Source organism: Schistocerca piceifrons, chromosome 4 (assembly GCF_021461385.2).
Source record: "Schistocerca piceifrons isolate TAMUIC-IGC-003096 chromosome 4, iqSchPice1.1, whole genome shotgun sequence".
NCBI classification, from domain to species: Eukaryota; Metazoa; Arthropoda; class Insecta; order Orthoptera; family Acrididae; genus Schistocerca; species Schistocerca piceifrons.
Window position 1 is genome coordinate 712,807,509 of NC_060141.1, and position 72,089 is coordinate 712,879,597.

At 40.0% G+C, this 72,089-nt stretch overlaps 1 long non-coding RNA gene across 1 annotated transcript; it reads left to right on the top strand.

The window, feature by feature from the left end:
* The first annotated feature begins 13,328 nt into the window (after nt 1–13,328).
* Nucleotides 13,329–32,659, top strand: LOC124795364. Its single transcript, XR_007016682.1, has 3 exons — nt 13,329–13,484; nt 32,303–32,353; nt 32,451–32,659. It is a non-coding gene; the product is annotated as an uncharacterized LOC124795364 (long non-coding RNA).
* Nucleotides 32,660–72,089: the final 39,430 nt, after the last annotated feature.

The following is a 72,089-nucleotide window of genomic DNA, read 5'->3' on the forward strand; positions in this document are numbered from 1 at the left end:
ACCATCATCCATGCTGAGGGCTGCAGTTTGACATGTTGTACTAAGTGGGCCAGTTGCTGCAGGCAACATACACTCTCCAATGGATGCCACTCTGAGCTGTTCCTGAATCAGCAGTACAGCTGCCATGCAGATGGCATCACCTTGACAGTTGTTGCCATTGCCTGAAGGAAGGCACCATGTGCTGTCTGTCTGCTCAGCCACTACTGACACCAGCACACTTTGCCAACTGATGTCAGCTTACATCATGGACAGCACTGGCTGTGTTTCCAGTACAGTATTCACTGCTGTAGTTGTTATGAAATAAATGGAAATATTCTAGTAGTACTGTTTACATAACAGATCACAACCTGCCACCTGCCACCACATTACTGCAGTAACACCCAGGATGGTGAAATGTGGGCATCCTGACCTATCACACCTATCCTGTGCTCCCACTGCAGCAGTCACTCACCCCAGCTTCTACAGCTTATACAAATCTCTGTTTGAATTCTGCTCTTTCTGAAGACAAGGCTAGTGTATGAACCCCAGCACCACTTTCAGTGATCAACAGACTTCACAGTGGTGTCAGGTATCAACGAGTTCTACTTCTATATCTACATCTACATAGGCACTCAGCAAGCCACCATACTGTGCATGGCAGATGATACCCTGTGCCACTATTTATCATTTCCCTTCCTTTTCCACTCACAAATAGGGAAAAACAACTGTCTTTATGTCTCTGTGTGAGCTCTAATTTCTTGTATCTTATCTTCATGGTCCTTACACGCAATGTATGTTTGTGGCAGTAGAATCATTCATCAATCAGCTTCAAACGCCAGTTCTCTAAATTTTCTCAATAGTGTTTCTCAAAAAGAAAGTCACCTTCCCTCCAGGCATTCACATTTGAGTTCCCAAAGCATCTCCGTAACACTTACATGTTGTTCAAACCTACTGGTAACAAATCTAGCAGCCCACCTCTGAATTGCTTCAATGTCTTCCTCCTGTTGGAAAGTGACATAATAGGTTATCTGTCTGGCCATCAAATCTGAAATCATTTATCCTATGTTGTTAACAGTGTGCTGACATGTTGTAAAATATTTCACTCTGTATCAATCAATGCCCTATTGATTTGAGTAGTGGTAAGTTGAACAATGTGTGTTCAATGAGATTAGCAATGATTCACTGATTGTCAGGGGGTGACCCTACAATGTCATAACATATTCCTAAAATTTACAATATACAGCTACCTGAGTTTACAACTGCACCATGATTTCATAATTCCACTCTTCGTAAGAGCCTAGACTGGCGTCAATGTCATAGCCCATCCATTTAATAAAGGACTGACACTTCAATCACTATAATATAGTAGACAGTAAGCAAAATAAATTATAAATAAATAATGATATCAATATAATGGAAGGAAACATTCCACGTGGGAAAAATTATATATAAAAACAAAGATGAGGTGACTTACCGAACAAAAGCGCTGGCAGGTCGATAGACACACAAACAAACACAAACATACACACAAAATTCAAGCTTTCGCAACAAACTGTTGCCTCATCAGGAAAGAGGGAAGGAGAGGGGAAGACGAAAGGAAGTGGGTATTAAGGGAGAGGGTAAGGAGTCATTCCAATCCCGGGAGCGGAAAGACTTACCTTAGGGGGAAAAAAGGACAGGTATACACTCGCACACACGCACATATCCATCCACACATACAGACACAAGCAGACATGTCTTTCCGCTCCCGGGATTGGAATGACTCCTTACCCTCTCCCTTAAAACCCACTTCCTTTCGTCTTCCCCTCTCCTTCCCTCTTTCCTGATGAGGCAACAGTTTGTTGCGAAAGCTTGAATTTTGTGTGTATGTTTGTGTTTGTTTGTGTGTCTATCGACCTGCCAGCGCTTTTGTTCGGTAAGTCACCTCATCTTTGTTTTTATTTATAAATAAATAAACTACATAAATACATTTTGTGGGATTAATAATGTTGAAACAGAAGAATTATCATTTAAATCCAATAACTATTTATTACACATAATACACACATTTGTAAACAGTGGCTTTACACAACTGTAGATTCAAATGAAAACAAAGATAATTTAAACTAGAGTTTATTAGAGTAATTTAAACTAGAACACATGAGAGAAATTTTGTTCAACAGCCTATTAAGCATGATATTCCAAAGCAAACATTCAACAACTGACTGCACTGTTTCTCACTATCAATTGTGACATAAAATGTCACTGTGAAAACCAGCACATAAGTCTCAAAAATAACCTAGCAAAATAGTTAAAAGTTCTCATCTGTCATTACCTCAAGTCCCACAAACAAAGTTAAAGTTCTTCTGGATGCACATCAGCCAATACAGTACACTCACAAAAGGTGAAAATTTCTAATGAAGGTTACTGGCAAAACACTGAAGACGAAAGCTCATTTGCATGCTCTAGCTTGCTCATAGATGCTGTCTGTGATGTTATGCATATCCATAAATATTGAAACAATGACCACCATTCACAACTAAGGCTATTTGCACATTTTCATTTATCATAAGAATAAACACACAATTATCACAGTCATTTTGCAACCTCTAATTATAAAACAAAATACAGTATTACATAAATTATTAACAGAATTCCTAAACATCTCACATTCAGCTTTACAATATGAAATAGTTAAGTTAAAATTACAAAACACATACAGCCAACCTGAAGAAAGTGCAACCTCTTGCCATCTAGAAAACTGAAACTGCAGAACTGACATTCGGCACAGAATAGCCTACACTACTGCAAACTCTTAAATCCACAAATTATAACTAACATCAAATTTTACCAATCCTGTGACTTTAAACCAGAAATTTACTAAGCATATTAATTATACATTTAGCACTTTACAGTCCACAACCAGGAGTCACAGTAAGTCTAGCTAACATTTACAGATTCACTACAAATAAAATAACACAGATTATCCTCATAACACACATACACTGGTATTCCTTTCTGCCTCCATACATCTCTTATACATGGGTTACCTGGACGAGATATATGAACATTGACCTACGTTAATAAACAGTATTTTTGAAAAAAAAAAAAAAAAAAAAAAAAAAACTATGTTAGATCTAAATATATTGTCCTATTAGTCCTTCACACAAGAAATTTTTACTTGAAATTTCTTTTCATATAGTGTACTTGGTTTTATTACAGTTCAAAAATTTCTAGATATTGCTGATTTTCTGCCATTCTTATTGTGAAACTTAATACACCATTACTATACTCACAGCTTTCATTGCAGCTAGGAAATCCGATGCTTCATGTGACCATCTCTTTAACTGTAGAAACCATATAGTCTCCTGCCACTTTGCAGGCCCATATTCAGCCTGCCTATTGATGAATCGGATACATACAACATTGATGGCTGACTTATAATTAACCATATAGTCTCCTGCCACTTTACAGGCCCATATTCAGCCTGCCCATTGATGAATCAGATACATACAACATTGATGGCTGACTTATAATTAGTTATGTCCACAGTGACAGAACCTACACCTCACAGTGCTGATCATTTCCTGAATTCAACAGCTCAATTTTATGGGGCAGCAGCTGCCATTATCAAAGTTAGTTAGGTCTGTGAGAACCAGAGCAGCTAGAAAGACAGTTTGCTGTTGAGTTGAAAAAGACTTTATTCAGAGATCGGAAATGCTTGTATGTTCTACATGAGTACATCTCATAAGACAGGTAAATGTATTTGATTACTCAGTTATTGCACTGTCCATTGTCATTCTGTAGTGTGCCCAGCTATTCTAGTCTGCCCCTACTTCCTAGTCTATGAATAACTGTTGTGACCATCCAGGATAAAACAACATTTAACTATAGTATGTTATCATTCATTCATTCATAGACCCAGAAGCCTTCTTTCAGAAACTGTGCACTACATACTTCATTACAGAAATGACCATACTGCTGAAGTCTTCACCTCAAGATGATGAGCAGGTGTACTGCCAAAATACCATGAAGTTTTAGTGAATCTAACCAGTATGACTACTGAGAGTATCTACATTTTTTAAAAAAACATTAGCAGAAAATTCATTTATGTCAAAAACAGGGGAAGACCAAATGCAATGCTTGTAGGATTTAATATGTGATTTTCTTTCATACTGGAGTCAGTTTTGCTCGTGATGAAACATTTGTTAATATGACTCTATGTTTTCTGCTACAATATTAATACTGTCACACTGAAAGCAAGGTACTCTTAAAGCTACAGTAACTTGCATTGAAACATTAAATTTTGTGCCTTTATGGTTTCTGTACCCTCCAGAAGATATGAGGCACAGCCATGTACAGAGAGGGCACCATATAGCAAGGCCAGCTCCCAGAGAGATGAAACTTAGTTTGATCAGACACCATAGTGGGTGCACACAACACAAACTATGTTATGCTTCCACCATACATCACATAAGCAAATCTCAAGTATATATCCATCCACCAAATACAGGTACAAAAGGACAATTGCTCTCCTCACATACAGTGTATCTACAGTCAGTTTGATAGTATCAACACCATGCCTCAAGACAGCATCAGCACTCATCTACCAATGTTTCCCAGAGGAGCCCAAGTGGACATTCTGCTAGTTATACTAGTAGTCATCATTCACTGGGTTTAGGACTAGATCAGTGTTCAAAGTTAAATCACTGCAATTAAATTTTTAACAAAACTGCCAAGAATCTGTGTTGCTTTCAGTTTTGTCATAGTTTGGTTAACCCTATTTGGTCCTATGATGAGGCTGCATAGTTGTTGCATGCAAGCATGCCACCTCAAAAACAAAAAATACTTTCTGTGGTAGGGGGTTCTCTAACTGTCTCATTTATGTTGGGCACCAAGCACATTTGGTGAATACAACAATGGTCAAGAACATTATCAGTATCTCTCATAATAATCTGTAAAAACTTTGTGTGTTAGATCAGCTATGATTTTCTCTTTATGGAATCAAAGAGAAAGATAATTGACTAACTGAAACTATTATGAAATTGAGCACATATAATGCAGCAAGTGCAGTTATAAATCTTGACTTAATAAACCAGTAAAATTTGTCAGAAACCTTTGAACAGTTGACACCAGAAGAATTTTCAATTTAGATAGAACGAATGAACTTCTAAAACTTAATCAGCAACAAATATTTTAAGACCAAAGAACAAATTAGTTAAAAGAAACTTAACATTAACTATTGTAAACTTTTGAATGAGTTAATTAAAACTTGACCACATCACTGACAGTCACAGAGAAAAAACAACTGACACCTTACCCAGGTCACAGTGCAAAATGTAATATTGTAGCCTTCATGATCTGTCCACACCCAACCCCCCCCCCCCCCCCCCCCCAAATACATCCTTTGCAATTACCATGTTACTTTGATAACTGCTAATGAAAACATATGGAGGCCCCTTGCTCTTGGCAGTGGCATGCCAAACGGAACTCACATGCACAGGAAAATATGCTGGTGAGCCACGCCCTGGGTCAGGGCGCCTTACAACACAGACACACAAGATAACCACTATAACAGAGAAAACCACAATAACTTACAACAGCACTAGTAAGGCAACTGTATAGCAATACAGTGTGCAGTGACAACCACATGAACTGTAAATTAATTCAATTTGGAAAACAGTAATACACAATTTAATACCAAGATAACTGACAGCTACAACAACTAGCACACAGTCGTGAAACTAGAAAAGCAGTCATTAAGCCACTTCACTTTAAATGTGAGCTGAATTCCTACTTTCCTTACACAAATTTAAATTTCAATAAGAGTAGGGTCAACCGTGCAGCTTCTGCTCAAAGTTTTGAAACACAATCCTCAAAACAGCACTTGAATTAGTGTATCTTGGCAGTGTAACTAAATATGCCATAACAACACTGTCTTTGTAGGAACCTGAAAACCTAGATGATGCTCACACTTTATGGATCAGCAGAAAGCTATTAAGGTTACAGTGCTAAGGTTGATGCAGCCACCGCTCCCAGGTGCATGCCTTTCTTCATTCAGGTGTTGGATGCTGTGTACTACAGTGCATTTCCATTGCAACGATGGCAACAGCTCCTTCCTTCTCACCCGATGGCTCCAAATCTCATTGCCCTCATCCAGGAAGCTCACATGTCTGGCACGCGAGCCACTTGGCAAAAGCACTGACACCCTCTCTTTCTGCCAGCTTCTGCTGTAACCCATACCCAAGCTCCATACTTGTTCATGGGTGAAGAAGCCATATTCACACTGCATGAGCGCACCCTCTGACCACAGTCCTAAAACTCTCAGCAGCATTGACAATCAATAGGTCAGCAACGACTGCATCAACCTCCCCTTCTAAAAGCAAACAATTGGTGGAGGGAGGGAAGTTGTTTACTACTGAGCCTCCATATCAACTTTTAAGTTGGCCCATATGGGCCCAGATCTCTCTGTGTGTTTTCTTGCATATCCTGGACCACAAATGTGACTGGAGCTGAAACCTTAATAACCTTTCTTGGACCCACAAATAATGGCAGCATTTTCCCGTAATTCCCTGCACATCACCCCTTGTTGTATCTCTGGGGTTCCTTTGATGAGGAAGGATGATATGTCTCCTTGTAGGTTCCCATTTAGCTTGTAACTCCTGCAGGTCAACATACTCTGGCAACAAGTCACTCAATGCCTAAAGATTACTTAAAGGGGAAGTGACATCAAAAGAAAACATGAGCTTAGGTGAAGCGATTCTACATGATTCATTACATTCAGTATTAAATGCCAGACTCAACCAGCTAGCAAACTGTCCCATCTTTTTGAGACTCTGCTTGGCAAATGATGGTTGAGAGTAGTAGGCAGTGGTCATAACATGGCAAATGCCATTAATGAAACGAAATCTTTGGATTTCACATGAAATAAATGCAGCTGTATTATCATTGACCAACACCTTTGGTGCTTCAAAACTGGTGAAGATGCTGGACAGATGCCGAATACTCAATGCACTGGTGGTTTCGCTACTCATTATAAGCCACACAAATCTTGGTAAAAGCACAGATAATCACAAAGACAAAATGAGTACCACTCCAGGTATGAGGCATGGGTCTCAAATAGTCCAAAAACAATTTGTTGAATGGTCTGAACTCCCAAGTGGACTGCAGGAAACCCATCTTAGTGCTGGCATCTGACTTCCTCAATTTATACTCATGAAAACTCCCAACCAGCCTCCATATCTTGGTTCCCATGCCTTTCCAAGTTAGGTGTTCATTGATTTTGCCCATCGTTTTTCATAACCTAAGTACCCATTGAAAAAAGACTGAGGGGAATAGCTGAAGACTGCCTGTATCAAGCTCTTAGGAAAGTAGAGCTTAATCTTTCCATCGTATCGTATGTGGTAACATCACACACCCTACTCTAAGGAATAACCTGTTCCAGATACTGATGGATCCTCCATAACTGGTTAACCTTCTGTTGCTCCTCTTCAAGACTGTTAAACAAGGCACAAATCTCAACCAAATGGTGGCAATCATCTGCAAGCTGAGTTCCTCTGCCAGGGTCCAACATTTTATATAATCCACATCAAATTGGTATGCAGAAATTCTCAAGACCAGCGTGCTATGCAATCAGTCTTGCATGAACTTGCTAAAACCCAACTCAGATCCTGATTATCTAACTCCAGTTTAAATCATCTGTGTTCTACATAAAATCTGTGTTTTTCTAAAGCAAGCAATACAGCCAGAGCATCAATTTCATATACAGAGTAGTGAAGTTTGGGTCCAGACAGCACACTCCATGCATACACAAGGGAACAATGCTCCTCCTCCTGCTCCTGAAGCAGGACAGCCGTGATCCCCAAATTGGAAGCATAAGTCTGGACCATGAACAACCTGTTAAAACAAGGGACTCCAGCATTATTTCATTACTTACAGCACCTTTTAATGCAACAAAGACAGCTTGCACCTAAATGTCTCTCCCTTGCACCGTTGCTGATAAAGGAGCACAGCAAGCCAGGAAAAATTAGGTGCAAATTTCCTAAAAAAAAATTTACAATGCTGGCAAAACTAGCTATGTCTTCATTGTTATGTGACCCTGGGAATTTTTAAATAGTACAAGTTTGTAACTGGTCCACAGCCACCCCGTCAGCAGAGACAATATGCCTCAAAAATGATAACTGTGATCAGGCCAATGTGACCTTAATAGGTTTGACACTCAAACCAGTCCGAGGTGCTTGACACACTCTTGAAAATTTGCACTGTAGATTACTACATTGTCCAGATAATTATGGACACATTTAAATTGCAAGTCATTGATTACAGAATTCGGAAGCCGAGATAAATCTGCCACCCTGGTGTACACCCCGAAGGGTACCATACGAAATTCAAACAGGTTGTAGGTCATACAGGAGGTGGTCAGTGGCTTGGAACTCTCTCTAAATGGTATCTGATAGTAAGGCTGGTTCAGGTTGAGCACAGTGAAGATGTGTGCCCCAGCGAACCAAGCAAAACAATTATGCAGGTCAGGCAGAGGCACCATTTCTAATACTACCTTCTGGTTTAATATTCGATAATTGATATCCGGTCTAAAACCCATGTTGTTGGGCTTCAGCACAAGGAAGATGGGTGCTGCATACAGAGACACAAATGGCCTTATAACTTCTTCTTCAAGCAAACAGTCCATGATGTTCCTGAGCTGTTTCACCTTAGGAGGCGAAAGATGGTAGAGATCCAGCCTCACTGGAACTTGATCAGTTAGCTTAATTTCAAACTGAATTTTATTGGTAACCCACAATATCCCTGTCAAGCCTCTGGAAAATGTCCCAATAATTCCAAGACTTGAGCTCACTCAGGTTGGTTTAAATGTCCTACACCAAACATTGAGTCATTAGATAGAACATTACACACAGTCAACCCTCCCCTGGTTACAAAACCCAATCTCCCTACCAGTACAAAACTTAAAATGTAGTGCCTTTTCCCCATAATCTAGTATGCAATGTGTACTAACCAAGAAGTCAGCCCATAACATGGTAAGTCCTTTGACAACCAAAAATTGTAATGGCCTATTAACATTACCAATTCAGAGTGTGCAGCATACTTGCCCAACAAATTCCTGCATTTGTCTAGAAACAGAGCAACAGCCCTAACAGCCCTCCTCAGTCATTCATAATCCAGGCTTGGAGTACCATGTGTGGCCAATCAAGGACATGCTATTGCCAGAGTCAGTCAGGGCACAGCCTGGTTCTGACCCAAGAGTAGCACACATGAAGGGCAGGCATGCAACACGCACAGCACATACCTGCTGGCAGCAGCACTTTGGCAAAAACACTTTTTGCCTTTGCACTGCCTGCTGGCATCAACTATCCAACCGCCATTCGCATGGCACCTTACAGTCTCTAATGAGTTATCCTTCACTTCTGCACTGGAAACATACAAGCTGAGTGTGAACCAGGCCATCAATGGTAGTAACCTTGTTCTTAAAGGTCAACACTTCGCTATCCCTTTTCTCATCACCATACCTCATGTTTTCAGTACTGACAACCATCTTGTCTAGATTGGGAAATGACTGTGGATTATTCAAAAATGACACCCAGCATCAGTCCTGCAGCTAAATTCATTCTGAAATATTAAGCACAGCTTCACACTCAGAAATGTTAACCAACAAGGCAGTCATTGCCATTCGTACATGCTCAATATAGATAGTCAAAGATTCATCTTCCCTTACACTTTATAAAAATATTTATTGATCAAATCCCTATGTGCACATGCCCCTAGGCATTCAAACAATATGTTCTCACTGAGGATAGTAGGTGAGCTACTGTCCTGCAAAACTTCCATTAATAATCTATTCAAACATCCTTCTACTAAAGGAAATATTACTTGGCACACAGCACTGTAGGCAATTTATGAGGTGTTGGCCTAGTTCTCCAGCTTTACTATTAGCCATAACACTTCCATAGTTTGATTGACATTGTTAATTTGCAGGACATGAAACCCCAAACGATAGGAAGAAGGGCATTCAAAAGTTTACTAAACTGACTCCACACATTCTTCTTCTTCCTCTGTACACTAAACTTCTCCTGATTATCTAAACTTTGACTTTCACTTGGTTCACTAGCCTCCTGCTACTTGAGGGAAGATATGCACTGCTGTACTAACAAAAGATCATCTCACAATGCCTATATATATCAGGAACGAATTTTGGATCTTTATTAATCAAACCCACATTGGAAATCCTATTAACTAGGTGGTCTGCAGGAGCATGTAATCTTGACATTTCATCATGCATGGAAGAGGTTCCTTCTAACAACATTATACCTTCCTGAAGTGTGGTCAACAAGGAACAACTTGCAGTGCAAGCGGTACTCACCTCCCCAACAGTTTCCGTGGTGATGTTCATTGGGCTGCTCAACGTGACTCGCAGCCACTGACATAGTTCTGTGATGCTGCCCTCCTCCCTCTCACTGTGGATGTATTATTCATATGCCAGATGGTCCCTAAGACTAATTGTGGTCACACAGTTGACACCTTCTGCAAACACACTTGAAGATATAACAACAATTTTATTAAAAAAAAAGGGCACACCCTACCAGAACACACTAACCAGAAGCTAATAGTTATCCAGTAGCAAGGTATGCACCCAAACCATGCTCTTACTGGAATGCACTAAGTGTGGCTGTGCAGGATGACTTGTGTACAGGGATCCTTAGGTGACAAGCCACAGGGCCTTTTCATTAAGATTTTCACTTTTAATCATTTATTAGACGTCACAGAAAATACTTGTGTACATTGGCATTTGAACAACACACCCCAAGAATTAATTTGACCAAATTTTTAAAACAAATACAGCAACTGCAGTTATAAATTTTGACATAATAAACTAATAAAATCCATCAGAAATCTTTGAAGAGTTGAGACCAGCAAAGTTTTCAATTTAGATAGAAAAAATGAACTTCTAAACCTTTATCAGCAACAAATATTTTAAGACCTAAGAACAAATAAATAAAAAAACTTAACACTAATCATTGTAGACTTTTGAATGAGTTAATTAAAACTTAGCCCTACCATTGACAATTACAATGAAAAAAATTTAGCAGCAATTGACTTGGCTAGAAATGTTTTACAAAACTTTAATTTTAATAACAGACAAACTGACTCAATTCAAAATAACTGACAGTTTACCCAGGTCACTGCCCAAAATTTAGCGTTATAATCTTCATGATCTGGCCAGACCTAAACATCTTCACTTAAATATGGGATTTGCAATTACCACATTACTTAACAACCGCTAATGAAAATGGAGGGAGGCCCCTTGCTTGTGGTTGCATCATAGCAAACTGAAGTCACATGCACAGGAAAATATGATGGTAAGCCATGACCTGTGCCAGGGCACTTTACAATGCAGACATACTCAAGCTAACCACTATAATAGAGAAAACCACAATGAATTACACAGTGCTAGTAACATAATTGTGTAACAAAGTCTCTCTCTTCTGTTTTTTTTTTTTTCCTTTTTATTCTTTCTTTCTTTTTTTCAGTGTTACTCAAGCTGACAGGTGAATGAACTGTATATTAATTCAGTGGTATCAGTTAGGAAAACAGTTATGCACAATTTAATAATGAGATAGCTGATGGCTGCAGTCACTGACTGTACAAATGTGAAACTAGAAAATTAGTAATTAAATCATTTCACTTTAAATGAAACCTGATTTTCCTACTTTGCTTATGCAAATTTAGACTTCAGTAACAGTAAGGTTGACTATGCAGCTATTGCTCAGGGTTTTTTAAATACAGTCCTCGAGACGGCACTTGAGTTACTTTATCTTGGCAGTGCAGCTAAATAGGCCATAACAACACTGTCTTCATAGCAACCAGAAAAGCTAGATGGTGCTCACCCATTATGGATCAGCAGAAAGCAGTAAAGGAGTTTTGCTATTTGGGGAGCAAATTGACTGATGATGGTCAAAGTAGAGAGGATATAAAATGTAGACTGGCAATGGCAAGGAAAGCGTTTCTGAAGAAGAGAAATTTGTTAATATCGAGTATAGATTTAAGTGTCAGGAAGTCATTTTTGAAAGTATTTGTATGGAGTGTAGCCATGTATGGAAGTGAAACATGGACGATAAATAGTTTGGACAAGAAGAGAATAGAAGCTTTTGAAATGTAGTGCTACAGAAGAACGCTGAAGATTAGATGGGTAGATCACATAACTAATGAGGAAGTATTGAATAGAATTGGGGAGAAGAGAAGTTTGTGGCACAACTTGACTAGAAGAAGGGATCGGTTGGTAGGACATATTCTGAGGCATCAAGGGATCACCAATTTAGTATTGGATTGCAGCGTGGAGGGTAAAAATCGTAGAGGGAGACCAAGAGATGAATACACTAAGCAGATTCAGAAGGATGTAGGTTGCGGTAGGTACTGGGAGATGAAGAAGCTTGCACGGGATAGAGTAACATGGAGAGCTGCATCAAACCAGTCTCAGGACTGAAGACCACAACAACAACAAGAACTATCACTACTGTGGAACATATCTCCTCCAATGAATAAGTGCTCATAACTCTTAGGGTATGCATTTTAGAGCCTATGCTTGCTGGACAATTTTTTCTTGTCTTGGTCCATACTATCTCCTCCCAAAATTTGCTTGGAATGACCATTCCTGTTAATTCCTGTATATTTACCATTCCTCCTGGGACACAGTGTGTGACACAGACAATCAGTGAATTAAGAAATGCAAACAAAAGGAGAATCACTGTAAATTTTTTAATATTGACTGAACAGAAATAAATTCACATTGCCTGACTTTCACATAAACAGAGAAGGGAAGAAACAGGTACTGGTATTTGCATAGGGGTGCACAGATTAAAAATCCTAACTGTTACCATTCATTCTCAAAATACTACTGACATTTGTTTTTGTTTCTGTCATCACAATGTAAAGGACTATTTGTTAATATAAAACAGCTGAGCTGAGGGAAACAATGAATTTTTTTTAGTATCAGAGTGTTAAACATTGCTGATGTATAAGGTCTGCAGAACTGTTGCAGACACACAACTGTGACAGCCACAGACAGGGAAGGGATGGCCTTGTGAGAAGAATGGCAGGAGCCTTGTTCCCATTATCAACACAGCTGTTGCCCGACATACCTGAAGGAAACAAATACATTTGTCTACTACATGTCTATTCTATGCTAGCACAATGAAATGTGTATCACACAGCACGCTAATACTATATGTGTGTGTGTGTGTGTGTGTGTGTGTGTGTGTGTGTGTGAGAGAGAGAGAGAGAGAGAGAGAGAGAGAGAGAGAGAGAGAGAGAGAGAGCTAGATGCAATTCTTTCAGTAGCATACACACTATCTGTTCTGGGTATAAATACCCATCCTGACACTAGAGCTCACCAGACCAGTTGATTTGTTGATCATATTGGTATCTGTCCTGAACCATAGGCAAGAATGAAGTTACCAATGTTGTTCTTTTTTCTAGTAATGGCATGCATGTGCTTTGCCTTTCCAGCAGATGATGAGGTAAGTTCATTCTATTTCAAGATGTTCATTCTCCTGTTCATTAATTTAACTCTTCTAAAAGAAAACATGAGAGAACTTGGCCAAACATATTAAAAGTTTCTGGTAGCAATGAAAACTGAAATGTTCAGACAATGAAGAAAAAATATTATGTTTGTTGTGTATGATGTTAGAAGGTTACTGCATTTAACATTTTTCATCTCGGATAAAGAAGTAGATGACCACATATATTTTAAATAAAATTATGATATTCCATATTTATGTTATAAAATTTACTAGAAGCACAAGTAGTTATTTTTATTCGATGCAGGAAGAGCAACATCCTATAAAATAGCTGCACTATTTCTGTTTAAAATATTGTACAACTGTTTAGTATATTATCGTACTTACATTAAGAATGCTATCAGACAGTTTCTTAATAAATCAAAGGCCAGTTCATAATGAATAAAATGAACTAATTGTTGTTGAATATCTTTAATTTTGTATTAACAAATAACTGTGACAGAAAATTTAGGCACTCACTGTATAGAAGAAGCAATGAGCAACAGTCAGACAAACTTTAGCTTTCAAACTTTTATTATTAAATCTATGACATACATAAAAAGTTACTTACTCTCATGAGACTGCACCTTTGTGGCACACAACAAAATACAGAGAGAAATTCAACAAATCTATAAAATATATAGACAAAATGGGGAACTGAAACTACAGGAGAGTGTAGAATTATTATTATTCTGATGTCAAAAACATACATAGATGCATGATACATACTCTTTGGCCACTTGATGGAGGTCTTCTGCAGTACAGGAGGCTGGAGAGTCAACAATGAAACATGTGCTGGACTATCTGGACTTCTCCAAAATCACACTCAGTCTTGTTTTCTTTGCTGTTGCCCAATCTTGCCAGATTAAACATTCATCTACCCACTACTGTGTCTCTGAAGGGTGTGGTTTAAGCTACATTATCTTGATAGGAATTGAAAGGAATTCATGAGGGTGTTCTCCACTGATTCAATGTCTAAGCTCTGAGTGGAAAGAGCGAGGTCATAAGTTGGTCATTTGTATACGTATTGAATATGTTTGAAACCAACCAATTTCCTTGGGAAAAACTGTTTTTTCTGTAGTCTCCATTGACTGCACTGCCCTTGAAAATCAATCTGTGGTTTTTCAGAATTGCTGTGATGAACCTTGTTAGGCTAAAATCCTTGATCATATTGTGTACCTTCAGTAGTAGTAGCTGGTAGCTGACAGTGTCATAGGCCGCTAATAAGTCAACAAACACCACCCCTTGCCACATTACAAGCTTCAAACCAATCTTTTATGAACTAATTGAGATTCAACAGTTGTCCAGTGCAGCTTCTACCAGGACAAAATTCAGCTTGTTGAGGTCTTAGCAGGGCGTCAACTACAGCTAGGAGGTGATTTAAAATTATTTTTTCTGGCAGTTTGTATAAATGACAGAGTAATGAAACTGGTTTAAAATTCTTTTCCTTTCCTTACCAGATTTCAGCAAAACAATCCCCTGGCTCTTCTGCCATATCTTTGGGATCTGACATCTGCTTGCACAATTATTAAAGAGTTGCAAAATCCAAAAGTGAAAACATAACTGTAAAATAAAACCATTTTAATAGCTCAGAGGAAATAATAATGTACCAAGGAAAATTTTGAATCTAATATTATATTTCAAGCCAAGAGGAGTAAGCTAAACTTTTTTTTTCAAGCATTTAAACCTTATTAAATGTATTTGATTGCCCATAATTGATTCAATGGGATATTTTGCAAGTTTGCTTACCTGTATTACTGACTGACATTTCTCATATGGCTAGGTTGAAATTTCAGAAGTTTAACAAGATTTTCCTACATTACATTGTGGCTATTCCTTTGTTGAAGTGGTGAATCATAAATACAGATAAATTGCTTTTCTTGTTTGTAAATAATTTAACAAAAGAAGAAAAGCTGAGGAAGTATTATAAGGACGCATCCCTCAAATAGTACAGATCCTCCCCTTCCTACACCCCTCCCCCCCCCCCTCCTTCCCCCATCCACCCACTTGTTCAGTTAGAGTGAATTTCTATTATTATTATGCATATCATTATTTGTTTACCCTGCCTTTTATACAGTATGTCATGATCATTAAGAATTCAACAAATATGTCAGATTAATTGTACATCTATTAGCTTACTGTTACTTCAGTGTCATTTGAAGCATTACCAGAGACTAGCCCACATCATTTAGTACCTACATGCAAAACTATAACATCATCCAGCTCAGCAGAGCTCAGTCCCTGACACACAATCAGACCCCACTGCATCAGCAATACAGACAATATCAAAAACAAATTAAAATACCTATGTAATGTCTTCTGATCCAATGTACACAACAGTAAAACAAAAAGAAAAGCAACAAAATGTGACAGGAAGTTTGACTCAAAAAATGAAATAAAAGAAGAGCTGCTGATGGTGCACTTACCTCACATCATTATTGTGTCTACTGTGGCAACTACATTGGGAAAATTGTTAGCACCTGCACACTGCATGAGCACTATGTTTAACTAGGCCAGCACAACAGATTGGCATTAGTGTACCACCATCTTGACTGTGGACTATCTGTTGAGTTTCAGGAAGCATGGCACTAACAAAACAACTGTGGATCCACACAGGTAGGCAGCTAAAATCCGGAAGCAGCTTATTAACATAACTAGAGAGGACAGCTACAGGCTCCCAGTGTCCTGTTTATTGATAACCTCTGTGTGTTTTATCAGAGGGAAGGGATCTCACAGGACACTGCTGTAGGTGACCAGACAGACATACAAACAGCACATGCAAAATAGCATAATTTTTGCACAACTGATAGCAGCAACACATGTCCCGTACAAGCTTGTCATCTATTTTTAGTGGGCTATCAGTTACCAGCTAGCTGCGTAACCCATATATAGAATACCACTGTGGTATTTTAGACCTAATAAAAATTAATCAGATTGACGATGGTGGTCTTGTGGTGATGTCGGAAATGTAGTGTATCACAGCAAGGTCTCTGAGGAAGGCCTCACCAATATATCTGAAATGTCAGCCATTTTAGTATCCAAGCATTTTAAGTTACATTATAAGATGGCATGACAGCACACCCAGAAATATTTTAATCAGGTTTCTTCATTGTGTCACCTTTAATGATAAATCCATCATCTCAATGAAAAAATCAACAGTCTTAGTGTGTACGTCTGAGAGCCTTGGTAGCATTTGGACAAATTCTTCTTCAGGCCTATAGAATAAGCATACACAATACCTCCATGGCTACATTGTCCCAGCTGAATAAACTGTGCCAGCATTTGACTGCAGCCCAAATCTTAGATCTGTTGTTGTTGTGTTCTTCTGTCCAGAGACTCACTTGATGCAGCTCTCCACATTAGTCTATCTTGTGCAAACCTCTTCATTCTAGAAAACTGCTGCAATGTCTCTCTCTACAAATATTATCCCCCCTCCCCAGTCACTTCCTTCTAACACAAACCCGTTGATTCCCTCTATTCCAGGATGTGTCCTATCAACCTTAACCTTCTTTTTCACAAGTTCTGTCAGAAATGTCATTTTTTCCTAATTGACTCTGAAATCCACATTTGTTTGATCTACTCATGTGATCTGCAGTATCCTTCTGTAGCTTCACATTTCAAAAGTTTCTATTCTCTTCTTGTGTGAACTGTTTATCAGCCATGTTCCATATCTACACAAAGCTACATGGCAAGAAAGTACTTACAGAAAAGACTTCATACTTTTAAATTTATATTCAATATAAACAAAATTCCTTTTCCAGAATCTCTGTGTGTTTTATCACAGTGAAGGGACCTCACAGCATCAGTTATATTCTTGCCTTTGATTTCTCCTCTAGCCATTCCTGCTATGAAATTTTGCAATTTCTGCAATCTAATTTTTTGTACGTCAATTTTTTCAATTTCTCCTCTCATCAATTAAATGCAATATTTCATATGTTAAAGATTTACATATGGCCTAGTCTTTTTCTTATTTGATCCTCTCTTATATCCACTACTTCATTTTCAAAGCTATCCATTCATCCTCCACTGTATACCTTTCACCTATTTCAGTCAGTCATTGACTAATGTCCCTTTTGAAACACTCAATCCTCTCTGTTTATTTTACTTGTATAGTTCCCATCTCCTTAATTTCCTATGTTTGCAAATTTCCTCTGTTTTAATCTCCAGTTCATAACTAATAAATTATGGTCAGTGTCCAGATATGGCCCAAGAAATGTTTTGCAATTTAAAATCTGGTTTCAAAAGTTATTTCTTACCATTATACAGGGTGATTCAAAAAGAATACCACAACTTTAAAAATGTGTATTTAATGAAAGAAACATAATACAACCTTCTGTTATACATCGTTACAAAGAGTATTTAAAAAGGTTTTTTTTTCACTCAAAAACAAGTTCAGAGATGTTCAATATGGCCACCTCCAGACACACGAGCAATATCAACCCGATACTCCAACTCGTTCCACACTCTCTGTAGCATATCAGGCGTAACAGTTTGGATAGCTGCTGTTATTTCTCGTTTCAAATCATCAATGGTGGCTGGGAGAGGTGGCCGAAACACCATATCCTTAACATACCCCCATAAGAAAAAATCGCAGGGGTTAAGATCAGGGCTTCTTGGAGGCCAGTGATGAAGTGCTCTGTCACAGGCTGCCTCAGGTAGTTTAGTTTTCAGCCTAGTCAAAAGCGCCTCAAGCAAACAAATGTACAACTAAATGAAACTTTATAGCTCCCTTAATTTGCTGACAGATAGTGCTTAGCTCTGCCTTTTGTCGTTGCAGAGTTTTAAATTCCTAAAGTTGTGGTATTCTTTTTGAATCACCCTGTATAATCTATCTGAAACCTTCCAATTCTCTTCCCCGCTTGCAAGCCTTGTTAACATTCTGAAACCAAATGTTATCAGTGATTAAATTATGATCTGTACAAAATTGTTCCGTATGGGTTCCCACTTCATACTTTTCTGCAAGTCTGTGTTCCGCTATGTTTCCTTCTCTTACTTTTCTTGCTGAGGTATTCCAGTTCACCAGAACAATTACTTTTTTGTAACCTTAACTATCTTAATAATTTCTTTAATCAAAGACTCTTCCAGTCTCTTGATCATTTGTGTAGCTAGTAGGTATACAAATTTGTACTAGTTTGGTGGTTGTTGCTTTGTGTCTGTTTTCACTGTGATAATGCTTTCACTATGCTGTTCATAAAACTCGCCTTCATTTTTTCCTGTTCTTTTATTCATTATTAGATCTACTTTTGCTCTACCCTTAATTGCTAATTGTTTTTGTATTTGTAACCATGTACTCACATGGCAAGAAGTCCTGTTCTTTCTGCCTTGATACTTGACTAATTTAAGATATTTTTAACTTAATCTATTCTCTTTCTTACATTGGAACTACCTGTTGATGTTTTTTCCATGTTTGCAAATTAAAATTGTTTTTTTAAACTCCAACTTACACAAAAGACAAATTTCCATTTTCAAAAGTAGTGTAATTTTAGGTGAGCAATCAAAACAAATTACACAAAACATATATACTATAGTTTTTGATCTGAAATGGAAAAACAATTATAAACTTCATACAATATTTTACAGAAATAAACTGATGCACACAGAGTCTGACACATTGGTGTCAAAACATGTCTGAGTAAACAAAAAGGAAATCCATTGTGTTTTGCAGTAAATCAGAAAAAAATAGCCTAACCTCTGCTCTTTTCACATTCTCTAACCTACACACCCAATTAAGGGGTTACCATTCTGTGGTCTGATTCTCAGAACACTAGTTTTGTTCTTCGCGATGGCAACATCCTCCTGAGTAGTCCCTGCTTGGAGATCCAAATGAGAAGCTTTATTGTCTTTGGAATATTTCACCAAAGAGTATGACATCACAATTAAACTGTATAGTAGACCTGTATGTCTTTGGAAAAAACACACACCAAAATAAGTTTTGCATCACCCCGGTTCCCAGAATTCCTGAAGATAGACGTTGACTGTGGATATTGTATCACAGACACAGTTCCTTTGACTGTTCAGAGATGTTGCTAACCCCACCCAAAGATGTAAATAACAATGCATGAGCAGCGCCTATTAGAGGAAGGGGATCCAACAGCCGATCAGATCCAGTCATTCCACCAGGAAGGAGGTACACGGCACATGTTGTCTGTGGTTCAACCATGCCTAGATGGTCAATACCATGGTTCAATCATGTCCGCATTGTTAGTTTGTGCCAGGAAGGGCTCTCAACAAGGGAAGTGTCCAGGCATCTCGGAGTGAACCAAAGTGATTTTGTTCGAACATGAAGGAGATACAGAGAGAAGGGAATTGTCGATGACATGCCTTGCTCAGGTTGTCCAAGGGCTACTACTTAAGTGGATAACCACTACCTGCAGATTATGGCTTGGAGGAACCCTGACAGCAATGCCACCATGTTGAATAATGCTTTTCATGCAGCCACAGGACATCGTGTCACAACTCAAACTGTTTGCAACAGGCTGCATGGTGCGCAACTTCACTCGTGACGTTCATGGCAAAGTCCATCTTTGCAATCAAAACACCATGCAGTGCAGTACAGATGGGCCCAACAACATGCCAAATGGACTGCTCAGGATTGGCATCACATTCTCTTCACCAATGAATGTTGCATATGCCTTCAACCAGACAATCGTTGGAGACGTGTTTGGAGGCAATATGGTCTGGCTGAATGCCTTAGATACACTGTCCAGTGAGGTGGAGGTTCCATGCTGTTTTTGGGTGGCATTATGTGGGGCCGACGTACACCACTCGTGGTCATGGAAGGCACCATAATGGCTGTACGACATGTGAATGCCATTCTCCAACCTATAGTGCAACTGTATCCACAGCATATTGGCAAGACATTTGTCTTCATGGACAACAATTTGCACCCCCACCGTGCACATCTTGTGAATGACTTCCTTCAGGATAATGACATCGCTCGACTAGAGTGGCCAACATGTTCTCCAGGCACAAACCCTATCAAACTTGCATGGGATAGATTGAAAAGGGCTGTTTATGAAGGACTTGACCCAGCAACCACTCTGAGGGATCTATGCTGAACTGCCATTGAGGAGTGGGACAATCTGGACCAACAATGCCTTGATGAACTTGTGGATAGTATGCTACAATGAATACAGGCGTGCATCAATGCAAGAGGACATGCTACTGGGTATTGGAGGTACAGGTTTATACATCAATCTGAAACACCACCTCTGAAGGTCTTGCTGTATGGTGGCACAACATACAGTGTGTGGTTTTCATGAGCAATAGAAAGGGTGGAAGTGATGCTTTTGTTGATCTCTATTCCAATTTTCTGTAGAGGTTCCGGAATTTTCAGAACCGAGGTGATGAAAAACTTTTTTGATGTGTGTATAAGTACATTAGTTTCCTCTTCGCTTTCAGCTATTTGCAATACCAACATATTAAGACCATAAGGGCTAATATCATAAGGCCAGACAGGCATCCAGTCTGCTGCCCCAGCAACTGCTGAAGAAGTTGTTGCCCTTTTTCAGGAACTACATGCTAGTGTGACCTCTCCACATACATGCTTCTGATGTGGTTGCACATTTGGTACAATTACTCTGTCATTAGAGAGGAAAAGCCATTCCACATTGGCAAGGTCCATGTTATGTGGAGGTCTAATTCCATTTATTGAAATAGGCCTCCAAAGAAGCCAGAAAACTTATGTCATTTTCATTGATTTTACTTCAGCATACTGGTCGATCAAATGTACACTCCTGGAAATTGAAATAAGAACACCGTGAATTCATTGTCCCAGGAAGGGGAAACTTTATTGACACATTCCTGGGGTCAGATACATCACATGAACACACTGACAGAACCACAGGCACATAGTCACAGGCAACAGAGCATGCACAATGTCGGCACTAGTACAGTGTATATCCACCTTTCGCAGCAATGCAGGCTGCTATTCTCCCATGGAGATGATCGTAGAGATGCTGGATGTAGCCCTGTGGAACGGCTTGCCATGCCATTTCCACCTGGCGCCTCAGTTGGACCAGCGTTCGCGCTGCACACGCAGACCGCGTGAGACGACGCTTCATCCAGTCCCAAACGTGCTCAATGGGGGACAGATCCGGAGATCTTGCTGGCCAGGGTAGTTGACTTACACCTTCTAGAGCACATTGGGTGGCACGGGATACATGCGGACGTGCATTGTCCTGTTGGAACAGCAAGTTCCCTTGCCGGTCTAGGAATGGTAGAACGATGGGTTCGATGACGGTTTGGATGTACCGTGCACTATTCAGTGTCCCCTCGACGATCACCAGTGGTGTATGGCCAGTGTAGGAGATCGCTCCCCACACCATGATGCCGGGTGTTGGCCCTGTGTGCCTCGGTCGTATGCAGTCCTGATTGTGGCGCTCACCTGCACGGCGCCAAACACGCATACGACCATCATTGGCACCAAGGCAGAAGCGAGTCTCATCGCTGAAGATGACACATCTCCATTCGTCCCTCCATTCACGCCTGTCGCGACACCACTGGAGGCGGGCTGCACGATGTTGGGGTGTGAGCGGAAGACGGCCTAACGGTGTGCGGGACCGTAGCCCAGCTTCATGGAGACGGTTGCAAATGGTCCTCGCCGATACCCCAGGAGCAACAGTGTCCCTAATTTGCTGGGAAGTGGCGGTGCGGTCCCCTACGGCACTGCGTAGGATCCTACGGTCTTGGCGTGCATCCGTGCGTTGCTGTGGTCCGGTCCCAGGTCGACGGGCACGTGCACCTTCCGCCGACCACTGGCGACAACATCGATGTACTGTGGAGACCTCACGCCCCACGTGTTGAGCAATTCGGCGGTACGTCCACCCGGCCTCCCGCATGCCCACTATACGCCCTCGCTCAAAGTCCGTCAACTGCACATACGGTTCACGTCCACGCTGTCGCGGCATGCTACCAGTGTTAAAGACTGCGATGGAGCTCCGTATGCCACGGCAAACTGGCTGACACTGACGGCGGCGGTGCACAAATGCTGCGCAGCTAGCGCCATTCGACGGCCAACACCGCGGTTCCTGGTGTGCCCGCTGTGCCGTGCATGTGATCATTGCTTGTACAGCCCTCTCGCAGTGTCCGGAGCAAGTATGGTGTGTCTGACACACCGGTGTCAATGTGTTCTTTTTTCCATTTCCAGGAGTGTATGACTGCTTATGCTGAAATGTACTATATGCTATGCTAGAGCCACTGAATTACTGGATAGTATGTTAAAATTTATTCATAAGTGTCACAGTAGGAAAATGTCAGTCAGTGCTTAATTTCTAAAAAAAATTTAAAGCACAGTTTTTTGTAATTACAACAATTAAACCACAAGATATAATATAAACAACAGTTGTCTCTGTAGCAGTGTCACTTATCTCCCTAATTCCACTTGACACGTATTACCGCAACTCTGTAGTCTTCGTGACTATGACATCATATTTCCAACTGCCGCCAGCAGCAACATTCAAACGGTTGCACAGTAACTGCTTGGTGAACTTGAACTTACCTGGAGTATTCTGGGTGTGCAAACACAAAAACACACACACACACACACTCACACACACACACACACACACACACACACACACACACACACACACACACACACACATTGAGTATCTTGCTCCATGCCCCTCCCTAACAGTTCACGTTAGTCACTCATTGCCACGTTCTCTGGTGCCAGTGCAGCAGCAGCAAATTATAGTTGCACTATGCTTTAGTACATGTGTACTATTTTAAACTTCTAATCTCTGGTGTCAAATCATTCCAATGACAAAATAGGAATTATCACTGGCACACTGAAATCAACATTAGTTTCCTGCTTTCATGTCTTATCTGACATAGTACCAGCTGATCTCAGATTACAGATGGGTCAAGAATAGAGTAATGCACATGACAAATCACTTTCTAGTAACCTTCCTATCAACAAAGTTCTTTTTAGCTTTCCACATATCAAGCTTTAATCTAGAAGGCATATATGGGTTCTCAACAAGTGTCCACTGACCTGCTCGTTGGATCAGAGAAGCAGTGGAGAACAAAATGACACTGTTTGTTGGAGAAGGGCTGGAGAATAAGACTGACCCAACTGTACTATATAAAGGTATTCAGTTGACAAGAAACATCTTGAACTACCTCAAGCACATCAGGAGCATGCATCATAGATTGAAAAGTATCCATTTTTAATTGATTCATTGTATGCAGCCCACAATGTGATTGTGTCACAATGTGGCAAACAGCAGAACACATTATGAGTAATTGCCGAATAAGAAGATTCCAGGTGGCAGGAATGACTTCATAAAAGCCTTTACAAAGGCTACAGTATGTTTAAGTTCCATGGAAATGGAGCTCTGATGTAGCAGAGATATCAATAATGCTTCTGAATGTTCACTTGTCTGCAATCTGCATTACTAAATGGTCAACCCAGTTCATGGTTCTTGATGCATGGTCCCTATCTAATGGCTTACAGGGGAACAAATATTTGGTTTTCCATATTGCATAATACTGATCGAATTTGAAAAACTAAAATGCTGTAATAGTCAACTCATTGAGGTGCATAATCTTCTATTAAAGACTTAAAACAGTGAGACACATACTGCGGTTAGAATCTGTGTATATATCTTGAGGCAGTGTATCTCACAGCAAACAAATTACTCAGACTATATTTGAGAATAAGAACACTTAGCAACTTTCAACAAATTTTACATGCTATTTCAAACTTTTACATAACTTTCTCTCACTGTCATCCCCACGTAATAACAAAAAGTCGTACATGCATGGGATGTGCTTTCTTGATTGTATGTATGCATGCTGTGTGCGTGTGTCACTTCTTTACTCATAAAGACTCTAGCCAAAAGCTATATGTGAGTATCTTTTAATTGTGCCTGTCTGCAACTTGACGTGTCTTCTTTACGGTAATTGCCATCTTTTTTTTTCCTCTACATTGTTAAAAAGGAAAAAGGTTATTTTCTTACTACATTTTCATTGTTCATGTAGTAAAACTTCAACTCCAAGAATTACATTTTAATTTCTTACTTCTTTGCTCCTAACTCTATTCACAACACGTCTTGTATACAGTGTCCACGTATACTATCAAATGAACCTGCAAAATTGTGTCATGCAGTTCAGGAAACATGATGTCATAAACATCAAGATGCATGAAAAACAAACTTGTGCTTGCACTGAAGCACAAATTACCCAGTCTATACTCATCTAGCATTTGATAATGAGAGCACTTTGTGATATTGAACAAACTTTAACATACTGAAATTTTCACTCTGCGGTGAAGTGTTCACTGATATGAAACTTCATGGTAGATTAAAACTGTTTGCTGGGCCAAGACTCAAACTCATGATCTTAGTCTTCCATGAGCAAGTGCTTTATGACTGAGCTACCCAAACATAACTCAGAACCTGTCCTCAAGCTGTACTCCCACCATTACCTCATCTTCTACCTTCTGAATGATGTGGGCAGCATTATGTAGACATGTGTTGTCATCCAAAACAAGAACACTGGTTGACAACAGACTTTAGTGTTTGTTTTGAATTGCAGGCTCCATCTTGTTGCAAAGCATATCACCCAAACATTTACGCCTAGGAAATATTCCAGAATTAACCCTTGTGCAACCCAAAAAACTGTGAGAATCATTTTTCCTACAAAGGGTGGACTCTTGACTCCTGAAAATTGATGCCTTTATGGACAATGCTATATGCAGAACCATTATTAATACACAATTGGTTTGCCACTTTATCAACAATCACATATCAGTTAATCAAAATCAGGTCACAGGTTTGCTCAATGGTGGCATCAGTAGTGAATGTGGCTGAATGTTCTGCTATCTCCTGACCCTTCACATTTGCTTAGCCAATCTTTTAATTGTTCAGTCCACTAGTAAACACTACACCATAATACAACATTGTCCCTGTATTGTGCTGAAAATCTTCTATGGCTGTCAGCTGCTGCTACATCCTGAGCTTACATAAAATGGATTACACAATGTTATTCTTCATCTGTACAAATTGGAAGTGGTGGAACAACAGCACAGAGAAAACTAATATGACAGTTCTAAAGCCAAATAGAATGATGCTATCTAGTGTCTGATGAGTGTACTGAGCCATACTCCCAACTGAAAAATGATTAGAATGAAAGTGCAGACATTTATTGACTTACCCTCACTTACCTGTATGTTTATAAATGGTTCTTTCTGGAAATACATATGACTCAGTGAGTGGTTTGGGTCACTAAAGATTGCAACACCAAGTCACCGCAAGATTTTAGCAGTTTGACTGAAATACAATTGTAGCTTTGAAGAGCCTCTGGTTTCCAGTGGCCTAATAATTTTTGTGATTTCTTGAATAACTGATTTGGCAAAACTGAAGTCCAGTTGTGGAGCATGCTTTGCTTGTCTAAGGAAGTCTAATAGATCTGCTTTTGATAATACCTTTTTCCCCTGTATTTTTAGTTACTGTTAGGAAGGATTCATTGAATTAAGTAATCAATGACTTGAATTTAAAATTGTCCATCCCAGTGCTACTGTCATATGAGAGTTGAATTTTGTCAGTGTAGACTGGTCTCTTGACTGTAGTGCTGCCCTTTTTCTGCCAGAATGTGGTAGTACTACTCAACTGTTGTTGTATTACTGGTTATTCCTTGTGTTTTGCTGTTGCTACTAAGCTAAATATTGCTGTATTTAGAAACCACTCTGTTGTCCAGAACATAAAATTCCATTTCAAAAAATTCTTTTGTACAAGAAACAAATCGACTTTTTCCACTGATGCTGGGCACTGCATGTCATATGTAATGAGTAGTATTTGTCTGGGTTGACACCAGCTATGTATTGCATAAATGAAATTCCAAATATAGCCAAAATGCCAGAGAAAATGCACTAAACAGCTCTTAGGAGAGAAATCCAATATATCTCATCTGACATTAATTCCAAAATGTCATTATTTTTGTTATTTACTTGCCTTGTTCCTGATCCGTATCTTGAACTATACTAAAACTGAGAAATCTTGGAATGCTTGGACAATTTCGCTGTGTTAGTTACTGTGCCATCTGTCATCTCCACAGATCATATGTGCTGTCGACTTGACAAAAATATCTCCTTCATTTACTAAACACCCTTATCATTTTCAGCTGGTCCCATTATATTTATTTTTTTAACATATAGCAGTACAAAAGGAACTGCAACTAATATTCAAGAATTGCACACTTTTACAAAATAAAGAGAATTAAACAATTAAATCTACAAATTAATATCTAAATTTTCAATCAATCTGAGGCTGTCTCTGTCACTTCGAAGAAATCTTCTAGATTTCCAGTGTAAGTTCATCTGCTATAGCTTATTACAACGTGGTTGATTGTCTGATTTTCATTACTACAGGCATATTGAGAAGGTGAAGCCTTTGCCAATTGACAGAGATTTTCTGCACAGGTGCCATACCTGTATGAACCCTATTAATTGTTTTCCAAGCACATCATGGTAATTCCATGCTGGCTGGACTTGTGCTGTCTTATGAGAATTTGATATTCCTCATGGGCAATATTATTCCATGTATATAATGCTGCTGTAGTTGAAATCCACTACTTGCACTGATTCTGCCACTATGATAGGCAAGTGGATTTGAATTGACTTATTTTAAGTGCAGGCACATCAGAGTGGATTGGGAGCTGTGGGATTTTAATTAATTTTTCATTTTCCTTGAGAAGGGCTTTAAGATCTGGTAATGCTGTGTGGCTTAGAGTTGGTAACCAGTGAAGAGGAGTAGATCTAATACACTTGTTATTGTCCTCATTGCCACGTTTAGCCAAACATTGATTTTTGTCAGATGTGAACTATTAAGACACAGCATTCAGCAGCAGAGTAGATGAATCCTAAGGAAGAACATCTTAGTGTTGTAGCACTTGCACCCCATCAAGTACCATTCAACTGTTATTTGATTTTACTGCATGATCTCAGATTTGCTGTGGTGTTTTCTATGTGTTTCTTGTACAACAAAGTTCTGTCAAGAGCTATTCCTAGATACTTTGGGAAATCTTGGTGGTGGAAGACTTGGCTGTTAATGGTGGCATGTAACTTTGCATTGGCCATTCTATTGTTAAGATGAAAGTGGCTAACTTCAGCATTTGTTGGATTTGGTGTTAAACTCCACTTTTGAAATATTCATGCATTTTACTTAGATCTTCAGAGAGTATTCCTTCACCAGCTTCAGTACTTCTGTGTTGAGGGGTCAAAGCAAGATAATCTGCATAAACAAACTTTCTCTATTGTGTTTCAGAGGAATAAGATGTACATGTCTATGAATGTAGACATGGAAAAAGCTCTGGAACCATAACTGATCAAATAGTTTTTGATTTGGAAAAAAGTAGATTATGTTGTAGAAGTGATTGACACTGGATTCACAGATCACAAAGCAATAAAACTTTTAAAACTTAGTAGAAATAATATATTCAGTACAAATTCTAGGATAAGTGAGAAATACATTGACAGGAAATGTATTAATGAGGACAACATTAGAATTTTTAATTCTTTATTAAAAAATTTAAACTGGGTTTGAATAAACATGACAATGTATACACCAAGTTTGAGGTAATTTTAACTTGTTATAAATATAACTGTGAAACTGAATTCCATCTTGAGAAAATGAAACTAAAAGCAGAACTAAGACAAAGATAACCTCGAGGATAATAAAATTTTGAGAGTGACAGCAAGTTAGGTAATTTAGCAAGGCTAAATCTAGCTCTGAAACAGAATGTTAACTGTTACAGGAAATTGTACAAGAAAGTAATTACTACAGCAAAAAAAGTTAAAGAATGATTCATATATTAGTGGAAACAAGGGTAACAAAAAATGAAATCAGTTTAGAAAGTAGTCAGTATAAATCTAACCAAAATCAAAATAAAAACAAAAACACAGTTATTAATAGTTAGGGCAAAAAAAAAAATATTAAGGTTCCTTTACAGATTACCAATATATTCAACTGTTATTATACATGTGTAGTACAAAAACTTATAGAAATGCAAAGTCATAATAAAATTAATCATAACATCTCTATATATCTTAAAACTATGTTTTCAGATTCTTTAATCATACAAGATGTAGAAAACACAGTCAGCAAACTAAAGAATAAATTGTTTGGTGGCACTGATGGCTTGCCAGATAGAGTCAGTAAACACAGCAAATGTATTGCTTTTCTGCTTGTAGATGTAATTAATAGTTCTTTCAGCACTGATACTTTCCCTAGAAAACTTAAGGTTTCAGTTATAGAACCATTATATAAAAACAGTGATCCTTAGGATGTAAAAAAATACAATGTTATCTTATTTCACAAAAATTAGGTAGAGTAATGAACAAAAGACTCTGCTTTCCTGAACACAGGTAGAATATTTGTCAGTCAACAAACTGGCTTTAGAAAAAATAGATCAATTGTAAAATCCATACATAATTTCCTAAAATGAAATGATAATTAACTCAAGACCCCAAGCTGTCGACAGGTGTTGATATACATCAATGGTGAAATTGAAAATGTGTGCTCCAACCAGGACTGAAACCCAGGATCTCCTGCTTACGTGGCAGATGCTCTATACATCTAAGCCACTGAGAGCACAGAGGATAGTGCCCGTGAGACCCACATTCCCAACATAATGTCCACACACTACATTCGTAGTGTCCCTGCCCACTACACTCATTACTCGCAGCAGGCAATCTTACCGAGTCCTGTACGAATTCAGGCAATGTGTGTGCATCCAGCACACAAGAAGAAGGCCAATGGCCAGTTAGCCTTAACTATATGAAGATGGTATCTGTTCTTTCGGACATGTCCGAAAGAACAGATACTTTATCCATATAATTTCCTAAATTTGTTCTAAATTCCATAGTTCCTAATAATGTCAACTGTGGGTGTTTTTAGATTTATCCAAGGCATTTGATGTTATTGATCATAAAATATTGCTCAACTGTTGCTCTGGAGCACATGGTATTGCTCACACACAGTTTACATCATACTTATTTGGCAGATACCAGAAAGTAGAAATAGTTCACAATGGTAACTCATATTTTTCTGACTATAAGAAAGTTACTTAGTACCCTAAGGTTTGGTGCTGGGACTCACATTGTTCTCGATATGCATGAATGACTTGTCAAGCTATTTCATAAAAACTGATGCTGTAGTTTTTGCTGACAGGACAAGTTATTTACTAAAGCTCAGAATGAGACTGACTTGCACAAAAAAATATAAAAAACAACAGAAGAAGCAGATAAATAGTTTAGGGGTAACTGTTTATTTTTAAATGAGAAAAAAATGAATGAATTTCAGCCACATATAAAATAATACAAAACCCAATATAATTGTGAAGAATTACAAATTCCAAACACAAAATTTTGAGGAATTTATTTACATGGGAATCTAAAGTGAGATAAACACTAAGAAGTACTCCATAAAAAGCTAATTAAAGGCTCCTATGTAGTTAGAATGCTTAAAAACTACTGCAGTGAACAAACAATAATGCAAAATGACCCACTATCCTTCTAAGAATGAACAATAAATTAACTGCAAACTATACATATGCTACACCATGCAACTTTTTTATTACTGTTTCATGACTTCTTGTTAATTATCTATTTGATTATTTATTTGTCTTTCACTGAACTATGTGGTTCATTTATCTTGTAACTGATCTGTCAGGAAACTTATTGTTGTTATTGACATTTGCATACATTTGTATTATATCCATCTTGGATAGTATATTGTAGTTAATGAGATGTGTCCAAGTTTATATTATTATTATCATTAATATTATTGTGTTAACACTGACGACACCAATTGCGTGTAAATATGCTCAAAGATGGAATAAAACATTTCTATTTGTATTATGCATTTAGGCACAGTCTGTTGTGAGATGATATCTTGTTTTGGGGTAATTCAAGCTCAGCAAAATGCTCATTTACTATCCAAAAATGTGCAATAAGAATAACAAAAAGGAACTGCATCTACAAATTCCTGTACAAAAATTTTTAAGGAATTTAAAATTATGACTCTTGTATCCACTTATATCTATGAAATGGTCTGATTTTTCTTCTTTAAACAGTGTGTTCTATACTATCGAAAAAGACAAACTAATTATTTTCATAGAGAAGCAAATAAGAAAGCCCAGTGTCACAAGAGTACAATATATTATCCCACAATTCTTAATAGCGTTCTTCCCTCTAGAATTTAACAAGTAGTACAGTTTTAAAAATCAGCTTAAAAATGTTGATAAGTTAAAGTTTCTATAGTGTTAGTGAACACACAAATTTTCGGAATTTCATTACACCTATCCCATAATTCAAGTTACATGTGGCCATGCAGCACTTTGTATGCTGACCTACTGAAGCAATGAGTCACTAGAGAAGTTGGTTATTTGTAACTAACAATGTTATTGCCAAGTGTTGCTTAAAGCAGTGTCAATAACAAACATTAGTTGGACCATACACATATGTACCCACTTTATTTACTGCTATTTTGGACAGACACATTATTTTGCAAACATTAGTTAGTTTGAGAATGCGCATAGCCTGAAATCAATCATCAACTAAATAAACATCCATTTTAGTTGGAACTCTGGCTGTCTCCTCTTGCATCATAATCTAAAATGAGTTGCTGTACCACATTACCCAGCATGCTGGGGTTACACATGTTGCTGTTCTGTCTAAGACTCCTCCAGTTTGTGTAATATTTTTACTTCTCAGTACTCTTCCACCTGGGTCATAACACAAGCATCACAGGATCTTATACATGATTGTAGGGTGTATGACAGCATTATGCATGGTACACTAACTTTATAGGGCTCAAAAATATTGGTGAGGTACATGAGTTTACATCTTAACAGAGCTATGAACATAGTAGATCTGAGTACCTTTTAATCTCATAGTCTGGGATCGACATGACCAGTTCATGAGCTGACAGATTCCGGCAGAGCCAGTAAGTCTTCAACAACATTGCACTTGACAGTTACTTAGTCTGCATCAACACTGATATAGTTGATTTAGTGGATAGCAGACTTGTATACACCATGCTATTTGCAGAGCAGGTTAGTGACCAGCCATTTGTATTTGCTCAGTAGCCATATAAATCAAGCACTTTTCTACATACAGATACATACTCAGAAAGTCATTGAGAAGTGAATGTCAGAAGTTACTTACATGTCACTATATGTTACAGTTTCTTCTTGTTCCAATCATGTCTAAGGTCTGGAAAAAAGTATTGCTGAAATGCCTTTGTGCATGCAGTAATTAATGTAATGTCATCTTCACTGTCCCTAAGGGACTAACATGAAGGAGGATGAAAAATATCTCCATAATTTTTACTTAATACCTGCTCTTGAATATTTTTAAGTGGGCTTTTGTGGGATAATTGGTGACTGTTTTCAAGCATCTACCACTCCAGCTTTTTTAAGATTTCCATCACACTTTCCATGAGTCAAGCAAACCTGTGACCATTCGTGTCATCCTTCTTCACACATGTTCAGTATCCCTATCAGTCCTAGAGTCCATTATGTGTAATGCAGCATTCTATCCAATTAACTGAGTCTCCATAAATTTGTTTGCCATAATGGAAATGTTAAAAAAGTAGATGCATAGAATAATCATTCTACATAATAATGTCTCACGTGTCCATTAGATGTACATCGAAGATGAATCATTACTGTAATCATGGTAAAATAAATTAGCATACAAATTCATCTAGGCACTGTGTTAACTGTATTACTTGCCTTCTATTATTCATTGTTTAAAACAAAGAAATCTGTTACAGCTTCAGAGTCGCTACTTGGTGTTTCCCTCACAGCCAGTGAACGCATCTCAGGTAAATGACTTCCTTTTTTAATTTTGGAAATGATTTATTGTGTGAATGGAATCATCAGTTGGTAATGTGTATATATATTGTTTCTTTCTGTTTGTAGTATGTGCAAACCTATGTGCCATTGTTTGAAGCATTGTTTGGTGGTCGTCCTTACATTATTGGAGGATAAGTATGGATCCAGATATTTGAGTCATATGCAGAGTATCTACATTTAAAGTCATGAGATGAGAACTCACTGATTTTGTATAAAGTTTGAGTATAAATAAACATCTGAGAGATCAGTGCTGCTGAATAAATGTATTAATGGTCCATCAGTTTGTGATTGTGTTAAATTTTCTTTTATTGATTTTGAAATACTGTGTTCACCCCTGTTCCCTTTTTATATTTACTACCTCATGATTATTTTTGCTTTCTATAAGATTCCGAGGCGACTTTTTTGCATTCTCATTTTGAGAATTTATATTGCTACAGGATTAACAACTACAGACCAGTGGGCATTTACTAGTGAGCATTCCAGGCAACATCAGTGTTACAATGAAGCCCCTAACTCATTCATCTGCTTTCTTCCATTTCTTAGAATATAACTCCTGCTTCAGTTTTAACTATAAAAATCCACTCAGTAGCCACAAGGCCACAACAAAGCATTTAGTACCACATAGGTCCTTGTTTCACCTACGTGCAATTGCTAGACAGCAGACATCAGATTCATCATGAAAGTGTGAAAGAGTGTGGTAACTAACAAGTACAGCAGTACCCACAAAATCCTAACAAATTTTCTACAGGCCACCATTCTATACTGTAGGTGTCAGAACTATCCTTCACAAAAATGTACATAAAAATATGCCTTACAACAACACATTATTCTCAGTCACAGAATTCACAAGATCCAGCATGGATAAAATAACATAATTTCTGTTAGAGAAATAGGAGCTGGCCTAACATTCAGGAGAAACAAGTTTCAGACTCTAACCAATTCATCACAAGATAAGGTTTCCAACACCATTTCATATGCATACAGTGCAGGCACCTTGGGAAACTTGGCCCTGCTTTGGTATATATTCGGTAAAACCGTGGTTCTCAAGATGTGGACTGGTTTATGAGTGTTAATCCTGTAGCAATATAAATTCTCAACGTGGCTCAGAAGTCGCAGTTGTGTATTTTGGAGAGCAGACGGGCTTAACAATTTACTTGAAAAACATGCAACAAGATGACTTTGAAGGTAATTTATTGTTGTCTTGTGTTAAAGGCAAACAACATATTAATAATAAGTCACCAAGGAAGTATATCATGGGGAAAAAAAAAAAACAAGAAATAAAAAAACAGATAAATAAAAAATAATAACAGGTAAGTTAGCAAAAATGTTAGAAAGAGAGATACATGAAATGTTGCAGACAATAACAAACCCTTTAAATGCGAAAATCTGATTGGTTAAAACATGTCCAACAATCAAGCTATGTTTTAGTAGCCTACATTTTGTATTAAAGGTGAGAGAAGAAGCAAGTACTTACTCAGCATGTCGCACTTTGAGAGTAATAACCTAAAAAGGGGGCAGATCCCCATCCAAACAATGACTGCCCTCTCCTTAGTGTCTGCGAAGAGTTATCCTCCTGCCAGATAGTAGACATCACCAACAACAGCTTGTTATTGCTCAGTTCAAATGGCTCTAAGCACTATGGGACTTAATATCTGAGGTCATCAGTCCCCTAGAATTAGAACTACTTAAACCTAACTAACCTAAGGACATCACACACATCCATGCCCGAGGCAGGATTCAAACCTGTGACCATAGCAGCAGCGCGGTTCCTGTCTGAAGTGCCTAGAACCGCTCGGCCACAGCAGGCGGCTATTCCTCAGTTACAACCATTCTTCCTCCCAATGATGCAAGGGCCTTCCTTCAGCAGAGAGGCAACTGCAAATAAGAAAACTTTATATTTGATTACTGCATAGCCTTGTTTGCTTGCTTTCCTGCCAGGGTCAATGCCAGGGTTTTCCTGTGAAGTGCTAAAATTTCAAGCATCTCTCTTCCTCTCCCTTGTATTTTCAGACATAGTCAATATTTTTCACAATGTCATTCACCCATGACATCTTATTTTCACATGTCGTGCTTACTCATATGTCTTTCTGATATGAATTCATCTTCAAGGCCAGAGCCAGAGATTGATCACCAGTCAGTAAAACAGAATTCAGAAGTTTCCAGTGTAATGCATTTTGAGTTATAATTACAAAATTAATAGATAATAACTAGAATAATAACTAGATAATAACTAGAATCTGTTTAATTTTTCCTGTTTACTGAGCAGAGAGGAGCATCTAATGCAGACGGAGGAGCACCATAACTGCAGCAGAGTTCTCACAGTACTTCAAAAGCTCATGGTTTGTGCTTCATACCAATGGCTCACTCTGGTGAAAATGCTGTGTAGGAGAGACAAATTTTGTAAAAGTGTGTATTTACATAGACATTTACTTCATATGCGGTACTTATTCATAGCACTCCACAAAGGCAAAAAAACAAATGTCTGTTCCTGGCAACACTGAACAATGGTGGACTGCAAGCACTAGCAGAAGTTGCAAAAGGCACAAAACATTTCATATCAAGTTAATGAATTCCGAGCAGAACTATGGGTTTCAGGGGAAAAGAAAAATTAAGTAGACAATTGTACATGACACAGCACCTCCAGCAGTGGGTTTTCACAGGAGGATGACATGTGGAAAACTATTTGGCCGTTAGACAAAACAAATGTGGGCCTACCCAGTAGCAAATTAAGTAAATTAATGAAAAAACGTGACGTACACAAATAAATAAAAATTACAATTCATTATAAACATACATTTACACTTATATTACAGATATTTTTCTTGCACTGGTATCAGAAAACTCCTGTATGACTTTGTTGAAATCCAAACATTCAGCTAGCTCATGCCCAGTCAACATTGTTGCTAACCCACACAGTCATGCCTGACCCATTTTTGACCACAGGTACATTTTAATCAGTTTAAGCTATGAAGAACTTCTTTTTCCACTTCCCACTGTCAACAATTGTGTTAGCAAAATTACTAAGGCTACACTTACATTGTGCACAAAGTGAGTTTCGTTGTTTCAACTGGCAAGCCACCAGGCTTTAGCACCCTTGAGATCATAGCATGGAACCTATGTCACTAACAATGTCTGGTAAAATGTCTTTAATTATATTAATGTTGTACAGAAAATCAAAAAGAACACAGTGACTTTTAAGCTGATGAAATCTCTCACTGATAGCACATATAACATTCAGTACTTTAAAGTAAGAATCTATTTTGTACTGCATTTCTGGATCTTCAACTTTCTCATCTTCTCCCTTATACTGGAACTACTTCTTCAAGGACTGCTTTCATACCTGCCTTGGTTTTTATGTACTGAACTGGGTTGCCAGTCCTTTAGCTTCTAGTAGATAATCTTGGAATGTGAGGTCCTCCATGCAGTTTGTGAAATACTCTGTTGTCTTTTTCAGTAAGTCAGTTGCTTTTCATTTATCTGTACTAATACTTTGTAGGTTTCTGCTGACAGCATTAATGTGGAGTAATATATCACATGATGTCATCACTGAAGAGAGGAATGTTAAATCCACATTCAAGGTCCATCAAGCTGTCAGCCTCATGTGCAACCATTCTGTCCACATTTTTGTCTTCGCTTATTTCAGCCAGTGAATAACAGACCTCTCCTGCGTCAATCCTACTTCCCCATTTTGTTGTATCCATTGGCTTCATTATTAGGGCAGATATGTGACCATTCAAGACATCTCAGAGTTGTGTGGACACAGAAAAGAAATTATAAATTTTTCTCACCAAATGAAAGAGTGAAACAGCATATTCAGGTGCCTTTTCAGCATCATTCACAGCTAGATTTGGGAAGGACTACTGCATGAAACATAAAATGTCTTAGGGGCTAATAAAACAATGAAAATAACCAATTATTGATAACATAATGTAAAAGGACAGACAAAAAAAATCTACTAACCAAGCAGCAGAAGGGGAACACAGGCAGAAAAGGATTTAGCTTCCATAAGCTTTCAGAGCCAGTAACTCCTTCATCTGCCAGAAGAATCGAAGGAGAAGGAAGAGGGGTGAGGGGAAAGGGATGTATTTTGGAAAAGTCACCCAGAACTCTGACCCTGGGAAGACTTACCAGATGGGATGAGAAGGAAAGACTAATTGCTGGGGTTGCACTAGATGATGTTTGAAAACCTGAGAGATTAAAGGTGGAAGACAGGGTAACATGTAAGACAGAGATTACTACTAAAACATTGTGTACAAGTTAATAAGAGTGGAAAGATAAGTGAATTGTATGTAACAGAGGTGAGAGGTGAGAGGGCAAAAAATAGACAAGTCAGAAAATGGAAGAAGTGGAAAACTAAACCGGAGTGAAGGAAGGAGCAGTTACTGTGAAGAAATGTTGAAATAGAGGGAATAAATGTAAATTAAGGCCAGTTGGATGTTGTGAACCAAGGTCATGTTGTAATGCTAGTTCCAACTTGCGGAGTTCTGAGAAATGGTGTCCGGTGGAAGAATCCATTTGGTGCATATGGTGTAACAGGCATCGAGGTCATGATCCCTCCAAAAAACAACTTCATAGCACGCCACTTGTCTCCCAGTATTATACTGGTCCTAAATGTATCAATCAGCTACTTTGACAGGGCTATGACTTCCTAAAATCATGCCCTGAAATGAGGTCCATTCTGTCTGAGATTTTGCCCGCCACACCTAGAATAGCTTTTCATCACACTTTCAATCTCTGCAATATCCTTGTCATACCTTATGCTCCTTCTGCACCTATCTCCCCACCCTATGGCTCCTACCCCTGTTACTATCCCCACTGAATGACTTGCCTTATGCACCCTCCTACCACCACCTATTCCAGCCCTGTAACTGGCAAAAGATATACTATGATAGGGAGAGCTGTCTGTGAAATGAAACGTCATGCACCAGTTGTTACATAAACACTGTTCAGCCTTTTACATTGGCATTAGTACCGCCCAGTTATCAGTGAGGATGAATGGGTGTAGGCAGAGGTTGTATACAGGCAACACACAATATCCTACTGCAGAGCATGCTGTATCTTGATGCCTGTTCCATCACGCACGCCATCTTGATTCTTTCCCCAGTCACCAGTTTCTCAGAACTCCAGAGGTGGGAACTAGAACTAGCACTACAACATGTACTCAGTTCTTGTCACCCACCTGGCCTTAATTTACTTTAATTCCTTCAATCTCAGCATTTCTCTACAGTAACTACTGCTTTCTGCACTCCATTTCAGTTTCCTACATGTTCTATTTCTGACTTATCTATTTTTCGCCGTCCCACATCCCACCTCTGTTACATACAATGCACTTAGATTTTCACTCTTATTAACTCATGCATGATGTTTTAGTAGTAATCTTGTCTTGTATATTACCCTGTCTCCCACCTTTAAGCTCTCAGGTTTTCAAATCTCATCCGGTGCAGTCCCCAACAACTAGTCTTTTCTTCTCATCCCATTCGATAAGTCTCCCCAGACCCAGAGTTCTGGGTGGCTTTTCTGAACTATACCTCTTTCCCTAAACCTCTCCAGTCCTTTTCCTTCACTCCTCTTCCTTGCCGTTCAACTCTTCTGACAGAAGAAGGAGCCACTGGCTCTGAAAGCTTGTAAAAGTTAAATCCTTTCGTGTGTTTGTTTACCTACTGCCACTTGGAGAGTAGATATTTTTTCTATCCATTTACCTTATAAAATGCCTTAGGATTTATATTTAAAATCTGCTTTGACTATCCTAAATTCTTGCCTTTCATATTCAAACAATTATCATAGCCTTGCCCCTCATGTCCTCCGAAGGTATTTTCATTCCCTCTTACTGTTTTAACATTACCTCTGTAAGCCCCAAACCAGAGGTATATCTCGTAATCACAAAGTCAAGAAAATGTCTACAAGTATTTGCATGACAAATGTCAACATCAGCAGAATTCACATTAATGTAATGCACTATCACTGTCATTTTCTCAACACCAGTCCAAAATTTTACTATAATATTTAATAGGTTTCAGTAAAAACAATATTTTGTTTTTAATTTCTTGACAGAAGATGTCAATTACTTCAATTTGTATGTTTTCCCCCAGATAATGATGAAACATAGTTTTCATTACAAGTTGTTGTCCTTATACATTCTCCTAGAAACTTTCCAAATAAGTTGACAAACTATAAGAAATTCACTTTTTGTTGTGAGTAAAAGGGTTATCTGAACTTCCTCTTAAAGGAAGATACTAACTAGCAAAAAAATGAATAACTGCTATAAGGTGTTCGATTACACCTTTCCATTTCCAGGTTCCTGAATGTAATACCTGCAGAGCAACTGTATTGACAAGACTGCCATATTTTAATCTTCTGGAGAGCTCTGTTTACTTCTGGTGCAATTTTTAGTGCTCTTTGGACCTACTGTGGCTAGGTAATGTCTCAGAAATGTGCCACCAGTTACTGCCAACACCTAAAGTGAGTAATATTTTAAAAGTAGAAAAGAATTTGCACCAAAAAAATCTTCACTTTTTGAATAAACTAACCATTTCTCCGAACAATTTCACCATAGTATAAAGTCTCATTGTAATTTTTAGAAGTAAAATGAAGATTAGAATCATCCCTAGCACAGCTGTCAAATTCAGTTATTTGTTCTGGAGGGTGTCTTTTGGCTAAGATTGTCCTAATAAAATTGTCTATTTTGCTAGGCCATTTTGTGGGATCTGAATCAGCTACATAACTTTTAATTTGAGTGTGAGATACGCAGTTACTACACTGAGCTGAAACCATTTCACATTCATTACAGAGCTTGCACACAATGTCCAACTTACCTTATGACACTGAAGGTACACATTCATCTACTGAAGGCTTACCCTAATTTACACTGAGGTGACAAAAGTCATGGGATATCTCCTAATATCATATTAGACCTCCTTTTGTGTCAGGTAGTACAGCATCTTGACATGACATGGACTAAACAATTCACTGGAGGTCCCTTGCATACATATTGAGCCATGCTTCCTCACAGTGAAAGTGTTGCTGGTGGAAGATTTTGTGAATGAACTGACCTCTAGATTGTGTCCCATAAATGTTTGAAGGGTGATCTAATCTTTCTCTTGAATTGTCAAGAATGTTCTTCGAAGCAGTCATGAACATTTGTGGTCCAGTGACATGGCACATTGTCATCCATAAAAATTCCACCATTGTTTGGGAATATGAAGTCCATGCATGGCTGCAAATGGCCTCAAAGTAGCTGAACATAACCACTTCTAGTCAATGATTTGTTCAGTTGGACCAGAGGACCCAGTCAATTCCAAGTAAACACAGAACACACCATTATGGAACCACCACCAGCTTGCACAGTGCCACTTGGCTTCATGGCTTCATGGGGTCTGCACCACATCAAGTGTGGTGGAAAACCTTCAGCTCTTACCAATGGAAATCAGGACTCATCTGACCAGGCCATGGTTTTCCAGTCATCTAGGGTTCAACCAATATGGTTATGAGCCTAGGGGAGGCTCTACAGGTGATGTCATGCTGTTAGTAAAGACAGTTGCATTGGTCATCTACTGTCATAGTCATCATATGGCCCACACAGATTTCTGTGGTTATTTCATGTAGTATTACTTGTCTGTTAGTACTGACATCTCTACACAAATGCTGCTGCTATCAGTCATTAAGTGAGGCTGTCAGCCACTCCATTGTACATGGTAAGAGGTAATAACTGAATTCTGGTATTCTCAGCACACTCTGGACACTGTGGATCTCAGAGTATTTAATTCCCTACAATTTCTGAAATGGACTGTGCCATGTGTACAGTTCCAACTACCATTCTGTGTTCAAAATCTGTTAATCCTCGTTCTGCAGCCGTAATCATGTCATAAACCATCTCACATGAATCACCTGAGTACAAGTTACAGTTCTATGAATGCATTGTCCATTTATATCTTGTGTGCGCAATACTACTGCCATCTGTATAAATGCATATCACTTTCCCATGACTTTTGTCACATCATTGTATGTCTGTATCTGCATTCATGCATGCATCATCTTGATCAAAACCTTCTCTAGATTTAAAAAATGTATCTAATGAAAATTTCAATTTTCCATGTATATTTTACCTTTCAGCTCACCTTGTCTTATACTGAGGCACTTTCTGCCATCAGGGATTGTAAGAGCTTATAACATCCACAATATAGCGTAAATTAAAATATGTCACATTACAGTGAGAAACACTTTTTTACATTAAACCAATAATCCACTGATATTATCAGCTGAATGTATACATATTAACTTTTGACACAATCATTGCTGCCATCTTTACTGGACAGCCTACAACAGGAGTGATAAGACCAGTGAAAAAATCTTCTTCACCTACATGACTACTATTGAAAGTAAATAAATAAAAATAAATTGTGTGTGGAAAATGAAATATGTTTCTAACAAGCACAGCACTTACAGACCCATATTAGTGACACAAACCACAGTTTGACCACTATAGCACACTTCATTTTCTATTTAACTATCAGTTGTAGTCTATTAACAAACATATTGTTGTTGTTGTTGTTGTTGTTGTTGTGGTCATCAGTCCTGAGACTGGTTTGATGCAGCTCTCCATGCTACCCTATCCTGTGCAAGCTTCTTCATCTCCCAGTACTTACTGCAACCTACATTCTTCTGAATCTGCTTAGTGTATTCATCTCTTGGTCTCCCTCTACGATTTTTACCCTCCACACTGCCCTCCAATGCTAAATTTGTGATCCCTTGATGCCTCAGAACATGTCCTACTAACCGGTCCCTTCTTTTTGTCAAGCTGTGCCACAAACTCCTCTTCTCCCAAATTCTGTTCAATACTTCATCATTAGTTATGTGAACTACCCATCTCATCTTCAGCATTCTTCTGTAGCACCACATTTCGAAAGCTTCTATTCTCTTCTTGTCTAAACTATTTATCATCCATGTTTCACTTCCATACATGGCTACACTCCATAGAAATACTTTCAGAAACGGCTTCCTGACACTTAAATCTATACTCGATGTTAACAAATTTTTCTTCTTCAGAAACGCTTTCCTTGCCATTAACAGTCCTCATTTTATATCTTCTCTACTTTGACCATCTTCAGTTATTTTGCTCCCCAAATAGCAAAAGTCCTTTACTACTTTAAGTGTCTCATTTCCTAATCTAATTCCCTCAGCATCACCTGATTTAATTCGACTACATTCCATTATCCTCATTTTGCTTTTGTTGATGTTCATCTTATATCCTCCTTTCAAGACACTATCCATTCCATTCAACTGCTCTTCCAAGTCCTTTGCTGTCTCTGATAGAATTACAGTGTCATCGGCGAACCTCAAAGTTTTTATTTCTTCTCCATGGATTTTAATACCTACTCCAAATTTTTCTTTTGTTTCCTTTACTGCTTGCTCAATATACAGATTGAATAACATCAGGGAGAGACTACAACCCTGTCTCACTCCCTTCCCAACCACTGCTTCCCTTTCATGCCCCTCGACTCTTATAACTGCCATCTGGTTTCTGTACAAATTGTAAATAGCCTTTTGCTCCCTGTATTTTACCCCTGCCACCTTTAGAATTTGAAAGAGAGTATTCCAGTCAACATTGTCAAAACCTTTTTCTAAGTCTACAAATGCTAGAAATGTAGGTTTGCCTTTCCTTAATCTTTCTTCTAAGATAAGTCGTAAGGTCAGTATTGCCTCACGTGTTCCAATATTTCTATGGAATCCAAACTGATCTTCCCCAAGGTCAGCTTCTACCAGTTTTTACATTCATCTGTAAAGAATTCATGTTAGTATTTTGCAGCTGTGACTTATTAAACTGATAGTTCGGTAATTTTCACATCTGTCAACACCTGCTTTCTTTGGGATTGGCATTATTATATTCTTCTTGAAGTCTGAAGGTATTTCGCCTGTCTCATACATCTTGCTCACCAGATGGTAGAGGTTTGTCAGGACTGGCACTCCCAAGGCCGTTAGTAGTTCTAATGGAATGTTGTCTATTCCTGGGGTCTTGTTTCGACTCAGGTCTTTCAGTGCTCTGTCAAATTCTTCACGCAGTATCATATCTCCCATTTCATCTTCATCTACATTCTCTTCCATTTCCATAATATTGTCCTCAAGTACATTGCCCTTGTATAGACCCTCTATATACTCCTTCCACCTTTCTGCTTTCCCTTCTTTGCTTAGAAATGGGTTTCCATCTGAGCTCTTGATATTCATACAAGTGGTTCTCTTTTCTCGAAAGGTCTCTTTAATTTTCCTGTAGACAGGATCTATCTTACCCCTAGTGAGATAAGCCTCTACATCCTCACATTTGTCCTCTAGCCATCCATGCATAGCCATTTTGCACTTTCTGTCGATCTCTTTTTTGAGAAGTTTGTATTCCTTTTTGCCTACTTCATTTACTGCATTTTTATATTTTCTCCTTTCATCAGTTAAATTCAATATTTCTTCTGTTACTCAAGGATTTCTACTAGCCCTCGTCTTTTTACCTACTTGATCCTCTGCTGCCTTCACTACTTCGTCCCTCAAGCCTACCCATTCTTCCTCTGCTGTACTTCGTTCCCCAATTCCTGTCAATTGTTCCCTTATGCTCTCCCTGAAACTCTGTACAGCTTCTGGTTTAGTCAATTTATCCAGGTCCCGTCTCCTTAAATTCCCACCTTTTTGCAGTTTCTTCAGTTTTAATCTACAGTTCATAACCAATAGATTGTGGTCAGAGTCCACATCTGCCCCTGGAAATGACTTACAATTTAAAACCTGGTTCCTAAATCTCTGTCTTACCATTATATAATCTATCTGATACCTTCTAGTATCTCCAGGATTTTTCCATGTATACAACCTTCTTTCATGATTCTTGAACCAAGTGTTAGCTATGATTAAGTTATGCTCTGTGCAAAACTCTACCAGGCGGCTTTCTCTTTCATTTCTTAGCCCCAATCCATATTCACCTACCATGTTTCCTTCTCTCCCTTTTCCTACTCTCGAATTTCAGTCACCCATGACTATTAAATTTTCATCTCCCTTCACTACCTGAATAATTTCTTTTATCTCATCATACGTTTCATCAGTTTCTTCATCATCTGCAGAGCTAGTTGGGATATAAATTTGTACTACTGTAGTAGGCGTGGGCTTTATGTCTATCTTGGCCACAATAATGTGTTCTCTGTGCTGTTTGTAGTAGCTTACCCACACACCTATTGTTTTTTTATTCATTATTAAACCTACTCCTGCATTACCCCTATTTGATTTTGTATTTATAACCCTGTATTCACCTGACCAAAAGTCTTGTTCCTCCTGACACCTAACTTCACTAATTCCCACTCTATCCAACTTTAACCTATCCATTTCCCTTTTTAAATTTTCTAACTTACCTGCCTGATTAAGGGATCTGACATTCCGTGCTCCGATCCATTGAACGCCAGTTTTCTTTTTCCTGATAATGACATCCTCTTGAGTAGTCCCCGCCCGGAGATCCGAATGGGGAACTATTTTACCTCCAGAATATTTTACCCAAGAGGACGCCATCATCATTTAACCATACAGTAAAGCTGCATGCCCTCTAGAAAAATTACGGCTGTAGTTTCCCTTTGCTTTCAGCTGTTCGCAGTACCAGCACAGCAAGGCCATTTTGGTTAGTGCTACAAGGTCAGATCAGTCAATCATCCAGACTGTTGCCTCTGCAACTACTGAAAAGGCTTGTGCCCCTCTTCAGGAACCACATGTTTGTCTGGGCTCTCAACAGATACCCGTCCGTTGTGGTTGCACCTACGGTACGGCCATCTGTATCACTGAGGCACACAAGCCTCCCCACCAACGGCAAGGTCCATGGTTCGTGGGGGGAGGATCAACAAACATAGCATTCAAAAACTGTTTCTCTTCTTTGAAACTGCCAACCATTGGCTACTTCAATCAGGTGAGGATAGTTTGTAATGCCTCAGTGTGGACAGAGTGGGAGTACCAAGACAGCAGTTGTGCTTGAGACCTGTAGCAACCAGCACAGCATTGCATTGTCAGTGGTATTGTTGGCACTCCTTCTGTATGAAATGGAAAGTGAGTGACTTACACGTAATTGCTTTATTGGCTGAAAAAAGTGTATAAATTGACAGAGCATATTTAGTGTGTCTGTAGCGCATAAAGGAAAATTGGCTATGGTCAGATATTGAAAAGGTATGCTTTCCAACATGCCATGACCATCACTTATGCCTCAAAACAAGCAGCTTTGAAAGCCCTTTCATTTTTGATGCAAAAGATAGCAGTTACATCCTAAACAAAGTTGCTGTAATGAAAACAGTTTGACACGTGACAAAACTGGGTAAACACCTTGTGCAGTGCAGTTTAGTTGCTTCAGCCACAAAATAAGGTTTGATAGGTTTTTTCCATATGATCTTAATATTAATATATGTTTATTATGGCTTCAACACCAAGAAAGAAAAAGGCAATGAGGAAAAACTTAAAAGAACTTACAGACAAAGCAGAAAAAATTAATTTAGAAGAGTGCAACGATAAGAAGAAGAGTATGAACTGTATTAAAGCCAGATACAAAGACGACGGGATGGTGGGGAAAAGGTGCTATGGATATTTTGTGTGTAAACAGCATTTGTTCACAATGTCTGAGTTGAAAACTCTATGGCATGTAATTTGCACTTCATATTTAATTTATTATTTATTTATTTGTTACAGAATGTTGTTCTTAGCAATATTGCTATAAGTGTTTGAGATTGCCGTATAGGAACTGTTACTCCATGATATGCTGGTATTTACCTTTATTTCTTTATTATTAAGTTCCTTGTGCTGTAAGGGTTTTAAGGCTGACATGAGGTACACCTGAAGTATTGTTTAGGCACTTGGTACAAAATGAGTTGGTAACACTGCCCCTAGTGACCTTTGCTATCTTGCCAAAGTGACCAACTTCAGCACTTCATCAGTCATCTGTTTCACAATACTGTAGATAATGTTCAGTGAGACACTAGATCTTATGAATTATTTGTATTTACAAGTTATTCTCACAATCCTATTTCTATGCAAAACTTTTATTGTTCTGTTTAATTCATTCTTTTGGAGCCATATTAAAATTTAAGATTTTGCGTTCCCAAAAACCTGTCACCTTGGGCAGTGGCACAATTCACCAACCTTAGAGCCAGTCCAGTTTACTGTTGCATCCACCAAGTCATTGCTCCAAATTTCCACACATACTTATACCTAGCAAAATATGGTCTTCTTTCCAGGTGTTGCCAGCTGAGGCCATCCCTGTTTGAACTGATCCTTGTGATGGCTTTAGAAGCCATGATATTCCAACTCAGGCTTCATTTCTAGATTGGTTGAGACTGTTTTAGCTGATGGGTAATGTAAGGAGTGGTGTGAGAGGCAAATGACAGATGGTATAGAGGGTACCAATTCTGTGAGAAATTCTACCAGTTTAGGAGGAGGATAATCAGACTGGCTATCAGCATGGGAGCCAGCTCAAAAAAATCTGTTATTTTCATTTACTAATATTTTATGAAGCACAACTCAGATCTAATTGTCTATCAAGCTAAATACTCTCTCAATAATAAGATACCATCCAGTCACTTCAGATGTCATTTTAATAACAAATTTCATTAAGATTAGAGTAACAATATTCAGACAGAGCACTTGTGCATCTTTAGCTACCACCAAAATAAGTGTGCTGACTGAATAAATTCGTGCTGACTACCTCTGTCTCATACAGCAAACTGAGACTGGTAGTAGAGTCAGATATTGGTGGGTGGGATGGGACAGTTCATGTTTCATGTTATGGGCAACATGATTAAGACTTGAGGTGCACATCCTATAAAACAACCTCAAATAATCAAGACTCTATGTGCAAGGTACAGAAGATCAGAGTATGTAATGTGTAAATTAATTTTGTGGATATAAGTTCTACAATGTATGTAATGCACTAATGTGGCAGCATTTCATTCACCAGGTACTCTGTGGACTCAACTGCTTATTTTGTTATATGGACAACATTTTATTCTCGTCACAGTCATTAAACCAGCATAAAAAACGTCTACACCAAGTTTTTATGTGCCTACAGGATATTGGTGCAATGATAAACAAAGACAACTGTGTCTTTGGCCAGGCCAAAGCGAAATTATTATGAATAATGGTGTTGTTTGAAGGGCTCACATAGCTAGTGGAATGAGTAATGGCCATTCAGAATGTTCCCAGGCCAAAATCATTCAAAGATCTAAGGAGGTTCCTCAGGATGATAAATCACTATCAGCAGCACTTACCCCAGACTGCAATATTGTTGGCAACATTAACAGAGCTGCTCAGAGAAATGCATACAGCGGGATCAAAGAAGGTTCCTTGGAATCTGGGAAAACAGTGTTCAAGAAAGTGAAGGAATATGCTGTGTAGGTGATCCTGATAGCACACCTTCAGTTTCAAGCCCCATGGCCTCTAATGGTTGATGCAAGTCAGGTGGTCCTGGGTTCCACTCCATCAACTCCTCAAGAGTGCATGGAAACCTTTAGCCTTTTTTTACCAACCACTCACAGATGCACAAAGGTCTTGGAGTGCTATTGAGAGTGAGTTGTATACAGTATATGCAGCAGTTGACACTTAAGGGATTCATTAAAAGGAAGAGCCTTCACAATTTATATGGACCACATGTTGATAACAGCACAATTCAAGAAAGGATCATGAAATGGCTCACCCAGATTGATCAAACATGTGGGCTTCATATCGCAGTTCACAACAGACATGTAGCAGCTAAAACATAGTTGCCAACTGCCAGTCAAGATGCTGTGCAATCGTTAAGACTGTACAATGGGACAACACTGCACATGCAAAAGCACTCAGTGCAGAATACATGCCCTGCAGGGGCAGGAACCTGAAGCAAGCTAAGACACCATCAAGCAATTTAATTTTGTGGTGTGACATTTCACTTGGCGTGATAGGAGTTCTCATACCCAAGTTTTTTCAGCACAGCAGTTTTGAAGCACTCCACAGTCTGTCTCATCCAAGAGTATGGGCTACTGTACAGCTGCTGACTAAGAAGGAAGTATGACCCAGAATTGATAAAGACTGTCATAAATGGTCACAGCAGTGTGATCGCCATCTGAGATGGAAAGTGGGCCAGCAAGTATCTGGACTGAGAGGATTCATCACCACACCTGCAGTAAGGTTTGGCCACATCCACATGGGTCTGGTCATACCACTACCATACACAAAAGGCTACTGTTATTTGGTTACCATCATAGACCATTTCACACAGTCGCCTGAGGCTTTCCCCATTGCCTACATCACCAATGCAAGTGTGGTGACAACACTATTCAGTGGACGGATTTCAAGGTTTGGCACACCTCAAACAATACCAAGTGACAGGGGCCAACAATTTGAGGCCACATTATTCTAGGAGTTGCATTGTCTGTGTGGCTGCACCCATATTCATACAACCAGTTACCACTCATCCAGCGATAGAACGATGGGAAGATTCTACCACATCCTGAAGGCATGTGTAATCAGGTTACATGGATGGAAGCTTTACTGTTGTGTTGTTAGGATTGTAGTCAGCCTTCAAAGAAGACTTGGAACATATAGTACCACAGGTGGTTTATGGCAAAGCATTACGTCTACCAGTCGGCTTGATTTCAGAAAACCAGGTAAATATCCCTTACATTCAGTCAATTTTTGAGTTTGGCAGATAGTTCTGCAAGACTGTGGGCCTCCTTCATCTGACCATTCCCAACCCTCACTAAAACAAACTAATTTTTGTCCATAGCTCATCACACATGTGGCTTCATGAAAACTCTGTTCAGTCTCCACTATCGCTTCCTTACATGGGAACATTCAAAGTGGTGCAATGGAGGGCACATACCTTCAAGATTCGCTGGAATGGATGTGAGGAGATGGTGTCTGTGGGATGGGTGAAACTGATTCATCTGGGTATACAGACAGGGGACAATGCAGCTGCCACTCCCATACTTCTGGGTTGGATTCTTCAAGTAATCTGCATACTGCTGACAGTGAATGTGGCTGACAACAGCTAACATATTGGGCTCAGAACTCTGCAGCCAGGCATACACGAATCTTCACCGACAAGGATGAGAGTCACACACATGATCAAACACCAGTTCCCAAACATTCCAGCGGTTCTAGTTTTTATTTTATTTTTAATAAAAAGGGGGGGGGGGAGGGGGGAGTGCTGGTGTAGCGATTGACAAATAACAAGTGACTGCAAAAGTGAAGTTTGATATTGTTTTAATATATTTTTCTTTATATTGCCATTTGGCACATTTTGCACTGTGGGATCAAATCTTATCATGTGTTTGGTGATTGCTAAAGGAATGTACTCTAAAATTGCTTGAGTCCACCTACTGGATCCACCTCTCCAAGGAACATTCCTATAGTAATTACCAAAAGTAAACACAATGTTGCTGGTAAACCTGTTGGGCTGGCTGCTGTGGCCGCATGGTTCTAGGCGCTACCCGGAACCGCACAGCTGCTACGGTCGTAGGTTCGAATCCTGCCTCTGGCATAGATGTGTGTGATGTCCTTAGGTTAGTTAGGTTTAAGTAGTTCTGAGTCTAGAGGACTGATGACCTCACATGTTAAGTCCCATAGTGCTTAGAGCCATTTGAACCATTTTTGAAACCTTTTGGGATGTGATGTCATTGTTCAAGAAACTCTTCTGTTCCTGACGTTTCATCTTGGACTGCGCTGGATATCATCAGAGGTGCTCCTCCGCTGAATGAACTCATCTTAATTCCCAATGTGATACATTATAATCGTTCGAATATTTGCTTTCCAGCCATTGCACTCCTGAACGCCTCCTCTGCGATAATCATGCACATTTTCTGAAGCATAAGGCATTATAAGCAACAAATTCTGAACAAGCAAGCGAGAGTCGAAATTTGTAGTATACACGCTTTGTTCAACCGCAGAGTGCGTGCTAAAAAAAAAATTAAAAAAAAAAAGCTCTTACCTCAGACGTCGCTAGGAATCGGCAACGATGCACCCCGTCTGTGTCTCGAGCTACACGAATCGCCATTGTTCGTAGATCGGACTATAATTATATCACAAAGACTGTCTCATATGAGTGCAAAACAATTAATAACAGCACGACTGTTGATCTGGCAGGAATCCCCGATGTAAACATTGCAACAATAATAAATACTGAAATTGAAATACTGTTCAGAGGTCCGGCAACATCACATATGCGAGTACACAAGGAATAAGGACGCAAATAAATTCAACACGCGATATTAGTGCTTTACATAGAGATATGCGTAAAAAACATAAAAGCTGTGAAAGGCAACAACTAAGTTAGCATTTACACTTTTCGTGTTTTTCATATACACCAGCTTCAGGTGCCGCACACTACATCCACCACTATTACAACAAAACCAAGTAAAATCCGCATTTGAGTAGCGATTGGTTTTATCTTTAAACTGTGCCTCCCGGCCAACGATGCCATAAGATCATTTCAATTTGTTTGTTTATCAATAAAATATCTACAATTTCGGCAAGGTATAATAGATCAGTGTCATGCAATGTAACCAGAATACGAGTTCAAAGTCAGGGGTCAATCATTAAGAAACGAATAGAAGAGGGGCAGTTTTTAAAGAAGCATGGAGATCCTAGATTGAATTCGTGACTCACACTTAACAAGTTCGCCTTTCTGTTCCAGGAAATAAGGTATGAACTAAATGGAGTCAAAATCGACTGCTCTAGCAAAGTGAGAATCACACCAACCCATAAAACATAAGTTTCCACATCCACTTCTGACATGAACCGTCTGTAGAACGTAGGATGGTTCATAGATGGATCTATAAGTGATCATGACAACTTCTGTGTACGTTTACCAATTAAGATGGTTATGGGATTCTTTAAAGATAAGTGACAAATAATTATGAACCCGAAACCAGAACAGATTTTAGTGAGAAGTGCGACAGATGATAACTTATATGTTCACTGAGGATCTAACCCTGAAGAGAATAAAATAATGCTGGAGAAGGTCATCTGGAAAATACAGCACGTTTCAGTATCAGAGGATGAGCGACTATGATTCCTGGAGGTACTGAATTCCTCTGCTCTGCCACCATTACCTTTCCATTCATGGAAAGTGTGTGAATATCCACCTCTCCTGATTACGTCGAGCCAAAGTTGGTTAGTGTAAACGGCTGTTCAAGTGGAAACATCTTGGTTTATTAAATTGGCACTGTATCCTAGAAGAAAGGAAACTTGAAGGCAGATTTGAGCGTATTCGCCAACTGTAAACTAACAGACAGTAGAGTTTTTAAATGAACTGAAGTAATACAGTGTACAGTCTATTATATGACGTACTCAAAGCTTTGCCGCTCCTACTATGAGAGGAACGATAGATGCATATTTAATCAATAGAGGTTCAGAGAATTAACGTCTGTCCTTGTTATGAGCTGTTCAAAGCGGAACGAACTATTCAGGAGTGGACCAGTTGATATTTGTTCAGAAATTGAGACACTGGACTATTTTTCAGTACTTACATGATACCATCTGTTTTCTTTTTTGTAGAAGTACCTCTTGTAGATTATGTTTTGGAGTTCACCATTTTTGTCTCTGAGTTCCCAGGGCTGAACTCATATTGTCAATGAGCACATACATATGTAGCGATACATATTTCTACCAAAGTTATTATTACTTCTTCATTCATTGAGTTCATCTTCGTTCTAGATGCTACTGATACTCGAAATAGCCATCCCAACGCTATTACACTATTTTCGTTCATTGCCTCACAGAGACAAGCACCCATAATAGATGAACACATTCGTATATAGTAGTATTTCATTCTGTAAACGTGCAGGGGGGGGGGGAGGCGAGGGGGGGGGGGGGGAAGTTGTCTGAGTGTGGGCTGGGCTGTCTGTCGAAGATGGGGGATGTCGACAGCAGTAGAGATGGGTCCTGGTGAAGATACAACTCTTTATTAGTTCTTTACTAATTCATACAGTTCAGACATTCTTCTGAATGTGCACCATTCTCTGGCACGTTTCGGAGTTTCCTCGCAATATTCCGGCATCGTAGATGAAGACATTGACGGGCATGTACATGTTTCTCGGGAGAAGGCTTCCGTCTCTATGGGGGAGAAAACTGGTGTGATACTATGAGATAACACAATCATTGAGTAGTTTAGTGATTTCACCTCGAGTGTTATTCTAGGCCACTTTTCTGAAATGCAGGTAACGAAGCTGGTAAGGCACACATCTGTGTTTTTGATCCATTAAAAGGGAGTCCAGCTATATCAAATTTCCAACGGATATAGCTGCTAAATGGGCATGTATTAATACCCAAAATCTCAAAGACTGCTTTCCCTGGTGAAATTTGGCTTGTGAAAGGAATTATGGACATCACGATCGTCATGAGTGTCCAACTGTATATGGAATGGACAGTATTTGTGCACTTTTTAACTTTGATGGCATCTCAATCTCCACGAAAATGCAGGATACATCTTAATTTGATAGGCAGACTCCACGTTGTTCAGTTTATGTTTGTAGCCTGAGGAAAGAGGAAAATACGCCTCCAGAGGACACTGTGCAGGAAAAGAAAGAATTGAATCATAAAGTTGTCAGACCTTACTACCTTTCCAAAGTAGCTGGTCAGAGTGCAAAACATGTAGCTTTGCTGTTATTCTCCAAGGGTGAGAAACAGCACTACATTTGGGTCATGGACATGTCCCATTTGTTTTCCGCCTGAAAGAGTAGAGACAGTCATAAATGCCATTATTGCTTCAGACGCCTCAACTCTATTACTAAGAGAGAGGGTGTAGAAAACCATGTGATTTATTGTTCCACCTAGGAACCGGTAGGTAGGGAAATGGCAACTGAGAAAAACATGTTTCTTAAGTTTAAGAATTTCCATCAGCAATAGTGTTGCCCTTTGTAGCATATGCTGACTCTGAGTGCCTACTCACTGCCTCTCATACAACCCTCACAAAGGAACACACACCATATGTAACGGCGCATCAAGTTGTAAGACTAATGCCGCAATCGTTTCAAATCAAACACTGGGGAAATCCTGTAAGATGGTTGCTTACTGAGCTCGAATAAATTACGAATTATGGCACCAACATTCCCATGACCAATTCATGAGCGACTGACACTTTATACGAGAATTGTGAACTGCTGTTAGAAAAGTGGAAACGCCACATAGAAACCACTGCTATCCAATGAGAAAGTTGTGCGGTGCAGCACACAAAGTATGCAACTCAAACTACCAAGTGCCATGACACACTCCTGTCTTCCTCCAAAATTTGAGCAGGTATGACGCTCAATTCACCATTGAACACTTGAGTGACTTCAATTTGGGCAACGGTCAGGATAGTGTCGTGCCTGAGAGTGTTAAGAGATATATTTCATTCTCTTAGTGGATAATCCCAAACATTATCTTACGGTTGCTGGACTCACTTCCATTTATGCAAGCGCCACTCAGAAACTTGCTGAGACAGTGCACCAGGAAAACATGCATGTCACTAGAGCTGAATTTCTCAAAGCTGCAAAATTTCAGAGTGTGGCGAAGATGAGGTCTTTCCTTACGAATACCTGGAGAGGCTCAGCTACACCACATCGCCCAGTACAGCCGACCTCACCACTAATCTTGCAGGCGGTGCCATAGCAGATGCAGAGAATGAGCATGAATATTTGGCAGGAATTCAACGTCTTTCAACAAGGGCAGTATGCAAAGCTATAAATTGACATGAATTTACGACTATTTGTGAATATTTTCGAGAAATTCCAGGGTGTATGCATGGCCTCATGCACTCTACAGCCAGCATTCAATTACACCATACAAGGGCATTTGTAGGACACAATGATGAAAAGGACAAATGTTGTCTTTGAACTTTTGATTGATGTCGACATGCTGCTCTTTTTCGATTGCAGAATTTGGGGGGGCATGCCAAGGAAAACAAAACCATGAATGGATGGACAGTTCAAAGCATCAGAGGATGAGAGTTACATCACATACCTTGATGTTACCAAATTATACAGATACACAGTGCAACAATATCTGTCTGTTAGAGAGTTCTAAAGACTATCCAATGAGGGCATCCGCAGATTGGATGATTTTACGAGTGTCACAACAGATTCTGGTGCAGGATATGTCGTAGAGACAGATTTGGCGTATCCTGCTAGTTTGCATGACGAGGACAGTGATATGTCGCTACGCCCAGAGAGCAAGTTTGGGAATGCAATTAATCAGAATCACCTGCAGCATCACCATCAATCAGCCATGCTGGAGTGTATTCATGTTAATGCTGAACATAAAGCTCTCGCGATGTTTTTGAAATTAATGAATAATGCTATTTTCGGGAAAATCATGGAGAATTGAAGAGAGTGCCGCGGAAACTGTTTTGGTTGGCTGCTGGGAGGGGAAATCTGGCCCATAGGATAACGTTGCCAGGCCAAATTCTAAACAGGCCATAATTTTCAATCAAGGATTACTCCCTCTACAGATGGCTAAGATTTCCAACGAACTTGTTTATGTTGGTACGTGTACAATGCACCTCTCAAAACTCCACATGTACCGATTTTACTACGATCTACTGCGTCAAATGTTGTGATCTGTATGAAGTAATTAGTGTTTATTGTATGTGTGTGTGTGTGTGTGTGTGTGTGTGTGTGTGTGTGTGTGTGTGAGGGGGGTGGCAGCACATCTCACATTTATGTGAACTACATAATATGTGTGTCTATGTACATGTTTGAGGAAGTGTGTATGTATGTTAGACATCCATGAGGGGCGAAGTAATGATGTGCTAAGAGTTTCTAGTCATTAAAACATATGAAATGAATATCTGTAATATTTTTTTCTAGTCAGCAGCATCTGGTGATTAAACGTCTACTAATGTAAATAGAATCTCTGTAATTTCTATAACATAGCCGGCCGAAGTGGCCGTGCGGTTAAAGGCGCTGCAGTCTGGAACCGCAAGACCGCTACGGTCGCAGGTTGGAATCCTGCCTTGGGCATGGATGTTTGTGATGTCCTTAGGTTAGTTAGGTTTAACTAGTTCTAAGTTCTAGGGGACTAATGACCTCAGCAGTTGAGTCCTGTAGTGCTCAGCGCCATTTGAACCATTTTTGAATTTCTATAACAATTATTATATAGCTAGTGAAGAAACCAGAAATTACCAAGCATATAAAACTCTTTATTGATCTTTTTACTTTAAAAAAACCTATTACTTAGTTTGAGTAGTGCCACTTCATTTAAACATATGTAGCTACTATAGGGTGAATCACCTAAATGTTGCACCGCAAATACTGCATATATGGAAAGTGATATTGACGTGTGGATTCCACAGAATGGACTGGTAGTTCATGGGATCATATTGTTAGCCAATCGACGTTAAGGGAAAGGAATGAGAATAAAAAGCCTGATACTACATAGACAAGTGAGTAAAATGTAACAATTAAGACCTCTCCGATTTGGTGGCTCTACAGATCTAATCAACAACAAGCTGCCTCAGCTTCATAAAGCATACCAGAAGAAATTTTTGGACAACTTCTCCTCGCCGATATCAGCCTGTTATAAAGATTAGAAAGGATTTTTTTGAGGTTCTCCTATGAGACCGGTATTAGATTCTGCCGCACCACTGCAGGTTTTCTGTATCCCTTTGACCTCCACATTAACCACGAAACACAGATATCGCATCAGGACAGAAAACGAAAGGCACAATGCCCACATAAGTACAAGAGGTGTGACTCTTCTAATAGTCTGTGCTTTGAGCTTCTCCTAAGAAACCGGTATTAGTTTCCGATGCACCACTGCAAGTTTTCTGTATCCCTTGGACCTCCACATTGACCATGAAACATAGATATTGCATCGGGATTGAATACGAAAGGCACAATGCCCACTAAAGTACAAGAGGAGTGACTCTTCTAACAGCCTGTGCATTGGGCTCCTCCTGGGAGACCAGTATTAGATTCCGATGCATCACTGCAGGTTTTCTGTATCCCTTTGAACTCTACATTGACCATGAAGCACAGATATTGCATCGTGATTGAAAACGAAAGGCACAATGCCCACTTAAGTACAAGAGGAGTGACTCTTCAAATAGTCTGTGCTTTGAGCTTCTCCTAAGAAACCAGTATAAGATTCTGATGCACCACTGAAGGTTTCTGTATCCCTTGGACCATCACATTGACCATGAAACACAGGTATTGCATCGGGATTGAATATGAAGGGCACAATGCCCACTTAAGTACAAGAGGAGTGACTCTTCTAAAAGCCTGTGCATTGAGCTTCTCCTGGAAGACCAGTATTAGATTCTGATGCACCACTGCAAGCTTTCTGCATCCCTTCGACCTTCACACTGACCATGAATTACAGATATTGCATCGGGATTGAAAATGAAAGCCACCATTGCCCACTTAAGTACAAGAGGAGTGACTCTTCTAACAGCCTGTGCATTGGGTTTCTATTGGAAGACCAGTATTAGATTCTGATGCACCACTGCAAGGTTTTCTGCATCCCTTAGACCATCACATTGACCATGAAACACAGGTATTGCATCGGGATTGAATATGAAAGGCACAATGCCCACATAAGTACAAGAGGAGTGACTCTTCTAATACGCTGTACTTTAAGCTTCTATTTAGAAACCAGTATTAGATTCTGATGTACCACTGCAGGTTTTCTGTATCCCTTTGAACCCCACATTGACCTTGAAACACAGATATTGCATCAGAATGAAAACGAAAGGCACAATGCACACTTCAGTACAAGAAGAGTGACGCTTCTAACAGCCTGTGCATTGAGATTCTCCTGGAAGACCAGTATTAGATTCTGATGCACCACTGCAAATTTTCTGTATCCCTTGGACCCTCACATTGACCATGAATCACAGATATTGCATTGGAATTGCATATGAAAGGCACAATGCCGACTTACGTACAAGAGGAGTGACTGTTCTAATAGTCTGTGCTTTGAGCTTCTCCTCAGAAACCAGTATAAGGTTACGATGCACCACTGCAGCATTTCTTTATCCGTTTGACCTCCAGATTGACCATGAATCACAGATATTGCATCGGGATTGCATACGAAAGCCACAATGCTCACTTAAGTACAAGAGGAGTAACTCTTCTAACAGCCTGGGCATTGAGCTTCTCCTGGAAGACCAGTATTAGATTCGGATGCACCACTGCAAGTTTTCTGCATCCCTTCGAACTTCACATTGAACATGAAACACAGATATTGCATCGGGATTGAAAACGAAAGGCACAATGCCCACTTAAAAACAAGAGGAGTGACTCTTCTAAGAGACTGTGGATTGAGCTTTTCCTGGAAGACCAATATTAGATTTTGATGCACCACTGCAGAGTTTCTGTATCCCATGGACCTTCACATTGACCATGAAGCATAGATATTGAGTAGGGATAGAAAACAAAAGGCACAATGCCCACCTAAGTACAATGGGAGTGACTCTTCTAACAGCCTGTGCACTGAGCTACTCCTGGAAGACCAGTATTAGATTCTGATGCACCACTGCAGATTATCTGCATCTCTTCGACCTTCACATTGCCCATGAATCATAGATATTGCATCGGGATTGCATACGAAAGGCACAAAGCCGTCTTACGTACGAGAGGAGTGACTCTTCTATTACACTGTGCTTTGAGCTTCTCCTTAGAAACCAGTATTAGATTCCGATGCACCACTGCTGGTTTTCTGTATCCCTTTGACCCCCACATTGACCATGAAACACAGATATTGCATCGGGATTGAAAACGAAAGGCGCAATGCCCACTTAAGTACAAGAGGAGTGATTCTTCTAACAGCCTGCGCATTGAGCTTCTCCTGGAAGACCAGTATTAAATTCTGATGCACCACTGCAGGTTTCTGTATTCCTTTGACCTTCACATTAACCATGAATCATAGATATTGCATCGGGATTGCATACGAAACGCACAAAGCCGACTTACGTACGAGAGGAATGACTCTTCTAATACACTGTGCTTTGAGCTTCTCCTTAGAAACCAGTACTAGATTCCGATGCACCACTGCAGGTTTTCTGTATCCCTTTGACCCCCACATTGACCATGAAACACAGATATTGCATCGGGATTGAAAACGAAAGGCACAATGCCGACTTACGTACAAGTGGAATGACTCTTCTAACAGCCTGTGAATTGAGCTTCTCCTGGAAGACCAGTATTAGATTCTGATGCACCACTGCAGGTTTTCTCTATCCCTTCGACCTTCACATTGACCACGAAACAAAGATATTGCATCGGGATTGAAAACAAGAGGCACAATGCCCACTAAAGAACAAGAGGAGTGACTCTTCTAACAGGCTGTGCATTGAGCCTCTCCTGGAAGACCAGTATTAGATTCTGATGCACCACTGCAGGTTTTCAGTATCCCTTCGACCTTCACATTGACCATGAATCACAAATATTGCATTGGGGTTGCATACGAAAGGCACAATGCCGACTTACATACAAGAGGAGTGACTCTTCCAATAGTCTGTGCTTTGAGCTTCTCCAAAGAAACCAGTATTAGTTTCCGATGCACCACTGCAAGTTTTCTGTATCCATTCAACCTTCACATTGACCATGAAACATAGATATTGCATCGGGATTGAATACGACAGGCACAATGCCCACTTAAGTTCAAGAGGAGTGACTCTTCTAACAGCCTGCGCATTGAGCTTCTCTTGGAAGACCAGTATTGGATTCTGATGCACCACTGCAGGTTGTCCGTATCCCTTCGACCTTCACATTGACCATGAATCACAGATATTGCATCGTGATTGAAAACGAAAGGCACAATGCCAACTTACGTACAAGAGGAGTGACTCTTCTAATACTCTGAGCTTTCAGCTTCTCCTGGGACACCAGTATTAGATTCCGAAGCACCACTGCAGGTTTTCTGTATCCCTTTGACCACCACATTGACCATGAAACACACATGTTGCATCGGAATTGCATACGAAATGCACAATGCCCACTTAAGTAGAAGAGGAGTGACAGTTCTAACAGCCTGTGCATTGAACTCCTCCTGCAAGACCAGTTTTAGATTCTGATGCACCACTGCAGGTTTTCTGTATCCCTCGGACCTTCACATTGACCATGAAACACAGATATTGCATCGGGATTGAAAACGAAATGCACAATGCCCACTTAATTGCAAGAGGAGTGACTCTTCTAACAGCCTGTATATTGAGCTTCTCCTGGAAGTCCAGTATTAGATTGTGATGCACCACGGCCGGTTTCCTATATCCCTTTGACCTCCACATTGACCATGAAACACAGATATTGCATCGGGATTGCATACGAAAGGAACAATGCTGACTTACGTACAAACGAGTGACTCTTCTAACAGCCTGTGCATCGAGCTTCTCCTGGAAGACCAGTATTAGATTCAGATGCACCACTGCACGTTTTCTGTATCCCTCCGACCTTCACATTGACCATGAAACACAGATATTGCATCGGGATCGAAAACGAAAGGCACAATGCCCACTTAAGTACAAGTGAAGTGACGCTTCTAACAGCCTGTGCAATGAGCTTCTCCTGGAATACCAGTATTAGATTCTGATGCACCACTGCTGGTTTTCTGAAGATTTTCGACCTTCACATTAACCATGAAATACAGATATAGCATCGGAATTGAAAAGGAAAGGCACAATGACCACATAAGTACAAGAGGGGTGACTCTTCTAATAGTATGTTGTCTGAGCTTCGCCTAAGAAACCATTACTAGTTACCGATGCACCACTGCAAGTTTTCTGTATCCCTTGGACCTTCACATTGACCATGAAACACAGATATTGAATCGGGATTGATAACGAAAGGCACAATGCCCACTTAAGTGCAAGAGGAGTGACTCTGCTAACAGCCTGTGCATTGAGCATCTCCTTGAAGACCAGTATTAGATTGTGATGCACCACTGCAAGATTTCTGTATCGCTTCGACCTTCACAATGACCATGAATCACAGATATTGCATCGGGATTGAAAACAAAAGGCACAATGCCCACTTAAGTGCAAGAGGAGTGACTCTTCTAACAGCCTATGCATTGAGCTTCTCCTGGAAGACAAGTATTAGATTCTGATGCCCCACTGCAGGTTTTCTGTATACCTTGGACATTTTACATTGACCATGAATAACAGATATTGCATCGGGATTGCATACGAAAGGCACAATGCCGACTTACGTACAAGAGGAGGGACTCTTCTAATAGTCTGTGCTTTGAGCTTCTCCTAAGAAACCAGTAATAGATCCCGATGCACCACTATCGGTTTTGTGTATCCCTTTGACCTTCACATTGACCATGATAGATAGATACTGCATCGGGATTGAATACGAAAGGCACAATGCCCACTTAAGTACAAGAGAAGTGAGTCTTCTAAGAGCGTGTGGAATGAGCTTCTCCTCGAGGACCAGTACTCCATTCCGATGCACCACTGCAGGTTTTCTGTATCTTTTCGGGCTACAAATTGACCTTGAATCACAGATATTGCATCAGGATTGTATACGAAAGGCACAATGCCGAAATACGTACAAGAGGAGGGACTCTTCTAATACGCTGTGCTTTGAGCTTTTCCTTAGAAACCAGAATTAGATTCCGATGAACCACTGCAGGTTTTCAGTATCCCTTTGACCTCCACATTGACCATGAAAGACAGATATTGCATCGGGATTGAAAACGAAAGGCACAGTGTCCACTTAAGTAAAAGAGGAGTGACTCTTCTAATAGACTCTGTTTTGAGCTTCTCCTAAGAAACCAGTATAAGTTTCCGATGCACCACTGCCGGTATTCTGTTTCTTTTGGATCTTCACATTGACCATGAAACACAGACATTGCTTTGGAATGATTACGAAAGGAACAATGACAACTTAAGTAAAAGAGGCGTGACTCATCTAACAGCCTGTGGATTGAGCTTCTCCTGGAAGACCAGTATTAGATTCTGATGCACCACTGCAGGTTTTCTGTATCCCTTTGATCTAAACATTGACCATGAAACACAGATATTGCATCGGGACTGCATACGAAAGCCACAATGCCCACATAAGTACAAGAGGAGTGACTCTTCTAACAGCCTCTGCATTGAGCTTCTCCTGGAAGACCAGTGTTAGATTCTAATGCACCATTGATTGTTTTCTGTATGCCTTGGACCTTCACATTGGCCATGAAAATCATATATTGCATCGGGATTGAAAACGAAAGGCACAATGCCCACTTAAAAACAAGAGGAGTGACTCTTCTAAGAGACTGTTTATTGAGCTTCTCCTGGAAGACCATTATTAGATTTTGATGCACCACTGCAGAGTTTCTGTATCCCATGGACCTTCACATTGACCATGAAGCATAGATATTGAGTCGGGATTGAAAACGAAAGGCACAATGCCGACTTACGTACAAGAGGAGTGACTCTTCATACAGCCTGTGCATTGAGCTTATCCTGGAAGACCAGTATTAGATTCTGATGCACCACTGGAGGTATTCTGTATCACTTGGACCTTCACATTAACCATGAAACACAGATATTGCATTGGGATTGGATATGATAGGCACAATGCCGACTTACGTGCAAGAGGAGTGACTCTTCTAAAACGCTGTGCTTTGAGCTTCTCCTTAGAAACCAGAATTAGATTCCTTGCACCACTGCAGGTTTTCTGTATGCCTTAGTCCTCCAGATTGATCCTGAATCACAGAAATTGCATCGGAATTGCATACGAAAGGCACAATGCCGACTTACTTACAATAGTGGTGACTCTTCATACAACCTGTGCATTGAGCTTCTCCTGGAAGACCAGTATTAGATTATGATGCACCACTGCAGGTTTTCTCTATCCCTTCGACCTCCACATTGACTATGAAACAGAGATATTGCATCGGGATTGAAAACCAAAGGCACAATGCCGACTTACGTACAAGAGGAGTGACTCTTCTAATACGCTACGCTTTGAGCTTCTCCTTAGAAACCAGAATTAGATTCCGACGCACCACTGCAGGTTTTCTGTATCACTTTGACCTCCACATTGACCATGAAACAGAGATATTGCATCGAGATTGAAAACGAAAGGCACATTGCCCACCTAAGTAAAAGGGGAGTGTTTCTTCTAATAGACTCTGCTTTGAGCTTCTCCTAAGAAACCAGTATTAGTTTCCGATGCACCACTGCAAGTTTTCTGTATCCCTTGGACCTTCAAAATGACCATGAAACACAGATATTGCATTGGGATGAATACGAAAGGAACAATGCCCACATAAGTAAAAGAGGAGTGACTCCTCTAACAGCCTCTGCACTGAGCTTCTCCTGGTAGACCAGTATTAGAGTCCGATGCAATACTGGTGGTTTTCTGTATCACTTGGTCCCTCACATTGATCATGAAACACAGGTATTGCATCGGAATTGAATACGAAAGGCACAATGCCCACATAAGTACAAGAGGCGTGACTCTTCTAACAGCCTGTTCATTGAGCTTTTCCTGGAAGACCAGTATTAGATTCGGATGCACCAGTGCAGGTTTTCTGTATCCCTTCGACCTTCACATTGACCGTGAATCACAGATATAGCATCGTGATTGAAAACGAAAGTTACAATACCGTCTTACGTACAAGAGGAGTGACTCTTCTAATACTCTGTGTTTTGAGCTTCTCCTGGGAGGCCAGTAATACTTTCCGATGCCCCACTTGCAGGTTTTCTGTATCCCATAGATCTCCACATTGACCATGAAACACAGATAATGCATCGGGATTGAAAACGAAAGGCACAATGCCCACTTAAAGTACGAGAGGAGTGACTGTTCTAACAGCCTAAGCATTGAGCTTCTCCTGGAAGACCAGTATTAGATTCTAATGCACCACTGCTGGTTTTCTGTATCCGTCGGACCTTCACATTGACCATGAATCACAGATATTGCATCGGGGTTGCATACGAAAGACACAATGACCACTTACGTACAAGAGGAGTGGCTCTTCCAATAGTCTGTGCTTTGAGCTTCTCAAAAGATACCAGTATTGGTTTCCGATGCACCACTGCAAGTTTTCTGTATCCCTTCGACCTTCACATTGACCCTGAGACATAGATATTGTATCGGGATGTAATACGAAAGGCACATTACTCACTTAGGTACAAGAGGAGTGAATCTTCTAACAGCCTGTGAATTGAGCTACTCCTGGAAGACCAGTATTAGATTCTGATGATCCACTGCAGGTTTTCTGTATCCCTCGAGCTTCACATTGACCATGTATAACAGATATTGCATCGGGATTGCGTACAAAAGCACAATGCCGACAAACGTACAAGAGGAGTGACTCTTCTAATAGTCCGTGCTTTAAGCTTGTCTTAAGAAACCAGTATTAGATTCCGATGTACCACTGCAGGTTTTTTGTATCCCTTTGACCTAAAGATTGACCATGAATCACACATATTGCATCGGGATTGAAAACGGAAGGCACCATGCCCACTTAAGTATAAGAGGAGTGATTCTTCGAATAGTATGTGCTTTGAGCTTCATCTAAGAAACCAGTAATAGTTACCGATGCACCACTGCAAGTTTTCTGTATCCCTTAGACCTTCACATTGACCATGAAACACAGATATTGCATCGGGATTGAAAACGAAAGGCACAATGCCCACTTAAGTACAAGAGGGGTGACTCTCCTAAGAGCCTGTGCATTGAGCTTCTCCTTGAAGACCAGTGTTAGATTCCGATGCACCACTGCAGGTTTTCTGTATCCCGTGGACATTCACATTGACCATGAAACATAGATATTGCATCGGGATTGAAAACGAAAGGCACAATGCCGACATATGTACAAGAGGGGTGACTCTTCTAATAGTTTGTGATTTGAGTTTCTCCTGAGAATCCAGTATTAGTTACCGATGCACCACTGCAAGTTTTCTGTATCCCTTGGACCTTTACATTCACCATGAAACACAGATATTGCATCGGGATTGCATACGAAAGGCACAATGCCCACTTAAGTACAAGAGGAGTAACTCTTCTAACAGCCTCTGCATTCAGCTTCCCCTGGAAGACCAGTATTAGATTCTGATGCACCACTGCAGGTTTTCTGTATCCCTTGGACCTTCACAATGACCATGATACACAGATATTGAATCGGGATTGAAAACTAAAGGCACAATGCCCACATAAGTACAAGAGAAGTGACTCTTATAGCAGCCTGTGCATTGAGCTACTCCTGGAAGGCCAGGGTTAGATTCTGATTCACCACTGCAGGTTTTATGTATCGCTGCGACTTTCACTATGACCATGAACACAGGTATTGCATCGGGATTGAAAACGAAAGGCCCCATGCCCACTTAAGTACAAGAGGAGCGACTCTTCTAATAGTCTGTGCTTTGGGCTTTTCCTAAGATACCGTTATTAGTTTCCGGTGCACCACTGCAAGTTTTCTGTATCCCTTGGACCTTTATATTGACCTTGAAACTCAGGCATTGCATCGGGATTGAATACGAAAGGCACACTGCCCACTTAAGTACAAGAAGAGTGACTCTTCTAGCAGCCTGTGCATTGAGCTTAGCCTGGGAGACCAGTATTAGATTCCGATGCACCACTGCAGGTTTTCTGTATCCCTTTGACCTCTACATTGCCGTGAAACACTGATATTGCACCAGGATTGATAACGAAAGGCACAATGCCAACTTAAGTACAAGAGATTGACTCTTCTAATAGCATGTGCTTTGAGCTTCTCCTAAGAAAGCAGTATTAGTGTCCGATGCAGCACTGCAAGTTTTCAGTACCCTTCGACCTTCACATCGACCATGAGACATAGATATTGCATCGGGATTTAATACGAAAAGCACAATGCCCACTATAGTACAGGAGCAGTAACTCTTCTAACATACTGTGCATTGAACTTCTCCTGGATGACCAGTATTAGATTCTGATGCACCACTGCAGGTTTTCTGTATCCCTTCGACCTTCACATAGACTATGAATCACAGATATAGCATCGGGATTGCGTATGAAAGGCGCAATGCCGACTTACGTACAGGAGTGCCTTTTCTAAAACTCTTTTCTTTGAGCTTCTCCTAAGAAACCAGTATTAGTTTCCGAAGCACCACTGCAAATATTTTGTATCCCTTTGACCTCCACATTGACCATGAAACACAGATAATGCATAGGGATTGTAAACGAAAGGCACAATGCCAACTTAAGTACAAGAGGAGTGACTCTTCTAATAGTCTCAGTTTTGAGCTTCTCCTAAGAAACCAGTATTAGTTTCCGATTCACCACCGCAAGGTTTCTGTATCCCTTGGACGTTCACATTGACCATGAAACATAGATATTGCATCGTGATTGAATAAGAAAGGCACAATGCAGACTTAAGTACAACAGGAGTGAATTCTCTAACAGCCTGTGTATTGAGCTTCTCCTGGAAGACCAGTATTAGATTCTGATGAACCACTGCAGGTTTTCTGTGTCCCATGGACCTTCACATTGACCATGAAACACAGATAATGCATCGGGATTAAAAACGAAAGGCACAATGCCAACTGAAGTACAAGAGATAGACTCTTCTAATTGCATGTGCTTTGAGCTTCTCCTAAGAAACCAGTATTAGTTTCCGATGCACCACTGCAAGTTTTCTGTATCCCTTCGACCTTCAAATTGACCATTAAACACAGATATTGCAGATATTGCATCGGGATTCAATACGAAAAGCACAATGCCCACTTAAGTACAAGAGGAGTGACTCTTCTAATAGTATGTGCTTTGAGCTTCTATTAAGAAACCAGTATTAGTTTCCGATGCACCACTGTAAGTTTTCTGTATACCTTGGATCTTCACATTGACCATGAAACATAGATATTGCATCGGGATTGAATACGTAAGGCACAATGCCCACTTAAGTACAAGAGGAGTGACTCTTCTAATAGTATGTGCTTTGAGCTTCTCCTAAGTAACCAGTATTAGTTTCCGATGCACCACTGCAAGTTTTCTGTATCCCTTCGACCTTCACATTGACCATGAATCACAGATATTGTATCGGGGTTGCATACGAAATACACAATGCCCACTTACGTACAAGAGGAGTGGCTCTTCCAATAGTCTGTGCTTTGCGCTTTTCCAAAGAGACCAGTATTAGTTTCCGATGCACCACTGCAAGCTTTCTGTATCCCTTTGACCATCACATTGACCTGAAGCCATAGATATTGTATTGGGATTTAATACGAAAGGCACAATACCCACTTAGGTACAAGAGGAGTGAATCTTCTAACAACTTGTGAGTTGAGCTACTCCTGGAAGACCAGTATTAGATTCTGATGATCCACTGCAGGCTTTCTGTATCCCTCGAACTTCACATTGACCATGAATAATAGATATTGCATCGGGATTGCATACAAAAGCACAATGCCGACAAACGTACAAGAGGAGTGACTCTTCTAATAGTCCGTGCTTTGAGCTTGTCCTAAGAAACCAGTATTAGATTACGATGTACCACTGCAGGTTTTCTGTATCCCTTGGACCTTCACTTTGACCATGAAACACAGATATTACATCGCGATTGAAAACGAGAGGAACAATGCCCACTTAAGTACAAGAGCAGTGACTCTTCTAACAGCCTGTGCATTGAGCCTCCCCTGGAAGACCAGTATTAGATTCTGATGCACCACTGCAGATTTTCTGTATCCCTTAGACCTTTACATTGACCATGAATCACAGAAATTGTATCGGGATTTCATACGATTGGCACAATGCTGTCTTACGTACAAGAGGAGTGACTCTTCTCATACTCTGTGCTTTGAGCTTCTTCTGGGAGACCAGTATTAGATTCCGGTGCACCACTGCAGTATTTCTGTATTCCTTTGACCGCCACATTGACCATGGAACACAGATATAGCATCGCGATTGAAAACGAAGGGCACAATGTCCACTTAAGTACAAGAGCAGCGACTCTACTAACAGCCTGTGCATTGAGCATCTCCTGGAGGACCAGGGTTAGATTCTGATGCACCACTGCAGATTTTCTGTATCCCATCGACTTTCACATTGACCATTAAACACAGATATTGCATGGAATTGAAAACGAAAGGCACAATGCCGACTTAAGTACAAGATGAGTGACTCTTCTAATAGGCCGTGCTTTGAGCTTCTCCTTAGAAACCAGTATTAGTTTCCAATATACCACTGCAAGTTTTCTGTATACCGTCGACCTTCACATTGACCATGAAAAGCAGAAATTGCGTCGGGATTAAAAACGAAAGGCACAATGCCCACTTAAGTGCAAGAGGAGTGACTTTTCTAACATCCTGTGCATATTGCCCCTCCTGGAAGACCAGTATTAGATTCTGATAAAAAATTGCCGGTTTTCGGTATTCCTTCGACCTTCACATTGACCATGAATCATAGATATTGCATCGGGATTGCACACGAAAGGCACAATGCCCACTTAAGTACAAGAGGAGTGACTCTTCTAATAGTATGTGCTTTGAGCTTCTCCTAAGAAAGCGGTATTAGTTCCCGATGCACCACTACTAGTTTTCTGTATCCCTTGGACTATCACATTGACCATGAAACACAGGTATTGCATCGGGATTGAATACGAAAGGCACAATGCCCACTTAAGTACGGGGGGAGTGACTGTTATAACAGCCTGTGCATTGAGCTTCTCCTGGAAGACCAGTATTAGATTCTGATGCACCACTGCAGGTTTTCTGTATCCCTCGGACCTTCTCATTGACCATGAAACACAGATATTGCATCGGGATTGGAAACGAAAGGCACAATGCCCACATAAGTACATTAGGGGTGACTCTTCTAGCAGCCTGTGCATTCAGCTTCTGCTGGAAGACCAGTATTAGATTCTGATGCCCCACGGCAGGTTTTCTGTATCACTTTGACCTCCACATTGACCATGAAATAAAGAAATTGCATCAGGATTCCATACTAAAGACACAATGCCCACTTAAGTAGAAGAGGAGTGACTCTTCCAACAGCCTCTGCATTGAGCTTCTCCTGGAAGACCAGTATTAGATTCTCATGCACCACTGTGGGTTTTCTGTACACCTCGCACCTTCACATTGACCATGAAACACAGATATTGCAACGGGATTGAATACGAAAGGCACAATGCCCACTTAAGTACAAGAGGAGTCTCTTCAAATAGTCTTTGCTTTGAGCTTCTCCTAAGAAACCGGTATTAGTTACCGATGCACCACTGCTAGATTTCTGTATCCCTTCGACCTTCACAATGACCATGAATCATAGATATTGCATCGGGATTGCATACGAAAGTCACAATGACGACTTACGTACAAGAGGAGTGACTCTCCTAATAGTGTGTGCTTTGAGCTTCCCCTAAGAAACCAGTATTCGTTTTTGATGCACCACTGCAAGTTTTCTGTATCCCGTGGAACTTCACATTGACCATGAAACATAGATATTGTATCGGGATTGAAACGAATGGTACGATGCCCACTTAAGTACTCGAGGAGTGACTCTGCTAACAGCCTGTGCATTGAACTTAGCCACGGAGACCAGTATTAGATTCCGATGCACCACTGCAGGTTTTCTGTATCCCTTTGACCCCTACATTGACCCTGAAACACAGATATTGCATCGAGATTGAAAACGAAAGGCACAATGCCCACTTAAGTTCAAGAGGAGTGACTCTTCTAACAGCCTGTGCATTGAGCTTATCCTGGAAGACCAGTATTAGATTCCGATGCACCACTGCAGGTTTTCTGTGTCCCTTGGACCTTCACATTGACCATGAAACACAGATAATGCACCAGGATTGAAAACGAAAGGCGCAATGCCAACTTAAGTACAAGAGATTGACTCTTCTAATAGCTTGTGCTTTGAGCTTCACCTAAGAAACCAGTATTAGTGTCCGATGCAGCACTGCAGGTTTTCAGTACCCTTCGACCTTCACATTGACCATGAGACATAGATATTGCATCGGGATTTAATACGAAAAGCACAATGCCCACTTTAGTACAGGAGGAGTAACTCTTCTAACATACTGTGCATCAAACTTCTCCTGGAAGACCAGTATTAGATTCAGATGCACCACTGCAGGTTTTCTGTATCCCTTCGACCTTCACATAGACCATGAATCACAGATATAGCATCGGGATTGCGTACGAAAGGCGCAATGCCGACTTACGTAAAGGAGTGCTTTTCTAAAACTCTTTTCTTTGAGCTTCTCCTAAGAAACCAGTATTAGTTTCCGATGCACCACTGAAGGTTTTTTTTTATCCCTTTGACCTCCACATTGACCATGAAACACAGATAATGCATCGGGATTGTAAACGAAAGGCACAATGTGCACTTAAGTACAAGAGGAGTGACTCTTCTAATAGTCTCAGTTTTGAGCTTCTCCTAAGAAACCAGTATTAGTTTCCGATTCACAACCGCAAGTTTTCTGTATCCCTGGGACCACCACATTGACCATGAAACATAGATGTTGCATTGGGATTGAATATGAAAGGCAGAATGCCCATTTAAGTACAAGAGTAGGGAATTCTCTAACAGCCTGTGCATTGAGCTTCTCCTGGAAGGCCAGTATTAGATTCTGATGCACCACTGCAGGTTCTCTGTATCCCTTGGACCTTCACATTGACCATGAAACATAGATATTGCATCGGGATTGAATACGAAAGGCACAATGCCCACTTGAGTACAAGAGGAGTGACTCTTCTAACAGCCTGTGCATTGAGCTTCTCCTGCAAGAGCAGTATTAGATTCTGATGCACCACTGCATGTTTTCTGTATCCCTTCGACGTTCACATTGACCATGAATCACAGATATAGCATTGGGATTACATACGAAAGGCGCAATGCCGACTTACGTACAGGAGTGACTCTTCTAAAACTCTTTTCTTTGAGCTTCTCCTAAGAAACCAGTATTAGTTTGCGATGCACCACTGCAAGTTTTCTGTATCCCTTGGACCTTCACATTGACCATGAAACATAGATATTGCATCGGGATTGAATATGAAAGGCGCAATCCCACTTAAGTACATGACGAGTGAATTCGCTAACAGCCTGTGCATTGAGCTTGTAATGGAAGACTAGTATTAGATTCTGATGCACCACTGCAGGTTTTCTGTATCCCTTAGACCTTCACACTGACCATGAATCACAGATATAGCATCGTGATGCATACGAAAGGCGCAATGCCGACTTACGTACAGGAGTGACTCTTCTAATACTCTGTGTTTTGAGCTTCTCCTAAGAAACCAGTATTAGACTCCGATGCATCACTGCAGATTTTCTGTATCCCTTTGACCATCCCCATTTACCGAGAAACACAGATATTGCATCGGGATTGAAAACGAAAGGCACAATGCCCACTTAAGTACAACAGGAGTTCCTCTTCTAACATCCTGTGAATTGAGCTTCTCCAGGAAGGCCAGTATTAGATTCCGATGCACCACTGCAGGTTTACTGTATCCCTTGGACCTTCACATTGATCCTGAGACAGAGATATTGCATGGGGGTTTAATACGAAAAGCACAATGCCACTTAAGTACAGGAGCAGTCACTCTTCTAACATACTGTGCATTGACCTTCTCCTGGAAGACCAGTATTAGATTCTGATGCACCACTGCATGTTTTCTGTATCCCTTCGACGTTCACGTTGACCATGAATCACAGATATAGCATTGGGATTACATACGAAAAGCACAATGCTGACTTACGTACAGGAGTGACTCTTCTAAAACCCTTTTCTTTGAGCTTCTCCTAAGAAACCAGTATTAGTTTGCGATGCACCACTGCAAGTTTTCTGTATCCCTTGGACCTTCACATTGACCATGAAACATAGATATTGCAATGGGATTGAATATGAAAGGCGCAATCCCACTTAAGTACATGACGAGGGAATTCTCTAACAGCCTGTGCATTGATCTTGTAATGGAAGACCAGTATTAGTTCCTGATGCACCACTGCAGGTTTTCTGTATCCCTTCGACCTTCACACTGACCATGAATCACAGATATAGCATCGTGATGCATACGAAAGGCGCAATGCCGACTTACGTACAGGAGAGACTCTTCTAATACTCTGTGTTTTGAGCTTCTCCTAAGAAACCAGTATTAGACTCCGATGCACCACAGCAGATTTTCTATATCCCTTCGACCTTCAGATTGACCATGAATCACAGATATAGCATCGGGATTGCATACGAAAGGGGCAATGCCGATTTACGTACAAGAGGAGTGATTCTTCTAATAGTATGTGCTTTGGGCTTCTCCCAAGAAACCAGTATTAGATTCTGATTCCCCACTGCAGGTTTTCTGTATCTCTTTCACCACCACATTGACCAAGAAACACAGATAACGCCATCGGGATTGAAAACGAAATGCACAATGCCCACTTAAGAACAAGAGAAGTGACTCTTCTAACAGCTTATGCTCTGAGCTTCTCCTGGAAGACCAGTATTAGATTCCGATGCACCACTGCCGGTTTTCTGTATCCCTTTGACCTCCACATCGACCATGAAACACAGATACTGCATCGGAATCGAAAACGAAATGCTCAATGCCCACTTAAGAACAAGAGGAGTGACTCTTCTAATATTCCGTGCTTTGAGATTCTCCTAAGAAACCAGCATTAGTTTCCGATGCACCACTGCATTTCTGTATCCCTTGGAGCTTCACATTGACCATGAAACACAGATATTGCATCGGGATTGATAACGAAATTCACAATGCACACTTAAGTACAAGAGGAGTGACTCTTCTAACAGCCTTTGCAATGAGCTTCTCCTGGAAGACCAGTATTAGATTCTGATGCACCACTGCAGGTTTTCTGTATTTCTTTGTCCTCCACATTGACCATGAAACACAGATATTGCATCGGGATTGCATACGAAAGGCACAATGCCCACTTAAGAACAAGAGGAGTGACTCTTCTAACACCCTCTGCATTGAGCTTCTCCTGGAAGACCAGTATTAGGTTCTGATGCACCACTGCAGGTTTTCTGTATCCCTTGGACCTTCACATTGACCATGGAACACAGTTATTGCATCAGGATTGCATACGAAAGGCACAATGGCCACTTAAGTAGAAGAGGAGTGACACTGACAACAGCCTCCGCATTGAGCCTCTCCTGGAAGACCAGTTTTAGATTCTGATGCACCACTGCAGGTTTTCTGTATCCCTTGGACCTTCACTTTGTCCATGAAACACGGATATTGCAACGGGATTGAAAACGAAAGGCACAATGCCCACTTAAGTACAAGAGGAGTGACTCCTCTAACACCCTCTGCATTGAGCTTCTCCTGGAAGACCAGTATTACGTTTTGATGCACCACTGCAGGTTTTGTGTATCCCTTTGACATCCACATTGACCATGAAACGCAGATATTGCATCGGGATTGCATACGAAAGTCACAAAGACGACTTACATTCAAGACGAGTGACTCTCCTAATACTGTATGCTTTGAGCTTCCCCTAAGAAACCAGTATGTTTCCGATGCACCACTGCGTGTTTTCTGTATACCGTGAAACATTGACCATGAAACATAGATATTGCATCGGGATTGAAAACGAAAGGCACAATGCCCACTTAAGTACTAGAGGAGTGACTCTTCTAACAGAGTGTGCATTGAGCTTCTCCTGGGAGACTAGTATTAGATTCCGATGCACCACTGAAGGTTTTCTGTATCCCTTTGACCTCTATATTGACCGTGAAACACAGATATTGCATCGGGATTGAAAACGGAAGGCACAATGCCCACTTAAGGACAAGAGCAGTGACTCTTCTAACAGCCTGTGCATT